The sequence below is a fragment of the Heterodontus francisci genome, chromosome 9 (genome assembly GCF_036365525.1).
Source record: "Heterodontus francisci isolate sHetFra1 chromosome 9, sHetFra1.hap1, whole genome shotgun sequence".
NCBI lineage: Eukaryota > Metazoa > Chordata > Chondrichthyes > Heterodontiformes > Heterodontidae > Heterodontus > Heterodontus francisci.
In genome coordinates this window covers 116708204-116780292 of record NC_090379.1, presented here as the reverse complement: position 1 = coordinate 116780292, position 72089 = coordinate 116708204, and the positions used below count along the sequence as shown (strand labels likewise).

The following is a 72089-nucleotide window of genomic DNA, read 5'->3' as shown; positions in this document are numbered from 1 at the left end:
GCAGTGGGATGAGTTTGAGATTGATACAGGACTTTTGGGAGAGAGTGGGGCAGTGGGATTAGTTTGGGATTGATATAGGGCTTTGGGGAGAGAGTGGGGCAGTGGATCAGTTTGAGATTGACACAGGGCATTGGGGAGAGAATGGGGCAGTGGGATTAGTTTGAGATTGATACAGGGCGTTTGGGAGAGAGTGGAGCAGTGGCATTAGTTAGGGATTGATATAGGGCATTGGGGAGAGAGTGGGGCAGTGGGATTAGTTTGGGATTGATATAGGGTTTTGGGGAGAGAGTGGGGCAGGGTGATCAGTTTGAGATTGACACAGGCCTTTGGGGAGAGAGTGGGGCAGAGGGATTAGTTTGGGATTGATACCGGTCTTTGAGGAGAGAATGGGGCAGTGGGATCAGTTTGAGGTTGACACAGAGCTTTGGGGAGAGAGTTGGGCAGTGGGATTAGTTTGGGATTGATACAGGCCTTTGAAGAGAGAGTGGGGCAGTGGGATTAGTTTGAGATTGACACAGGGCTTTGGGGAGAGAGTTGGGCAGTGGGATTAGTTTGGGATTGATACAGGCCTTTGAAGAGAGAGTGGGGCAGTGGGATTAGTTCGTGATTGTCACAGGGCTTTGGGGAGAGAGTTGGGCAGTGGGATTAGTTTGGGATTGATACAGGCCTTTGAGGAGAGAGTGGGGCAGTGGGATTAGTTTGAGATTGACACAGGGCTTTGGGGAGAGAATGGGGCAGAGGGATTTGTTTGGGATTGATACAGGGCTTTGGGGAGAGAGTTGGGCAGTGGGATTAGTTTGGGATTGATACAGGCCTTTGAAGAGAGAGTGGGGCAGTGGGATTAGTTTGAGATTGACACAGGGCTTTGGGGAGAGAGTTGGGCAGTGGGATTAGTTTGGGATTGATACAGGCCTTTGAAGAGAGAGTGGGGCAGTGGGATTAGTTTGAGATTGATCCAGGGCTTTGAGGAGAGAGTGGGGCAGTGGGATTAGTTTGAGATTGACACAGGGCTTTGGGGAGAGAGTTGGGCAGTGGGATTAGTTTGGGATTGATACAGGCCTTTGAAGAGAGAGTGGGGCAGTGGGATTAGTTTGAGATTGATCCAGGGCTTTGAGGAGAGAGTGGGGCAGTGGGATTAGTTTGAGATTGACACAGGGCTTTGGGGAGAGAATGGGGCAGAGGGATTTGTTTGGGATTGATACAGGCCTTTGAAGAGAGAGTGGGGCAGTGGGATTAGTTTGAGATTGATACAGGTCTTTGGGGAGACAGTGCGGCAGAGGGATTAGTTCGTGATTGTCACAGGGCTTTGGGGAGAGAGTGGGGCAGAGGGAATAGTTTGGGATTGATACAGGCCTTTGGGGAGAGAGTGGGGCAGTGGGATTAGTTTGAGATTGACACAGGGCTTTGGGGAGAGAATGGGGCAGAGGGATTTGTTTGGGATTGATACAGGGCTTTGGGGAGAGAGTTGGGCAGTGGGATTAGTTTGGGATTGATACAGGCCTTTGAAGAGAGAGTGCGGCAGTGGGATTAGTTTGAGATTGATACAGGGCTTTGGGGAGAGAATGGGGCAGTGGGATTAGTTTTGAGATTGATCCAGGGCTTTGAGGAGAGAGTGGGGCAGTGGGATTAGTTTGAGATTGACACAGGGCTTTGGGGAGAGAATGGGGCAGAGGGATTTGTTTGGGATTGATACAGGGCTTTGGGGAGAGAGTTGGGCAGTGGGATTAGTTTGGGATTGATACAGGCCTTTGAAGAGAGAGTGCGGCAGTGGGATTAGTTTGAGATTGATACAGGGCTTTGGGGAGAGAATGGGGCAGTGGGATTAGTTTTGAGATTGATCCAGGGCTTTTGGGAGAGTGTGGAGCAGTGGGATTAGTTTGGGATTGATATACGGCTTTGAGGAGAGAGTGGGGCAGTGGGTTTAGTTTGCGATTGATATAGGGTTTTGGGGTGAGAGTGGGGCAGTGGGATTAGTTTGGGATTGATACAGGGCTTTGGGGAGAGAGTGGGGCAATGTGATCAGTTTGAGATTGACACAGGGCTTTGGGCAGAGAATGGGGCAGTGGGATTAGTTTGAGATCGATACAGGGCTTTGGGGAGAGAGTAGGGCTGTGGGATTAGTTTGGGATTGATATAGGGCTTTGGGGAGAGAGTCGGGCAGTCGGATCAGTTTGAGATTGACACAGGGCTTTGGGGAGAGAATGGGGCAGTGGGATTAGTTTGAGATCGATACAGGGCTTTGGGGAGAGAGTCGGGCAGTCGGATCAGTTTGAGATTGACACAGGGCTTTGGGGAGAGAATGGGGCAGTGGGATTAGTTTGAGATCGATACAGGGCTTTGGGGAGAGAGTGGGGCAATGGGATTAGTTTGGCATTGATACAGGGCTTTGGGGAGTGAGTTGGGCAGTGGGATTAGTTTGGGATTGATACAGGCCTTTGAGGAGAGAGTGCGGCAGTGGGATTAGTTTGAGATTGACACAGGGCTTTTGGGTCAGAGTGGGGCAGTGGGATTAGTTTGGGATTGATTTCGGGCTTCGGGGAGAGAATGGGGCAGTGGGATTTGTTTGGGATTGATACAGGGCATTGGGGAGAGAGTGGGGCAGTGGGATTAGTTTGGGATTGATTTAGGGCTTTGGGGAGAGAGTGGGGCAGTGGGATTAGTTTGGGATTGATATAGGGCTTTGGGGAGGGAATGGGGCAGTGGGATTAGTTTGGGATTGATACAGGGCTTTGGGGAGAGAGTGGGGCAGTGGGATCTGTTTGAGATTGACAGAGGGCTTTGGGGAGAGATTGGGGCAGAGAGATCAGTTTGAGATTGACACAGGGCTTTGGGGAGAGTGTGGGGCAGAGGGATTATTTTGGGATTGACACAGGGCTTTGGGGAGAGAGTGGGGCAGAGGGATTAGTTTGGGATTCACACAGGGCTTTGGGGAGAGAGTGGGGCAATGGGATCAGTTTGAGAATGACACAGGGCTTTGGGGAGAGAATGGGGCGGTGGGATTAGTTTGGGATTGATATCGGGCTTTGGGGAGAGAATGGGGCAGTGGGATTAGTTTGGGATTGATCTAGGGCTTTGGGGAGAGAATGGGGCAGTGGGATTAGTTTGGGATTGATCTAGGGCTTTGAGGAGATAGTGGGGCAGTGGGATTAGTTTGGGATTGATATCGGGCTTTGGGGAGAGAATGGGGCAGTGGGATTAGTTTGGGATTGATCTAGGGCTTTGAGGAGATAGTGGGGCAGTGGGATTAGTTTGGGATTGATATAGGGTTTTGGGGAGAGAGTGGGGCGGTGGGATTAGTTTGGGATTGATACAGGGCTTTGGGGAGAGAGTGAGGCAGTGGGATCAGTTTGAGATTGACACAGGGCTTTGGGGAGAGAATGGGGCAGTGGGATTAGTTTGAGATCGATACAGGGCTTTGGGGAGAGAGCAGGGCAGTGGGATTAGTTTGGGATTGATATAGGGCTTTGGGGAGAGAGTGGGGCAGAGTGATTAGTTTGGTATTGATACAGGGCTTTGGGGAGTGAGTCGGGCAGTGGGATTCGTTTGGGATTGATACAGGCCTTTGAGGAGAGACTGCGGCAGTGGGATTAGTTTGAGATTGACACAGGGCTTTGGGGAGAAAATGGGGCAGTGGGATTAGTTTGGGATTGATTTCGGGCTTTGGGGAGAGAAAGGGGCAGTGGGATTACTCTGAGATTGATATAGGGGTTTGGGGAGAGAATGCGGCAGTGGGATTAGTTTGGGATTGATTTCGGGCTTTGGGGAGAGAAAGGGGCAGTGGGATTAGTTTGGGATTGATTTTGGGCTTTGGGGAGAGAAAGGGGCAGTGGGATTAGTTTGAGATTGATATAGGGGTTTGGGGAGAGAATGGGGCAGTGGGATTAGTTTGGGATTGATATAGGGCTTTGGGGAGAGAATGGGGCAGAGGGATTAGTTTGGGATTGATATAGGGCTTTGGGGAGAGAGTGGGGTAGTGGGATTAGTTTGGGATTGATATAGGGCTTTGCGGAGAGAGTGGGGCAGTGGGATTAGTTTGGGATTGATATAGGGCTTTGCGGAGAGAGTGGGGCAGTGGGATTAGTTTGAGATTGACACAGGGCTGTGGGGAGAGAATGGGGCAGTGGGATTAGTTTGAGATTGACACAGGGCTTTGGGGAGAGAGTGGGGCAGTGGGATTAGTTTGGGATTGATATAGGGCTTTGCGGAGAGAGTGGGGCAGTGGGATTAGTTTGGGATTGATATAGGGCTTTGGGGAGAGAGTGGGGCAGTGGGATTAGTTTGGGATTGATATAGGGCTTTGCGGAGAGAGTGGGGCAGTGGGATTAGTTTGGGATTGATATAGGGCTTTGCGGAGAGAGTGGGGCAGTGGGATTAGTTTGGGATTGATATAGGGCTTTGGGGAGAGAGTGGGGCAGTGGGATTAGTTTGAGATTGACACAGGGCTGTGGGGAGAGAATGGGGCAGTGGGATTAGTTTGAGATTGACACAGGGCTTTGGGGAGAGAGTGGGGCAGTGGGATTAGTTTGAGATTGACACAGGGCTTTGGGGAGAGAGTGGGGCAGTGGGATCAGTTTGAGATTGACACAGGGCTTTGGGGAGAGAGTGGGGCAGAGGGATTAGTTTGGGATTGATACAGGGCTTTGGGGAGAGAGTGGGGCAGTGGGATTAGTTTGAGATTGACACAGGGCTTTGGGGAGAGAGTGGGGCAATGGGATCAGTTTGAGATTGACACAGGGCTTTGGGGAGAGAGTGGGGCAGTGGGATCAGTTTGAGATTGACACAGGGCTTTGGGGAGAGAGTGGGGCAGAGGGATTAGTTTGGGATTGATACAGGGCTTTGGGGAGAGAATGGGGCAGAGGGATTAGTTTGGGATTGATACTGGGCTTTGGGGAGAGAATGGGGCAGAGGGATAAGTTTGGATTGATACAGGCCTTTGGGGAGACAGTGCAGCAGAGGGATTAGTTCGTGATTGTCACAGGGCTTTGGGCAGAGAGTGGGGCAGAGGGATTAATTTGGGATTGATACAGGCCTTTGAGGAGAGAGTGGGGCAGTGGGATCAGTTTGAGATTGACACAGGGCTTTGGGGAGAGAGTGGGGCAGTGGGATTAGTTTGAGATTGACACAGGGCTTTTGGGAGAGAATGGGGCAGTGGGATTAGTTTGAGATTGACACAGGTCTTTGGGGAGAGAGTGGGGCAGTGGGATTAGTTTGAGATTGACACAGGGCTTTGGGGAGAGAGTGGGGCAGAGGGATTAGTTTGAGATTGACACAGGGCTTTTGGGAGAGAATGGGGCAATGGGATTAGTTTGGGATTGATATAGCGCTTTGGGGAGAGAGTGGGGCAGTGGGATTAGTTTGGGATTCACACAGGGCTTTGGGGAGAGCGTGGGGCAGAGGGATAAGTTTGGGATTGATACAGGCCTTTGAGGAGATATTGGGGCAGGGTGATCAGTTTGAGATTGACACAGGCCTTTGGGGAGAGAGTGGGGCAGAGGGATTAGTTTGGGATTGATACAGGGCTTTGAGGAGAGATTGGGGCAGTGGGATCAGTTTGAGATTGACACAGGGCTTTGGGGAGAGAGTGGGGCAGAGGGAATTAGTTTGGGATTGATACAGGGCTTTGGGGGCAGAGGGATTAGTTGGGATTGACACAGGGCTTTGGGGAGAGAGTGGGGCAGAGGGATTAATTTGGGATTGATACAGGCCTTTGAGGAGAGAGTGGGGCAGTGAGATTAGTTTGAGATTGACACAGGGCTTTGGGGAGTGAATTGGGCAGTGGGATTAGTTTGAGATTGACACAGGGCTTTGGGGAGTGAGTGGAGCAGTGGGATTAGTTTGGGATTGATACAGGGCTTTGAGGAGAGAGTGGGGCAGTGGGATCAGTTTGAGATTGACACAGGGCTTTTGGGAGAAAATGGGGCAGTGGGATTAGTTTGAGATTGACACAGGTCTTTGGGGAGAGAGTGGGGCAGTGGAATTAGTTTGAGATTGACACAGGGCTTTGGGGAGAGAGTGGGGCAGTGGGATTAGTTTGGGATTGATACAGGGCTTTTGGGAGAGAGTTGGTCAGTGGGATTAGTTTGGGATTGATACAGGGCTTTGAGGAGAGAATCGTGCTGTGGGATTATTTTGGGATTGATATAGGGCTTTGAGGAGAGAGTGGGGCAGTGGGATTAGTTTGGGATTGATATTGGGCTTTGGGGAGAGAGTGAGGCAGTGGGATTAGTTTGGGATTGACATCGGGCTTTGAGGAGAGAGTGGGGCAGTGGGATTAGTTTGGGATTGATATTGGGCTTTGGGGAGAGAATGGGGCAGTGATTTGTTTTGAGGTTGGTGCTAGGCTGGGATTTAGCAAAGATCGATGGGTTGAGTAGGATGTATAGAGTCATATATGGCACAGAAGGAGGCCATTTGGCCCATCAATACAATGTTGGCTTTCCATGGGGCTTTGCAGTTGATGTTGGCAGTTTTGAAGGAATGAGACATTGGGCCAAAGGGAAAGGAAATTGCTTTGGGAATCTGGAGGGGTAGTGGCATCATCAGGAGAGGAACAGGAGGGGATCAGAGATGTAGGAGGTGGGTTTCATTGCTGAATTGGGTTTGGGGATTGGAACAAAACTATAAAGTGATTAGGATTCATGATGGCATGGTTGGGAGATTGGAGGAAGCTTGGGGGCAGAGAAAGAGAGAGAGAGAGGGATGAAATCTTGCAGACAAAGCACAGGGTGGGGAGCTGGAGAAAGGAACATGATGCGATGGAGAAGAGGAACATAGGGGTGTCCTTGTTCTTCACGATGTCAGGCAGTACAAACAGTGCTGAACTGAGCATTTAATGGATTGTGATACAAGGTTGTCTATGGCCTTGGGATGTAGTTTGAACCCCAATAGCTGAGAGAACAAATGTCTAGCATTGATTTGGACCCAGAACTGTAACATTGTGTAAAAGACATGCTTTAACAAACAATTACATGTTTTACTAAAGGATTCCCAGGGATTTAAAATAGGATCCTCATCGGATTATTTTGCAAATGAATTATTTTGGCAACCTGATGCTTATTTTTCCACGTCTCAGTATTGCATTTGTAGTAAGTGATTTCTTGGGTAATTATGGATGAGTTATATGCTTTTTAATACCACCCACCCAGCTAGCATGGGGGTTAAATTGTTCTCCGTTTTTGGAATGAACCTCTGCTCAGTCCACAGGCGTGACCCCGAGCTTCCGGTTGTTTGTCATTTTAATTCACCACCCTGCTCCCATGCCCACATTTCTGTCCATGGCCTGCTCTAGTGTTCCAAAACTCAACGCAAGCTTGAGGAGCAGCACCTCATCTTCCGATTAGGCACTCTACAGCCTTCTGGACTCAACACTGTGTTCACCAATTTCAATGCGTGACTGCCATTTTTTTTACTTTTCTATTATTTTATTTTTTTAACCATGTGCCTGTCTTAAACTTGGTTTTTCATGTTTGTGCTTTTGGACAGAGCTGTTCATTATTCTACCATTAACACCCTCTCTGGACTAATGCTTTGTCTTTTAATACAACTATTACCACTCCCTTTGCCTTTTTATTCCGTGACATTTTTGTCATTTAATCTCTCCTGCCCTCTGCCCTATCACGCACTGTCCCTTTTCTTCTTCTTCCCCTCCTACCTTTCACTTGCTCAAAGAATATCACATTTCTAATCCTTACCAGTTCTGATGAAAGGTTACTGACCTGAAACGTTAACTCTGCTTCTTCCTCCACAGATGCTGCCAGACCTGCTGAGTACGTCCGGCAGTTCCTGTTTTTATTTGGAATGAACCTGTTATCCCCAGTGGCACTCGCATTGATCTTGGTTTAGTTTTCAAGGAAAATGCTTTTGCTAAGCTCCCTGGTGGATCAACCAGATCACCCAGTGAGTCCCTGAGCCACACAGCCCGGCAAGTTTCCAGCTTTGATCCACTCTCCTCTGTTCTCAGGTGGGACAGTGGGAGTGCAGTAACTGCTCCCGGGCGGGGGGGGGGGGGGGGGGGTAGGGGCAAAAACAATTCTCGCTCTGCTATCTAGTAATCCGCGCAAGCAAGTGCTGCTGTGAGTTTGGAAATGGACAGAAACAAAATATATACTTGGCTGAACACCTCCGCTCAGACTGTGTGCGTGACCCTGAACTCGCCTCCACTCAGACTGTATGCGTGACCCTGAAATTTTGGATACTTGCCACTTTAATTCTCTGTCTCACTCTAACCTCTCTGTCCTTGGTGTTCTACACTTTTCCAGTGAAGCTCAACACATTTGACCCCCAATAATCCACACCTGAATTCCTAATGAGCCACACCAGTCTAGATATACGATAGATATACATTTTATAGATATTCACAGTCTATAGTGATGGCAGTGGATCTGGGGTGCAGGGGCTCTGCAGGAGTGGTGGCCCTGGGATACCAGGGGTCTGGAGGAACGTGGTGGTCGTGGGATAAGGGGGATCTGGGGTCCGGTGGCTCTGGAGGTTGGTAGGTCTGGGGTGCACGAGGTCTGGCGTACAGGGGGGTCTTTTGTTTAAATTCTGTCACAGGATGTAAGTGTTGCTGACTAGGCCAGCATTTATTGCCCATCCCTAATTGCCCTTGAGAAGGGGGTGGTGAGCTGCCTTCTTGAACCACTGCAGTCCATGTGAGGTAGGTACACCCACAGTGCTGTTAGGAAGGGAGTTCCAGGATTTTGACCCAGCAACAGTGAAAGAACGGCGATATAGTTCCAAGTCAGGATGGTGTGTGGCTTGGAGGGGAACTTGCAGGTGGTGGTGTTCCCATGTATTTGCTGCCCTTGTCCTTCTAGGTGCTAGAGGTCACAGATTTGGAAGGTGCTGTCTAAGGAGCCTTAGTGAGTTGCTGCAGTAGATGGTACACACTGCTGCCACTTTACGTTGGTGGTGAAGGGAGTGAATGTTGAAGGTGGTGGATGGGGTGCCAATCAAGTGAGCTGCTTTGTCCTGGATGGTGTCGAGCTTCTTGCGTGTTGTTCGAGCTGCACCCATCCAGGCAAGTGCAGAGTATTCCATCATACTCCTGACTTGTGCCTTGTAGATGGTGGACAGGCTTTGGGGAGTCAGGAGCTGGGTTACTCGCTGCAGAATTACCAGCCTCTGACCTGCTGTTGTAGCCACAGCATTTATGTGGCTGGTCCAGTTCAGTTTCTGGTCAATGGTAACCCCCAGGATGTTGATAGTGGGGGATTCAGCAATGGTGATGCCTTTGTTTGAGATGGTCATTGCCTGGCACTTCTGTACTGCGAATGTAACTTGCCACTTATCAGCCCAAGCCTGAATGTTATCCAGGACTTGCTGCAAATGGACACAGGCTGCTTCAGTATCCGAGGAGTCGTGAATGGTGCTGAACATTGTGCAATCATCAGCGAACATCCCCACTTCAGACATTATGATGGAGGGAAGGTCATTGATGAAGCAGTTGAAGATGGTTGTGCCCAGGACACTACCCTGAGGAACTCCTGCAGTGATGTCCTGGGACTGTTATGATTGGCCTCCAACAACCACAACCATTTCCTTTGTGCTAGCTATGACTCCAATCAATGGACACTTTTCCCCCTGATTCCCATTATCTCCAGTTTTGCTGGGGCTCCTTGATTCCATACTCGGTTAAATGCTGCCTTGATGTCAAGGGTAGTCACTCTCACCTCACCACTGGAGTTCAGCTCTTTAGTCCATGTTTGTACCAAGGTTGTAATGAGGTCAGGAGCAGTGGCCCTGGCGGAACCGAAACTGAGCGTCGGTGAGCAGATTATTGTTGAGTAAGTGCTGCTTGATAGCACTGTCGATGACACCTTCCATCACTTTGCTAATGATCAAGTAGACTGATAGGGCAGTAATTGGCTGGGTTGTATATGTCCTGCTTTTTGTGTACAGGACATACCTGGGCAATTTTCCACATTGCAGGGTAGATGCCAGTGTTGTAGCTGTACTGGAACAACTGGGCTAGGGGCGCGGCAAGTTCTGAAGCACAAGTCTTCACTACTATTGCCAGAATGATGTCAAGGCCCGTAGCCTTTGCAGTATCCAGTGCCTTTAGTCATTTTGTGATATCACGTGGTGTGAATCGAATTGGCTAAAGACTGGCACCTGTGATGCTGGGGACTTCAGGAGGAGGCCGAGATGGATCATCAACTTGGCATATCTGGCTGAAGATTGTTGCAAATGCTTCAGCCTTATCTTTCGCACTGATGTGCTGGGCTCCCCCATCATTGAGGATGGGGATATTTGTGCAGCCACCTCCTCCTATTAATTGTTTAATAGTCCACCACCATTCACGACTGGATGTGGCAGGCCTGCAGAGATTAGATCTCATCCATTGTTTACGGGATCGCTTAGTTCTGTCTATTGCATGCTGCTTACGCAGTTTGACATGCATGTAGTCCCGTGTTGTAGCTTCACCAGGTTGACACCTCAGTTTGAGGTATGCCTGTGCTGCTCCTGGCATGCCCTCCTGCACCATTCATTGAACCAGGGTTGATCCCTGGCTTGATAGGAATGTTAGAGTGGGGGATATGCCAGGCCATGAGGTTACAGATTGTGGTTGAATACAATTCTGCTGCTGCTAATGGCCCACAGCGCCTCATGGATGCCCAGTTTTGCATTGCTAGATCTGTTCGAAATCTATCCCATTTAGCACGGTGGTGCCCCACAACACAATGGAGGGTATCCTCAATGTGAAGACGGGACTTCGTCTCCACAAGGATTGTGCGGTCGTCACTCCTACCAATACTGCCATGGAAAGATGTGTCTGCAACAGGTAGATTAGTGAGGACGAGGTTTAGTATGATGCCATGAGACTTCATGGGGTCCAGAGTCGATGTTGAGGACTCCCAGGGGAACTCCCTCCTGACTGTATATCACTGTGCCGCCACCTCTGCTGGTTCTGTCCTGCCTGTGGGACAGGACATACCCAGGGATGGTGATGGCGGTGTCTGGAACATTGTCTGTAAGGTATGATTCGGTGAGTATGACTATGTCAGGCTGTTACTTCACTAGTCTGCAGGACAGCTCTCCCAATTTTGACACAAGTCCCCAGATGCTGGCGAGAAGGACTTTGCAGAGGCATCTGGGCTTTTGTCGTTTTCGGTGCATAGGTCAATGCCTGGTGGTCTGTCCAGTTTTATCCTTATTTGACTTTTCTGTAGTGGCTGATACAACTGAGTGGCTTGCTAGGCCATTTCAGAGGGCAGTTAAGAGTCAACCACTTCCCTGAAGGACATTAGTGAACGAGATGGGTTTTTACAACAATTGACAATGGTTTCAAGGTCATCATTACTGAGACTAGCTTTTTAATTCAAGATTTTTGTTTCTGGGTGCAGGGGGTCTGGGGAGCAGGGGGTCTGGGGAGCAGGGGGTCTGGGGAGAGGTGAGTCTGCGTACTGGTGGTCTGGAAGGCACGGGTTTGGGAGCAGGTGGCTCTGGGGTTCAAAGGGTCTGGGGCAGTGGGTCTGAGTTGCAGTGTTTCTGGGATGCAGTGATGCGGGGAGCTTGGGCCTGCTACAGCCTCCTCCCCCCGGACCCCTGCACCTCAGATCCATGCCACCCCAGATCCTCTGACTCCAGACCCTGTGCAGGGGTCTGGAGTCTGGGGTTCTGGGTGTTAGTGTGTCTGCAGTGCAGGGGGACTGGGAGGCATGTGTCTGGGGGGGCACAGGTGCAGTGGTCCTTGGGGTACAGAGAGTGGAGGTCTTTGGGGGCAGTGGGTTTGGCGATGCACAGGGGATTTTGGTGTATGGGGTGTTTGGGGGGTGGGGGGGGTTTGGGGGTACAGGGGGTTTGGGCTTCAGGGGTTTTGGAGGCAGTGGGTTTGGGGTGGTAGGGGATTTTGGGAGCAGTGGGTTTGGAGCTGTGGGGTTTTGGGTACAGGGAGTTTTGAGACCAGTGGGTTTTTGGGGGACAGGTGTTTTTGGGGCAGTGGGTTTTGGGTTACAGGGGGTTTTCAAGTGGTGGGTTTGGGGGTACAAGGGGTTTTGGGGGCAGTGGGTTTAAGGTTACGTGGGTTTGGAGTTACAGGTGGTTTGGGGGAGTGGGCTTGGGGGTACAGTGGGTTTGGGGTTACAGGGGGTTTTGAAGTGGTGGGTTTGGGAGTACAAGGCGTTTTAGGGGCAGTGGGTTTAAGGTTACAGGGGGTATGGAGTTACTGGTGGTTTGGGGGCAGTGGGCTTTGGGGGTATGGGGGTTTTGGCGGCAGTGGGTTTGGGTTACAGGGGGTTTGGGGAGTGTGGATTTTGAGGGTACAGGGGTTTTGGGGGCATGGGTTTGGGTTACAGGGGGTTTTCGCCGGGTGCTCCGGTTTCCTCCCACAGCCAAAGACTTGCAGGTGATAGGTAAATTGGCCATTGTAAATTGCCCCTAGTGTAGGTAGGTGGTAGGGAATATGGGATTACTTAGTATAAATGGATAGTATAAATGGGCGGTTGTTGGTCGGCACAGACTCGGTGGTCCGAAGGGCCTGTTTCAGTGCTGTATCTCTAAATAAAATAAAATAAAAAAGTGCCGCTTGATAGCACTGTTGATGACACCCACCATCATGGGAGAACTCACCTCACTGCAGCCCCTCAGATCCTGCAGCAGGGGACCTCCGGGTATGAGTGAGAGACCCAGGGAACAGCGTTCCCAAGGTTCCTTTCTATTCCTGTGATTGCTTCAGCCTCAGAAATCCAAGTGCTGGGGAGCCATTGTAACCCCTGGCATGGTCACTTTAATTAGAAATCATTCCTTTGTAGGAATCTCTGGGGGGCCAATTATGTCGGCAGAGGTTTGGATCATGGCATTCATCCATCTACTTGGACCTGAAATAGATCAGCATGCTGGGGAGAGAGACCTGAAAAGGAGAAAAAGAATGATTTTTAAAAAGTGTCTTCCACACCCTTCGGTGATCTCAAAATGCTTTATTGCCAATGAAGTACTTTTTGAACTGTAGTCATTGTTGTAATGTAGGGAAAAATTAAATAACAAAGGATTATTAATTTAATGTTGGGAGTATATCTGCTGCCACCACATTAAGGGGTCGAAGAGCTTAATGCATTGCAGCTGAATAATTGATTATTACCAGGGCAACTCTGCTTCCAGAAATTTAAAGGAACAGTGTCTTGGATAATAAATTTTTGTTACCTGATCCATTACTGTTTGTGAGTGGAGGAGGATCGTCACATGTTCAGTCACATCTTCTGTGCACTGTCTATTGTCATGAGTCCTTTCCACAAGTTCCAACATGGCAATGCTGCGGCAATGATTTCAAAACCTTCCTCCTCTGGGCTTTTCAAGGAGCTGTGTCTGTTCAAAATCCCTTTGAAGAGGTGAGAATGTCTCAAGAAATAGGATTGTACACCCCTGCCCTCTGTTCTGCCTTCTGCCCTTTCCAAAATGTCTGCTTTCTCTTCAGCTGACGTAGGCGGGTTTGTACAGAATCCTGAACCAGAGCTCCTTGTTCGCTGGTACCAGGCTGCCGCATACCAGCCATTCTTCAGGAACCATTCTCACACGGAGACAAAGCGACGAGAGCCATGGTTGTTTGGAAAGGAAAACACCAGCATCATTCGAGAAATAATTCGAGAGCGATATGCCCTGCTGCCATTCTGGTACACGCTCTTCTACATGGCCCATACCAAGGCAGAGCCAGTAATCAGGTAAATAGCACCCCCACATTTCCAATAAATGGACATTGACATTTCGTCATCTGTAGAGTGCTTTAATTATGGGAATTTCAGTAAGTGACTGGTGGCATTTCCCTTCATAGGCCTTTATGGGTGGAGTTTCCTGAGGAGGCCAACACATTTGCTGTTGATGATGAGTATATGATAGGTACAGTATATAACAACCTGTGAAGGCGTCAGTAACTTGCCCAATTATTCACTGCAACCATATTCTCTAACCAGGCTAGGTTGTAAACAGTGAGGATGACACTAGCAGACTTTAGGAGCACATAGACATACTGGTGAAACAGGATGAGCACATTGACTGTAAGTTAATGCGGAGAAGTGTGTTGTGATGCGTTTTGGAAGTCAGTATGAGAGGAGGTAATATACATTAAATGGTACAAATCTTAAGGGGCTGCAGGAACAGAGAGGCCTAGGGGTTCACATACACAAATCTTTGAAGGTGGTAGGACAAGATAATAAGGTTGTTCAAAAAGAAAATAGAGGCATAGAATACAAAAGGAAGGATATTACGATAAACCAGCATAAAAACTAATGGTTATGCCCAAAATGGAGTTCTGGACACCATACTTTCGGTAGGATGTCAAAGCCTTGGAGCGGGTGCAGAGGAGATTTATGAGAATGGTACGAGGGATGAGGGATTTCGGTTATGTGGAGACCAGATAGCTGGTATATTTTCCTTAGAGCAGAGCTGGAGCGTGAGTTAGAGACACAGTGACAGTTAAGAGAGGGGGAAGAATTTCTGTATAGTTTACTCCAGAATACTATCATACCTCAGAGGAAAGCACAGGTACAGGAAGGAGCGACTGTGACTGTCAGTCAACAGGGAGTGGAATAGACAGAAATTATTTCTGCTGGTGGGGAAGTCCAAAACAAGGGCACATAACCTTAAAATTAAAGCTAGTCTGTTCAGGGTGAAGTCAGGAAGCAGTGAAGTGGGCGGCACAGTGGCGCAGTGGTTAGCACTGCAGCCTCACAGCTCCAGCGACCCGGGTTCAATTCTGGGTGCTGCCTGTGTGGAGTTTGCAAGTTCTCCCTGTGTCTGCGTGGGTTTCCTCCGGGTGCTCCGGTTTCCTCCCACATGCCAAAGACTTGCAGGTTGATAGGTAAATTGGACATTATATAAATTGCCCCTAGTATAGGTAGGTGGTAGGGAAATATAGGGACAGGTGGGGATGTGGTAGGAATATGGAATTAGTGTAGGATTACTATAAATGGGTGGTTGATGGTCGGCTCAGACTTGGTGGGCCGAAGGGCCTGTTTCAGTGCTGTATCTCTAAATAAAAAATAAATAAAATAAAAAAAAGGGGTTTTCGTTATACAGGGAGCTTGGGGGGACAGGGCTTTTGGGGTAAAGTGGGTTTTAGGAGTACAGGAGGTTTGGGGGCAGTGGGCTTTGGGGGTACAGGTGGTTTTGGTGTGTACAGGGCTTTTTGGGATAAATGGGTTTTTTGGGTGTATGGGGGTTAAGGGGTGTTTAGGTGCATAGGGGGTATGGGGTACAGGGGTTTTGGTGTACAGGGCTTTTTGGTGTACAGGGGGTTTGGGTAAATTGGGTTTAGCTGTACAGGGTGTTTTGGGATAAAGTGGGTTTTCGGTGTACAGCGTATTTTGGGGGTAAAAGGGGTTTTAGGTTTACAGAGGGTTGGGGTACAGGGGTCTTTGGGTACAGGGGTTTTTGGGTGTAGTGGGGGGTTTGGGGATAAAATGGGTTTTAGCTGTACAGGGTATTTTGGGATAAAGGAGGTTTTAGGGGTACAGGGAGTTTTGGGGTAAAGGGGGCTTTAGTGTACAGACTCGGGTCCTGAAACTAAATAAAGGAAACTATGAGGTGTAAGTTGGCTATGATAGATTGGGGAATGTTACTTAAAGGGTTGACAGTGGCAATGGCTAGCATTTAAAGAGCACATGAATGAATTACAAAAATTGTTCATTCCTGTCTGGAGCAAAAATAAAACAGGAAGGGTGGCTCAACCGGGGCTTACAAAAGAAATTAGGGATAGTATTAGATCCAAGGAGGAGAAATATAAAATGGCCAGAACAAGCAGCAAACCTGAGGATTGGGAGCAGTTTAGAATTCAGCAAAGGAGGGCAAAGGGATTGATTAAGGGGAAAATAGAGTATGAGAGTAAGCTTGCAGAGAACATAAAAACTGACTGCAAAAGCTTCTGTAGATATGTGAAGAGAAAAAGATTAGTGAAGACAAATGTGGGTCCCTTACAGTCAGAAACGGGGGAATTTATAATGAGGAACAAAGAAATGGCTGACCAATTAAATACATACTTTGGTTCTGTCTTCACAAAGGAGGACACAAATTACCTCCCAGAAATGTTGGGGAACATAGGGTCTAGTGAGAGGGAGGAACGGTATGAAATCAGTATTAATACGGAAATGGTGTTCGGGAAATTGATGGGATTGAGGGCCGATAAATCCCCAGGGCCTGATAATCTACATCCCAGAGTACTTCAGGAGGTGGCTCTAGAAACAGTAGATGCATTGCTGGTCATTTTTCAAATTTCTATAGACTTTGGAACAGTTCCAACGGATTGGATGGTAGCTAATGTAACCCCACTATTTAAAAAAGGAGATAGAGAGAATTATAGACCGGTTAGCCTGACATCAGTCGTGGGGGAAAATGCTAGAGTCCATTATAAAAGATGTAATAGCAGAGCACTTGGAAAACAGTGACAGGATCGGACAAAGTCAACATGGATTTACGAAAGGGAAATCATGCTTGACAAATCTACCGGAATTTTTTGAGGATGTAACTAGTAGAATAGATAAGGGAGAACCAGTGGATGTGGTGTATTTGGACTTTCAGAAGGCTTTTGATAAGGTCCCACAAATGCGATTAGTGTGCAAAATTAAAGTACTTGGGATTGGGGGTAAGGTACTGACATGGATAGAGAACTGGTTGGCAGACAGGAAACAAAGAGTAGGAATAAATGGGTCTTTTTCCAAGTGGCAGGCAGTGACTAGTGGGGTACCGAAGGGATCAGTGCTATTCACAATATATATTAATGACATAGATGAGGGAATTAAATGTAATATATCCAAGTTTGCAGATGACACAAAGCTGGGTAGGAGTGTGAACTGTGAGGAGGATGCAGAGAAGCTCCAGTGTAATTTGGGCAGGTTAGAGTGGGCAAATACATGGCAGATGCAGTATAATGTGGACAAATGTTAGGTTATCCACTTTGGTGGCAAAAACAAAAAGGCAGATTATTATCTGAATGGCGATAGATTGGGAAGGGGGGAGATGCAGCAAGACCTGAGTGTCCTTGTGCACCAGTCGCTGAAAGTAACAATGCAGGTGCAGCAGGTAGTTAAAAAGGCAAATGGGTATGTTGGTCTTCATAGTGAGAGGATTCGAGTACAGGAGCAAAGATGTCTTGCTGCAATTATACAAGGTCTGGGTGAGACCACATCTGGAGTATTGTGAGCAGTTTTGGTCTCCTTATCTGAGGAAGGATGTTCTTGCTATGGAGGGAGTGCAGCGAAGGTTCACCAGACTGATTCCTGGGATGGCAGGGCTGATGTATGAAGAGAGATTGGGTCGATTTGTCTTGTATTCGCTAGAGTTTAGAAGAATGAGAGGGGATCTCATAGAAACCTACAAATTTTTAACAGGACTGGACAGACTAGTTGCAGGAAGGATGTTCCCAATGGCGGGGGAGTCCAGGGCCAGGAGTCACAGTCTAAGGATAAGGGGTAAACCATTTAGGAGTGAGCTGAGGAGGGATTTCTTCACCCAGAGAGTGGTGAACCGGTGGAATTCTCTACCACGGAAAGCAGTTGAGGCCAGATCATTAAATATATTCAAGAAAGAGTTGGATATGGTTCTTAGGGCTAAAGGGATCAAGGGATACGGGAAGAAAGCGGCAACAGGGTACTGAGTTTGGATGATCAGCCGTGATCGTATTGAATGGCAGAGCAGACTTGAAGGGCCGAATGGCCTACCCCGCTCCCATTTTTCTATGTTTCTATGGTTCGGGGGTGCAGTGTTTTGGGGTAAAGGGGGTTTTAGGTGTGCAGAGGGTTTAGGGGTACAGGGTTTGGGGGTAAAGGGGGTTTTGGATGTACAGGAGTTTGGGGGCAATGTCCCTTTAAGACTGTGTTGATGAATGTAACTCCGCCCCCTGAGTGGCCGTGAGAGACGCGCCTGCGCGCTGCTGCCCGTGTGCCTAGCAACCGCGGCAGCGACAGAGGGAGAGCGGGCGGATGGTGAGTGAGTGAGCGCCGAGCTTGTACCCGATACCCCGGGCCTGGGCTTCAATCTCCACCCGGGACTCCGGTCTCACTCCGCATCGAGTAACACTGTCTTTTCTCTTCTCTTTCTCTAGGCCAAAGCGACCACCATTAAAGAGGCTCTGGCCAAGTGGGTGAGTAACAGCAGCGTTGGCCCGGGGGAGAGACCCTGACCCCCCCCCCCCCCCCCCCCTCTACCACCTCAGCCCGAGTGAGGGATCCTGTCCCTGACACCCCCCAATACCTCTGTTCAGTGCTGTCCTTCTCCCTTTCTAACCTATTTAGCCCATTAACCTCCCTCATACCATAATTTCTACCCCCCCCACTCCCCCATTTCTTGCTGGTTTCTACACCACCCACCCACAGTTTATCCCCTCAGTTTTTTTTTCACCCCGAAGTTACCTGTTTGTTGAGGTTTGGCATTAATTGTGGGAAGCTGGGCATCGCAGCCAGGCATGACTGTGCCCTTGGTCCCACCATGCCCCACCCCCATCTGTCTTTGCACCCTAAAACATATGGTGAGCAGGAGTGGGCACCCCTAACTGGTTCTCCCCTACCCCCAAGACCACCGAGGTGCATGTGGAGCCCAGCTAATGCTGCGTGTAATTGCATCTTGAACAGAGATTTGACTGGGAGCACTGCTCTTATTGATATGATTATTGACCTGGTTTTGAAGTTTGTATATGGCATGAAACTCACATGTAGTCAGCTATGAGGAGGGTTATAACAGACTTCAGGAGCAGATAGACTGGTGAAATGGGAAGAGACATGTCAATGAAATTTAACAAACAGAAAAGTATAAAGTGATTTATTTTCAAAGTGGGTGCTGTAACATGGAGACCTAAATGTACACTGGTGTTTGAAGGTGGTAGGACAAGTTGAGAAGACTATTTAAGGCATAGAGTACAAAAGTAAGGATAAAAGCAAAATACTGCGGATGCTGGAAATCTGAAACAAAAACAAGAAATGCTGCATTCACTCAGCAGGTCTGGCAGCATCTGTGGAAAGAGAAGCAGAGTTAACGTTTCGGGTCAGTGACCCTTCTTCGGAACTGACAAATATTAGAAAAGTCACAGATTATAAACAAGTGAGGTGGGGGTTGGGCAAGAGATAACAAAGGAGAAGGTGCAGATTGGACCAGGCCACATAGCTGACCAAAAGGTCACGGAGCAAAGGCAAACAATATGTTAATGGTGTGTTGAAAGACAAAGCATTAGTACAGATTAGGTGTGAATATACTGAATATTGAACAGCAGCAAGTGCAAACCTGAAGAAAAACAACCTGAAAAAAACAGTGGGTAAGCGAACTGAACAAACTAAGATGAAATGAAATAAATGCAAAAAAAGATTGTAAAAAATGTAAAAAGGAATGCAAAAAAAAGAAAAAAAAATAACTAAAAATGACCAAAAATGAAAGTAAAGTGGGTGTCATGCTCTGAAATTATTGAACTCAATGTTCAGTCCGGCAGGCTGTAGTGTGCCTAATCGGTAGATGAGATGCTGTTCCTCGAGCTTGCGTTGATGTTCACTGGAACACTGCAGCAATCCCAGGACAGAGATGTGAGCATGAGAGCAGGGGGGAGTGTTGAAATGGCAAGCAACCGGAAGCTCAGGGTCCTGCTTGCGGACTGAGCGGAGATGTTCCGCAAAGCGGTCACCCAGTCTGCGCTTGGTCTCCCCAATGTAGAGGAGACCACACTGTGAGCAGCGAATACAGTATACTACATTGAAAGAAGTCCAAGTAAATCGCTGCTTCACCTGAAAGGAGTGTTTGGGGCCTGGGATAGTGAGGAGAGAGGAGGTAAATGGGCAGGTATTACACCTCCTGCGATTGCAAGGGAAGGTGCCCTGGGACGGGGACGAGGTGGTGGGGGTAATGGAGGAGTGGACCAGGGTGTCGCGGAGGGAACGATCCCTTCGGAATGCTGACAGGGGAAGGGAGGCGAAGATGCGACTGGTAGTGCAATCACGCTGGAGGTGGCGAAAATGGCGGAGGATGATCCTTTGGATATGGAGGCTGATGGGATGAAAAGTGAGGACAAGGGGAACCCTGTCACGGTTCTGGGAGGGAGGGGAAGGGGTGAAGGTAGAGGTGCGGGGAATGGGTCGGACACGGTTGAGGGCCCTGTCAACCACAGTGGGGGGAAATCCTCGGTTGAGGAAAAAGGAGGTCATATCAGAAGCACCGTCATGGAAGGTAGCATCATCAGAGCAGATGCGTCGGAGACGGAGAAACTGGGAGAATGGAATAGAGTCCTTACAGGAGGTAGGGTGTGAAGAAGTGTAGTCGAGGTAGCTGTGGGAGTCAGTGGGCTTATAATGGATATTGGTAGACAACCTATCCCCAGAGATGGAGACAGAGAAGTCGAGGAAGGGAAGGGAAGTGTCAGAGATGGACCATGTAAAGGTGAGAGAAGGGTGGAAATTGGAAGCAAAGTTGATAAAGTTTTCTCGTTCGGGATGACTGTATCGGTGCCGTTTCCTGCTCCCGACCCGAACTAGAAAACTTTATCAACTTTGCTTCCAATTTCCACCCTTCTCTCACCTTTACATGGTCCATCTCTGACACTTCCCTTCCCTTCCTCGACTTCTCTGTCTCCATCTCTGGGGATAGGTTGTCTACCAATATCCATTATAAGCCCACTGACTCCCACAACTACCTCGACTACACTTCTTCACACCCTACCTCCTGTAAGGACTCCATTCCATTCTCCCAGTTTCTCCGTCTCCGACGCATCTGCTCTGATGATGCTACCTTCCATGACGGTGCTTCTGATATGACCTCCTTTTTCCTCAACCGAGGATTTCCCCCCACTGTGGTTGACAGGGCCCTCAACCGTGTCCGACCCATTCTCCGCACCTCTACCCTCACCCCTTCCCCTCCCTCCCAGAACCGTGACAGGGTTCCCCTTGTCCTCACTTTTCATCCCACCAGCCTCCATATCCAAAGGATCATCCTCTGCCATTTTCGCCACCTCCAGCGTGATGCCACTACCAGTCGCATCTTCGCCTCCCTTCCCCTGTCAGCATTCCGAAGGGATCGTTCCCTCCGCGACACCCTGGTCCACTCCTCCATTACCCCCACCACCTCGTCCCCGTCCCAGGGCACCTTCCCTTGCAATCGCAGGAGGTGTAATACCTGCCCATTTACCTCCTCTCTCCTCACTATCCCAGGCCCCAAATACTCCTTTCAGGTGAAGCAGCGACTTACTTGTACTTCTTTCAATGTAGTATACTGTATTCGCTGCTCACAGTGTGGTCTCCTCTACATTGGGGAGACCAAGCGCAGACTGGGTGACCGCTTTGCGGAACATCTCCGCTCAGTCCGCAAGCAGGACCCTGAGCTTCCGGTTGCTTGCCATTTCAACACTCCCCCCTGCTGTCATGCTCACATCTCTGTCCTGGGATTGCTGCAGTGTTCCAGTGAACATCAACGCAAGCTCGAGGAACAGCATCTCATCTACCGATTAGGCACACTACAGCCTGCCGGACTGAACATTGAGTTCAATAATTTCAGAGCATGACAGCCCCCCACTTTACTTTCATTTTTGGTCATTTTTAGTTCTTTTTTTTTTTGCATTCCTTTTTACATTTTTTACAATCTTTTTTTGCATTTATTTCATTTCATCTTAGTTTGTTCAGTTCGCTTACCCACTGTTTTTTTCAGGTTGTTTTTCTTCAGGTTTGCACTTGCTGCTGTTCAATATTCAGTATATTCACACCTAATCTGTACTAATGCTTTGTCTTTCAACACACCATTAACATATTGTTTGCCTTTGCTCCGTGACCTTTTGGTCAGCTATGTGGCCTGGTCCAATCTGCACCTTCTCCTTTGTTATCTCTTGCCCAACCCCCACCTCACTTGTTTATAATCTGTGACTTTTCTAATATTTGTCAGTTCCGAAGAAGGGTCACTGACCCGAAACGTTAACTCTGCTTCTCTTTCCACAGATGCTGACAAAAGTAAGGGTGTTGCTTTAAACATTTACAAAGCACTGGTTAAGCCCCAGTTCAATTCTGGGCACCACACTTCAGGGAGGATGTCATGGTCTTAGTTGTTCATTGTATTTTAATTATATGCAGGTGGTGGGCTTTAACTGGGGATTCACTTGATCCCCTATAAATAGACACCGACTGAAACTGCGGTTGTTGGGCTAGGAGGTGTATGTTTGTAATGTGTAACTCCAGTAAATAAATATATGTGTGCAAAGATTGGCTCCAGTTCTATCCTTCACCAACTGGCTTTCTGGAATAGGAAATTAGTGAGGGTGCAGAGGCGACGTATGAGAATCATAGCAGGGATGAAAGTCTTTAGTTATGTGGAGAGACTAGAGAAACTGGAATTGTTCTTCTGAGAGCAGAGAAGGTTAAGGGGAGATTTAACAGTTGTTCAAAATTGTGTAGGAGTTTGATAGTAAATAAGGAGAAACTGTTTCCACTGGCAGGGTGATAACCCAGATTTAAGGTAATTGGCAAAACAAGCAGAGGAAATAAAAATAAAAAAATTCAGTGGGTTGTGATGTTGGAATACTGTATCTGAAAGAATGATGGAAGTACATTCAGTAATAACTTTCAAAATAAAATTAGATAAATACTTGAAGGCAGAAAAATCGCAGGACTGTGGAGTAAGAGCAGGGGAATGGGACAAACTGGGATAGTGTTTTCAAAGACCTTACACAGGCATGATGGGCCAAATGGCCTCTTCCTTTGTATCTTTGTATGAGATGGGTGTCTTGGTGATGTGTATACAATGATTGTTTGATTATCCTTTCAGTCTACTGTATCTTTGAATGGAAGCTTAGACGACCTGTGCATATTTGGAGGTGCTTGCCTGGTAGCTCATACCGCTGTTTGTCATGCATTCTGGAAGGTTCCAAGGAGTGGCCTTTTTTTGGAATCCTCTCTGTTGCTATTTAATTGACTGCTAACAGGATAAGTATCCAACCACCTTCTGACAGTTGCCACTTCTTCTCCAGTAGATGACTGCTGCTGGTGAGTGTGCTTGAATTGTTGTTAGGCGAGAACTGGATCAAGCTTGGCTAGGTTTCCCTTTCAAAGTTGACACCGAGCCACATAAGGAGGTATTTGAACAAGTGAGGAAGCAGGTTTGACAGAGCTTCTAAAAGGAGGAAGTAGAGGTAGAGAGACAGAGAGGTTCAGGGAGGGACTTCAAGCTTAGGGCCCTGGCAGCTGAAGACATGACATCCAATGCTGGGGTAATTAAAATGAGGGATGTGCAAGAGGCCAGAATTGGAAGAGTGCAGAGATGTTGAAGGGTTGGCAGGAATGGAGGAAATTACAAGTTAGGGAAGGGTAAGGTAATGGAGGAATTTGAAAACCAGCAGTAATAGTAGCTCAAATTATTTATCTCAAGGACAGAAATGACAGGGTTGATTCATGACTTTCAGGAGGAAAGGTCGGGTGAGAAGGCAGCTGAAGCCGTGGAGGTGAAGTTATATGCCCAGGTGCCACCAATTGAAAAGATGGATGCGTCCCTCTCTACGTTGAGTAATTGCGAGTAAGTTTTACTAGATGCATCTTGAGTGCTTACTTGTGTGTCTTGCTTCTACCAGTCATTGTTTCCTTTAAAATGTATATGTTTATGATGAAAACCCCAATGTCTCCAAGGTTTCTCCCCTCTCTTGCAGATCCTGACTTATGTTCAGGTATGGTTCCCCTGGCACTGCCTTTCTTGTCTAGCTGGTCATTCTTCTTTTCTGAGCTGAGGCAAAGAGTATTGGGCTGTTTTATCGCAAGCAGTGTCAGTCAAGCCCAGTCCTTCCCCCACCTGATATCTATTTCCACCAGCACTTTGTAGCAGGTTTGCAGGCTGGATTCACCAAAACCAATGCCTGCACCCCCCCACCCCCCTCCCCAACCCTCCCCATCTTTGAAACTCGGGACTACTAATGCTAATTGTTCACCACCCTGCTTGAGATCAGGAAACTCAGTAACATCCTGTCAGCACTCTTAATTAAATTAATTTGTTTATCGTTGTAATCAATATTGTAAACTTTGGGTTATAAATCACCCCCGATACTAACTGCTCACAACTTTTTTTAAAAATAGTTTCTGTTTTGGTTTAGAAAACTATTGTACCTTTTCTACTTTTTCCCAGGTTCCCCATTTGCCCTTTCTCCCAGCTGTTGACCTTGGAAGCACGAGGTTATCAGCACCGGGAAATTCCTTTACTTGGTTTTGTAACTGTGCAAACTCAACACGTGTCATTTTGGAAATGTAATCAGGTACTCTTGGGCTGTCTGATAACAGACTGATGGTACAAAATCTTTTGGTCAATTATCTTGGTGGCTACTAGGACAGGTCAGAGACTAGGTCTTCTACTCACCTCCTGATTTTTTTCCCCAAGCCCCCTCCACCACCTGCAAGGCAAGAGTCAGGAGTGTGATGGAATAACACTCCATTTGCCTAGATGAGTGCAATTGCAACAACACTCAAGGATAAAACAGACCACTTGATTAGCATCCCATCCACCACCTTAAACATTCACTCTCTTCACCACTGGTGCTCAGTGGCAGCAGTGTGTACCATCTACAAAACACACTGCAGCAACTCTCCAAGGCTACTTCAACAGCTTCCAAACCCATAACTTCTACCGCCTAGAAAGATGTGGGCAGCAGATACATGGGAACACCACTACCTGCAAGTCCCCTCCAAGTCGCACACCATCCTGACTTGGAAATATATCACCATTCCTTCACTGTTGCTGGATCAAAATCCTGGAACTCTCTCCCTGACAGCACTGTGGGTGCACCTATACCAGAAGGGCTGTAGTGGTTCAAGAAGGCAGCTTGCCACCACCTTCTCAAGGAATGGGTAATAAGTGCTGGCCGCCAGAGCTAATAAGACCTTGCATGAGCATCAGCAATTTTAAGGAATAATCAAGAATTATTGTACATATTAGTATTTTTATTCATTTATGGATGTAAGCATCACTAGCAGGGCCAGCATTTACTGCCCGTTCCTAATTTCCCTTAAAGGTGGTGGTGAGCCACCGCCTTGGATACAACTGAACAGCTTGTTGGGCTATTTCAGAGGGCAGTTAAGAGGGAACAATCATGCAGCAATATATAATGTACCATGCAGTGCAACAAATAGGCTATGCACAACCAACGTTCCCTTTAAGATGTTCGCACGTACTGCCATGCAGCCATCTTAAAGGGACCATACATAGTACAAAAAAATCAGAGGTAACGTTAGTTAAGAGTCAGCCACATTGCTGTGGGTCTGGAGTCACACATAGGCCGGAATGGATAAGGGTGGCAGATTTTTCTGGTCTATGTGACTCCAGACCCACAGCAATCTGGTTGACTCAACTGCCCTCTGAAATGGCCTAGCAAACAACTCTGTTGTATTCAAGAAGATTGCTTGCTACTACCTTCTCAAAGCCAATTAGGAATGGGTAATAAATGCTGGCCCATAAATGAACAAGAAAATCTAGGCTGATGCTCCGGAGCTGCCATCTTTCAGATGAAACATTAAATAGAGGTCCTGTTGCCCCCTTGGGTGAATGTAAAAAATCACAGCACTATTGGAAGAAGAGTAGGGGTGTTCTCCCAGTGTTTTGGCCAACATCACTGGAAAACCGAATCTCTGGTCATTTAAATCATTGCTGTTTGCGAGACCTTGCTACCACGTTTCCCACATTACAAACAGTGACTGCACTTCAAAATAAAAAATCTTTATTGGCTGTGTGGCGCTACACAAATGCAATTCTTTTCCTTTTTTTTCCTTTTTGGTCTGGTGTTTTTCTATTTCTTGTACTGAATGTCCAAATGAGTGAGATTGCCACGTCTGTGTGGGAGGTCCATGCCCGCCAGACTCATTTTTCTGAGGATCCTTGGGGTCAGTAGACGGAGACTTTCATGCCATCAGTTTGATGGCTGGAATTCACTACGCTATCCAGAAATGAAAGACCAATGTCCAAACAATCAACTCCCAGAAGTGCTGTTTTTTTGAAACATGCAACTAAAGCTGATGATGGCACAGTAGTGACATTGGGGGGAAAACAAAAACCTGTGTGGTTTTTATCTATCTTTTATCCACAGTTTGCCAAGGATATTACTAGTTTAAACAAGTGAAAATCAGTTGATACAAAAAAGAATGTGCAATGTTGTCCCAAATGTAAAACATTCCTTCCTTTTTTTTTCAGAAAGTTGTCCCTTTCAACAAACTGCATCGAAAAGATAGCGAATTTGAATGGACTAAGTAAGCGAGTGTCTCTCTTATTAATGTTTTCTTTCAAGTACTTTTTTTCTTCAGTTCTACTGCTTCCAGTTTTCAAAGAATGATCATGTATCACTCTCCCTTGTTGGGCTCCACTTTTATATGGAGATCAACAGAGCAAATATACATTTGTCGATTCTATTTGCATTAATAAGGCTGCCTGCCTAATCCTATAAGCAGAATCCTAGACATAACACTCTTGATTGTCTGTCTGTGATACCATCCACTGATTATAAACATCCAGCATACCTGTACTGTAACTGCAATACTGCAGTCCATACTATCTACAGGATTTGCTGAAGTAAGAAATAAAAACAAAGTGCTGGAAATGCTCAGAAGGTCTGGCAGCATCTGTGGAGAGAGAAACAGAGTTAATGTTTCAGGTCTGTGACCTTTCATCAGAAGTAAGATTGGGTATAGATAGTAGTGTAGTGGTTATGTTACTGGACAAGCAATGTAAGGGCCTGGAATAATAATCCAGAGTTAAATCCCACTGGTGCAGTTTGAGAGTTTGAATTCAGTTTCAAAAAATCCAGATATAAAAAGCTGGTGTCGGTAAAGTGATCATGAAGCTGTTGGATTGTTGTAAAAACCCAACTAGTTCACTAATGTCCTTTAAGGAAGGAAACCTATCGGCCTCACCTGGTCTGGCCTATATGTGACTTTAGTCCCACACCAACGTGGTTAACTCTTTAACTGAGCAAGTCACTCAGCTGCATCAAACCACTCCTCTAGTGGCCCAAGAAAAAGGCTCACTGCCACCTTCTTAAGCAACTAGGGCTGGGCAATAAATGCCAGTGTGGCCAGGGGCACCCATATCCCAAGAATGATTTAAAAAAAAAAGTGATCAGAGCTAGTCTAACTCAAGGCGGGGTGCAACATAAAGGGGAACCTAGTCCCTTTTGGGTAACTGCACCTGGTGTGAAAGCACCTAAGGAGGGCCCTTTTACTCAAAGAAATGTATTGTTGAAATCTTTTTGTAGGATGTTTTTTTAATATGGGGAAAAAATAATGTGTATGGGGCATTTTTGGATTGTACTAACTGTTCTCTTGCTGAAATCAAGACAGCAGTGCTCCTTAATTTTTAATGTGCAACATTAATGTGAGCTGATAAATCCTTACAAATACCTAGCCAGGTGCTTTATCCTTGGGCTCATCTGAAATATTCCCTCCCCTCTTGGCTGTTGCAAATGATCCTTTTTTTTAACTTAAATTTCTGTTGAAAACCCATTCTTTTAACTTGATCGGATTTCAATGGGACCCTTTTCTTTCCGTAGGTAGGTGCTTTAACAATGGGTAATGGAACAGTAGTTTAGTGAGTTACTGCCCCAAACAGTGAGATTGCAGCTCAAGTTACTTATAGAAGCCAATTAGATCCAGTGAGTAAGTTTACTGTTTTGCTGCACACTGAGCTATACTTCAGTTTTTTTGTTTCCTTATCGCTTCCTGAAATTGGGTTTAGAAAAAAAATCAGGTGAAGTTTGAGCAAAAAGATAATATTCATCGGAAAATGAATTTTGAAAGAACTTCCCAGTAAAATAATGATCTGTCTTCAGTCATTAAAAAAGAATTGATGTAGATGATAGGGGTGCCTTTCTCAGTAAGATGTGACTGAAGGTGCTCTCCACAATGCTACCCATTCAGTATGGGGAAAAATGGACAGCTCAGCACTGAACTGAGCAAGTGACTCGTGCATCACCTTGGCATTGGAGTGGCTGAGGCTGCCAACTGGAGCATTGCTGGGCTCATCCTTATTTTGCAATCCATCTTCAGGATAATAAACCCTAAAATCAGATGTGTAAACCCTGTTCAGAATTGAGGGCTATATTGAGATGTTGTCTCAAAAGCTGGAGGGGTCGAAAAGGGATTTTTCCAGAGTAATTTATCCTTACTGGCCCTGAATTTGTCTCTTTTTTTTTTTCCTCATCCAGGAGATTCATGGCTGAGAGGTGGGGGGGGGCGGGGGGTTGGGGGTGGTGGTGGGAGGTGTGAGTTGGTCAGAACATTGGTCTAGACATGATGCTCCAGCCATCGTGAGTATGGGTTAGGCTTGATGAACCAGCTGGTCTTTTCCTGCCCATCTATTTTGTATGTTACATAAAAGAGAAATGTTGTCCTTTTTCTTGTGTTTTCCAGAGAAGTTAACAATTCTGTCACTGGGAAGGAATAACATAAAGAATTTGAATGGTCTGGTACGTTAATATATTTTCACTGTCTGATCCTAAACCTCCCCATTGAAAGCTTCACTTAATTTCCTGGTGCCTAAACTCTAAGCCAATGAGTGGCTAAGCCATACAGACCAGGAAGATTTGAGTTAGCTGATCTCACATAGGGCAACCAGGGGCCTGTTGGATTTAGGTGTAACCTAACCTTATTTCCTCCTTGTGTTTTTTTCCCTCCCTACCTTGGGAGAAACGCTCTCCCAATTTGCTTACAATTGCACTTTCAAAATCCCAACTATTTAGACTTTGGCCCTCCGTTTACCACAACATTTCTGCACCTACTGATCTGCTCAACCGCACCCTCTCCTCCACTTTCAATGCCCTAGTCCCCATTAAACCCATTTCACGCTCTCACCCTGGTTGTTCCCCTGGTACAGCCCTCATCTCTGCTCCCTTAAATTCAAGCAATGCAGATTTGAACGTATATGGCGGACAACAAGTTTAGCCCTTCACTGCCAGATCTGACTGGACCACGTAAAGCACTGTTGGGTCTTGCTGTTACCTGCCAAAAATCCTAATTATTTCATGATCATCCTGGAATGCAGAGATAACCCCCAGCTGCTTTGCTGTGCTGCAAACTGCTATCCACTGTCTCCTCCACCCTCACCTCCAGCAACAAGTGCGAGGAGCTCCTTTAAATCTGTTGTCCTCATACTCTCAAAAAAAAAAATCAGCTCCTGTATCCTCTGTCCTTGCAAACTACTGGCCCGTATCCAACCTTCTTTTCCCCTCAAGTCCTTGAACGTATTGCCTCCCAAATCTGTGCCCTTCTTTCCTGAAACTCATGTTTGAATTCCTCCAGTCAGGTTTCCGCCCCTGCCACAGTACCGAAAACCGATCTTATCAAAGTCACAAATAACATCCTATGTGACTGTGGCAAAGTTAAATTATCTCTCCTCACCTTTCTTGACCTGTCTGCATCCTTTGACAGAATTGACCACATTGTCTTCCTGCAGTGCCTCTCCACTGTTGCATAGCTGAGTGGGACTGCATTTGCCTGGTTTCATTCTTATCTATCCAGTCATAGCCAGAGAATCACTTGCATTGGCTTCTCTTCCTGCTGCCGCACCATTACCTCTGGTGTCCCCCCAGGATCCATCCTTGGCCCCCTCCTATTTCTGCCCTCAGTGACATCATCCGAAAACATATTAGAATGTAGGACCCAGCTCTACCTCAGCACCACCTCTTTGACCCCTCCACTGACTCTAAATTATCAGATTTCTTGTCCAATATACAGTACTGGATGTGTAGAAATTTCCTTCCATTCACTACTGGGAAAACTGAAGCCATTGTCTTCAATCCCCACCACAAACTCCATTTCCTAGCCATCAATTCCATCTCTCTCCCTGGCAACTGTCTGAGACTGAATCAGACTGTTCAGAATCCTGGTGTCGTATCTGTCCCCAAGATGAGCTCCCACCTGTGCCATCATTGACTGTCTATTTCCACCTCCAAAATGTCTCCTCCCCTGCCTCTGCTTATCTGCTGCCGAAACCCTCATCCAGGACTCTTACCTCGAGACTTCCAAAATACTGATACAAAAGCGAAATACTGCATATGCTGGAAATTTTAAATAAAAACAGTGTGCTGTAAATACTCAGCAGGTCTGGCAGCATCTTGTGTAGAGAGAATCAGTTAACGTTTCAGGTCGATGACACTTCAACAGAACTGGGAAAAGTTAGAAATGTAATAGGTTTTAAGTGGGCCAAATGGGGAAGGGAGGCAAATGAACAAAAGAGGTCTGTAACAGGGCAGAAGACGGGAGACATTAAATGACCAGAGTTGGTGGTGCAGACCCAAAGGGAGTGGTAATGAGATAGGTAAAGAAGCAAAAGGTTTGTCTAGAGTAGGTGTCAATGACCAGAATAATGAACAGCTGCTGACTGAAAGCAAAAGCAAATTTAAGGCCGAAATGTGCAAAGAAAAGGAATCAAAATGTGGGTACAGATTACAGACTCAATGAGTCCAGAAGGCTGTAAAGTGCCTCATCAAAGGATGTTCCACGAGCTTGCATTGCGCTACATTGGAACACTGCAGTAAGCTGAGGACTGATGTCTGATTTGAGAACAAGGTGGTGAATTAAAATGGCAGGCCACCGATAGCTCGGGGTGACGCTTCCTGACTGACCTGACCCGACCTAAGGTGTTCTGCAAAGTGGTCACCCAATCAGCATTTGGTCTCCCCAATGTACAGCAGACTGCATTATGAACAGTGAATACAGTATACTAAATTGAAAAGTACACAAATCACTTTCATCTGGAAGGAGTATTTGCGGCCTTGGACAGTGAGGAGAGAGGAGGTAAGAGAGCAGGTGTTCTATCCCCTGCACTTTCATGGGAAGGTGCCATGGGAAGAGGTCAGAGTGTTGGGGATGATAGAGGAGTGGACCAGGGTATTGTGGAGGGAACAGTCCCTTCGGAATGCTGAAAAGGGAGGGGACGATGTGTTTGGAGGTGGCAGAAATGGTGGAAGATGATCTGTTAGTTTTTCTAACTCGTACAATATTTAGTTCTTCCGTCTCCTTTGCCTCCATGCCCACTTCTTAGGCCAGGAGTCTTTTGCAGACCTTTTTACCCTTCTCTAGTATTCTGCCTCCACCTGGACACCTCCCTTTGTCCTCTTACCATGTCTGATCTTTTCAGTGAGAGCTGCTGGTGTGATGAGCATCTCAATTTCTCTGCTCCCTTAACTAACCTGTCCCACTTTGAACTTGCTGCACTCTGTTCTCTCAGGTCCAACCCTAACATCACCATCAAACCTGCTGGCAGGGGTGGTACTGATGTCTGCCGAACTGACCTCTTCCTAGTGGAGGCCGAATGCTGACGCTTTCTCTTACCTCCCCCGGACCATGACCCATTACCAAATGTCAAGCATTGTTTCCAGGACTGTCACTGACCGTATCTCCTCTGGAGATCTTCCCTCCACTGCTTCCAACCTCATAGTTCCCCAGCTCCAAGCAGCCCGATTCTGCCTCCTTCCCGAGATCTACAAACAGGACTGCCCTGGTAGACCTATTGTTTCAGCCTGTTCCTGCCCCACCGAACTGATTTCTTCACTTTTTTTTTTGTTCTCCCCTTCTCCAGTCTCTCCCCACCTACATCTGTGATTCTTCTGCTGCCCTCCGTCACTTTAATAGTTTCCAATTTCCTGGCCCTAACCCTCTTCACCATGGATGTCCACTCTCCCTACACCTCCATTTCCCCCACCAGGCCAGTCTGAGAGCTGTCTGTTTCTTTCCGAGGTCCAACCAGTCTGTATCGCCACCACCCTCCTCCGCCTGGTTCTCGCATTGAAGAATTTCTCCTTTTAATTCCGCTCACTTCCTCCAAATAAAAGGTGTTGCTGTGGGTACCCACATGGGTCCTTGCTATGCCTGCTTTTTTTTGTGGGATGTGTGGAACACTTCTCTTCCAGTACTACTCAGGACCCTCCCATAACTCTCTTTCCAGTACATTGATGACTGTATTGGCGCCGTTTCTTGTTCTTATCCCGAACTGGAAAACTTCAACTTTGCTTCCAATTTCCACCCTTCTCTTGCCTTCGCATGGTCCATCTCCGAAACCTCTCTTCCGTTTCTCAACTTTTCTGTCTCCATTTCTGGGGATAGGCTATCACCAAATATTCATTATAAGCCCACTGACTCTTATAGCTATTTACACTTCCTCACACTGTGCTTCCTGTAAGGACTCCATTTCATTCTCCCCCTTTCTCCACCGATGCATCTGTTCTGATGATGCAACCTTCCACATTAGTGCTTCTAATTATGTTTTCCTTTTTCTTCAAACGAGGATTTCCCCCCCCACCCCCCACTGTGGTTGACAGGGCCCTCAACTGTGTCTGCCCCATTTTGTGCACTTCTACCCCATCCCCCTCCCTCCCAGAATCATGATATGTCCCTTTTGTCCTCACCTTCCAATCCGACCAGCCTTCCTATTCAGTGGATCATCCTCTGCCATCAAACACGTCTTCCTCTCCTCCGTCCTTTCAGCATTCCGAAGGGAACGTTCCTTCCAACACCCTGGTTCACTCCTCTGTCACCCCAACACCCCTTAGCACATCATCTTTACATGCAAACACAGGAGATGCAACACCTGCCCTTTTAGCTCATCTCTTGTCACTGTCCAAGGACCCAAACACTCTTTCCAGATGAAACAGCGATTTTACTTGTATTTCTTTCAATTTAGTATACTTTATCGCTGCTAACAAGGTGGTCTACTCTAATATAAAAGCAAAATACTGCAGATGCTGGAAATCTGAATTAAAAACAGAAAGTGCTGGAAATACTCAGCAGGTCAGGCACCATCTGTGGAGAGGGAAGTAGACTTAACCTTCAGGTCTGTGACCTTTCATCAGAACTAGCAAAAGTTAGAAAAGAATTGGGTTTTAAGCAAGTGAATGGGGTGGGGGGTAGTGGGTTGGTGGGGAAGAGAACAAAAGAGAAGGTGTGTGATAGGGCAGAGGCAGGAGAGATTAAATAACAAAGCTGTCATGGGACAAAAGTAAAGAGCAATAGTCCAGAGGATGTTAATGGCAGAGTAATGAGCAATGCTGTCCACCTGAAAAAACATGCGCATGGTTAAAAAATGAAATAAAATAAAATTTTTGAAAAAGGCCAGTCATGCTCTGAAAACTACTACTACAACGGTCTGCTCTACACTGGGGAGACCAAACGTAAATTGGGTGACCGCTTTGCGAAACACCTCTGCTCAGACCGCTAGCATGACCCCGAGCTTCCAGTATCCTGCCATTTTAATTTTCCACCTTGCTCTCACGCTAATATCTCAGACCTTGGCCTACTGCAGTTTCAATGAAGCTCAACGCAAGCTAGATGCTTCACAGCCTTCTGGACTCAACATTGAGTTCAACAATTTCAGACCGTAATCTCTGCCCCATTTTTGATTCCTTTTTTTTGCATGTTTCGGCCTTAATCTTGTTTTCTATTTTTTTTTCCTCTTGTTTTTGCTTTCAGTTGGCAGCTGTTCATTATTCTGCCATTCTTACCTCCTCTGGACACATCTTTTGATTCTTTAATTGTCCAGTTACCACTGCCTTTGGCTCTGCCCCACCAACACTCATCACTTAATGTCTACCATCTTCCACCCCATCACAGACCTTCCCATTAGTTCTTTTTTTTGCCCTCCTCCCCCCCCCCCCCCTCCCCCCCCCCCATTTGACCTACTTAATACCTATTGCATTTACAAATTTTCCCAGTTCTGATGAAGGGTCATTGACCTGAAGCATTAACTCTGTTTCTCTCTCCACAAATTGCTGCTGAGTATTCCAGCATTTTTTGCTTTTATTTCAAAGCCTCCCAACTTGCACCCTCTGTAAACCTGGGGTTATCCGAAACTCTGTTCACCCATCGCCCCTGCACCCGCTGGCTTACATTGGCTCCTGGTTAAGCAACACCTTGATTTTAAAATTCCTGTCCTTGTTTTCAAATCCCTCTGTGGCCTTGCCCCTTCCCTATCTCTGTAATCTACTTCAACCCTACAATCCCTCCAAGATCTCCACACTTCTCCAATTCTGGCCTCTTTTGCATCACTATTCTAATTGCTTGAGCATTGGCGGCTGTTCCTTCAGCTCCTGAGGGCTTGAGCTCTAGAGTTCCCTCCCTAAACCCCTCCCCTCTCAAACTGTCTTTCTGCTTTTATTGGCTCTTTAAAACTTACCTTTTTTAGCAAGCTTTTGGTCATCTTTCCTGATATCTCCTTATGTGGCTCTTTGCCAAATTTGAGCACAATCTTAAAATAGGTGCGAGGCCAATCTGGAGTGATATCAGGAAGCATTTTTCACAAAGGATAGCATTAATCTGGAGCATTCCTCCAAGGCTGTGAATGCTAGGGGCCACTTGAAAATTTCAAAACTTGAGTTCCAGATTTCCACTACCTTTTGTGTGAAGAAGCGTTTCCTAACATCACCCCTGAATGGCCTAGCTCTAATTTTAAGGTTATCCTCCTTGTTCTGGACTCCCTCATCAGAGGAAATAGTTTCTCTACCCCATCAAATCCTTTAATCATCTTTAACACTTCAATCAGATCCCCCCTCCCTTTTACATATTTTCTATATTCGAGGGAATACATGCTTAGTCAATGTACCTTGTCCTTGTAATGTAACCCTGTTTGTCCTGGTATCATTCTGGTTAATTTGCACTGTACCCACTCCAAGACCAGTATATCCTACCTGAAGTGCAGTACCCAGAAATGAACAGTTACTTCAGATGGGATCTAACCAGAGCTCTGTAAAGCTGTAACTCACTTCCACACCTATGAATTATAGCCCTCTTGAGATGACGGCCATTAGCTTTTCAAATTTTTTTTGTACCTGTCCACTAGGTTTTAGTGATTTCTGTACATACTTTGACTTGCTAATTAGTTCCAATACTCTATGCAATGGTGTGTCTGCCTACTTATTGCTCAATCTGACTTTCAAATCCTTTTTACATATAATTTACAAATCCTAGTCTGTGCTATATATATATCAGTAGTACAAAGAAACCAAACAAAATACCTGGGAAAATCTGATGTTGTAATGAGTTTTACTTTCTGCAGGAGGCAGTGGGGGAGACGCTGGAAGAGTTGTGGATTTCGTATAACTTGATTGAGAAGCTTAAAGGAATTCATGCCATGAGGAAGCTAAGAGTACTGTACATGTCGAACAATCTAGTGAAGGATTGGGGTATGCTGTTTTTTTGTTTAAACAGGAAGACTTGCATTTAAATGGCATCTGTCGCAACCTCACAATGTCCCAAAATGCTTTTCATCCAATGAAGCACTGTTCGAGTGAAGTCACTGTTGTAATGTAGGAAATGTGACAGCTAATTCATGTACAAGCCCCCACAAACAGCAATGTGATAATGGCCAGAAATTGGTTAAGTTGTTGGTTGAGGGAAAACTCCCCTGCTCTTCGAAATAGTGCCATGGGTTCTTTTACGTCACCTGAGAGGACAGTCAGGGCTTTGGTTTAACGTCTCATCCACAAGATGGCATCGCCAACAGTGCAGTACTCTTCTCAGTACTGCACTGAAATTTCAGCCTAGATTTTGGGCTCCAGTCTCTGGAATGCAGAGGCAAGCACAATGTCACTGAGCCTCAGTCAACATTTTTTTGTAATTTTATTTAAAGTTAAAGTTTGCTGTCTGCAGTAGTGTGCCTTTCTTGATGCTCTGATGTGTGCTGAGATGTTCACATTAGAGCCCTCCACACTGAGTTCCCGATCTAAACACAGAACAAGGTGAAAAGTTAATCTCCCTAATGGGAACTATAATCTTCCCAAATTCTCTTGATTCGGGAACTGTCCTTTAGATTGGAAAATTGTACGTGTTACTCTGCTATTTAAGAAATGTGAGGGAGGAAAACCAGGGAATTATAGACCAATTAACCTAGCATCTGTTGTCAAGAAATTACTGGAGTCTACTTTCAGCTGATCAGAGGAAGCCAGCATAGATTTTTAAGGGGTAGGTCATGCCAGATGAATCTGATTGAATTTTTTGAGGAGATGACTAAAGACACGGGAATATCTATGGATGTTATTTATATGGACTTTTAGAAGACATGGTTAGGAAATTGGCTGAGCAGCATTCTAAATTTGGACATGACACAAAAATAGGCGGCATTGTAAGCAGCATAAATGGAAGTATAAAAAGAGATATTGATAAATTAAGTGGTCAAAACTGTGGCAAATGGATTTCATTGTGGGACTTCAATGTCCATCAGCAAGAGTGGCTCAGTAGCACCACTACTGACTGAGCTGGCCAATCCTAAAAGACATAGCTGGTGGACTGGGTCTGCGGCAGGTGGTGAGGGAAAAACATACTTGACCTCGTCCTCACCAGTCTGCCTGCCGCAGATGCGCTGTCCATGACAGTATTGGTAGGCGTGACCTTGTGGGAACAAAGTCCCGCCTTCACATTGAGGATACTGTCCATGTTGTGTGGCACTATCACTGTGCTAAATGGGATAGATTTCAAACCAATCTAGCAATGCAAAACTGGGCATCCATGAGGCGCTGTGGGCCATCAGCAGCAGCAGAATTGTACTCAACCACAATCTATGACCTCATGGCCCGGCATATCCCCCACTCTACCATTACCATCAAGCCAGGAGACCAACCCTGGTTTAATGAAGAATGCAGGAGGGCACATCAGGAGCAGCACCAGGCATACCTCAAAATGAGGTGTCAACCTGGTGAAGCAACAACAGAGGACGACTTGCGTGCCAAACTGCGTAAGCAGCATGCGATAGACAGAGCTAAGTGATCCCACAACCAACGGATCAGATCTAACCTCTGCAGTCCTGCCACATCCAGCCGTGAATGGTGGTGGGCAATTAAGCAACTAACTGGAGGAGGTGGCTCCACAAATATCTCCATCCTTAAAGATGGGGGAGACCCGCACATCAGTGCGAAAGATAAGGCTGAAGCATTTGCAACAATCTTCAGCCAGAAGTGCCGAGATGATGATCCGTCTCGACCTCTTCCTGAAGTCCCCAGCATCACAGATGCCAGACTTCAGCTAATTCGATTCACTCCGTGTAATATCAAGAAACGACGGAAGGCACTGGATACTGCAAAGGCTATGGGCCCTGACAATATTCCGGCAATAGTACTGAACACCTGTGCTCCAGAACTTGCCGTGCCCCTAGCCAATCTGTTCCAGTACAGCTATAACACTGGCATCTACCCGGCAATGTGGAAAATTGCCCAGGTATGTCCTGTACACAAAAAGCAGGACAAGTTCAACCCGGCCAATTACCGCCCCATCAGCCTACTCTCAATCATCAGTAAAGTGATGGAAGGTGTCATCAACAGTGCCATCAAGCAGCACTTGGTTAGCAATAACCTGCTCAGTGATACTCAGTTTGGGTTCCACCAGGGCCACTCAGCTCCTGACCTCATCACAGCCTTGGTTCAAACATGGACAAAAGAGCTGAACTCAGGAGGTGAGGTGAGAGTGACTGCCCTTGACATCAAGGCAGCATTTGACCGAGTATGGCATCAAGGAGCCCTAGCAAAACTGAAGTCAATGGGAATCGGGGAAAACTCTCTGCTGGTTGGAGTCATACCTAACACAAAAGAAGATGGTTGTGGTTGTTGGGGGTCAATCATCTGAGCTCCAGGACATCACTGCAGGAGTTCCTCAGGGTAGTATCCTAGGCCCAACCATCTTCAGCTGTTTCATCAATGAACTTCCTTCAATCATTAGGTCCGAAGTGGGGATGTTCGCTGATGATTACACAATGTTCAACACCATTTGCGACTTCTCAGATACTGAAGCAGTCTGTGTACAAATGCAGCAAGACGTGGACAATATCCAGGCTTGGGCACATAAGTGGCAAGTAACATTCGCGCCACACAAGTGCCAGACAATGACCATCTCCAACAAGAGAGAATCTAACCATCTCCCCATGACATTCAATGGCATTACCATTGCTGAATCCCCCACTATCAACATCCTAGTGGCTACAAGAGCAGGTCAGAGGCCAGGAATCTTGTGGCGAGTAACTCACCTCCCCACTCCACAAAGCCTGTCCACCATCTACAAGACACAAGTCAGGAGTGTGATGGAATACTGTCCACTTGCCTGGATGGGTGCAGCTGCAACAACACTTGAAGCTTGACATCATCCAGGACAAAGCAGCCCACTTGATGGGCACCCCATCTACAAATATTCACTCCCTCCATCACTGACGCACAGTGGCAGCAGTGTGTACCATCTACAAAATGCACTGCAGCAACACACCAAGGCTCCTTAGACAGCACCTTCCAAACCCGCAACCTCTACCAACTAGAGGGACAAGGGCAGCAAATGCATGGGAACACTACCACCTGCAAGTTCCCCTCCAAGTCACACACCATCTTGACTTGGAACTATATTGCTGTTCCTTCACTGCCGCTGGATCAAAATCCTGGAACTCCCTTCCTAACAGCATTGTGGGTGTACCTACCTCACATGGACTGCCGCGGTTCAAGAAGGCAGCTCACCACCAGCTTCTCGAGGGCAATTAGGGATGGGTAATAAATGCTGGCCTAGCCAGTGACGCCCACATCCCATGAATTAATATTTTAAAAAAAGAGGTAATCCACTTTGACCCAAAATAAAGATACTTTTCTAAATGGTGGAAAGCTTAAAAACAATGGAGGTTGAAAGAGACTTGTGGGGGGTGCAGTGATCTAGGTACATAGATCATTAAAATATCATGAACCGGTATAGAAAATAATCAAAAAGGCAAATGGAATGCTGGCCTTTATATCTAAAAGAATAGAATAACAAAGTCCAGGCTTCAGCTATACAAAAGCTCGCAGACCTGAAATGTTAACTCTGCTTCTCTTTCCACAGGTGCTGCCTGACCCGCTGAGTATTTCCAGCACCTTGTTTTTTTTATTTCAAATTTCCAGCATCTGAGATATTTTGCTTTTATTTTAGTGGCCTGTTCCTGGGTTCCCAGAATTAGTGAGGCAGTCTTAGGTGCTCTTGTATGCCATCCAGTGGCCAGTTACAGAACAGTATTGCAACATTTTGGGACCTGGGATTGCAATTTTCAAAGCTGTCTACATTAGAAATGTGATAGGAGTGGAACTGAATTGCCCAGCTCTTTCAAAGAGCTAGCACAGACACTGCACCGAATGGCAACCTTTCATGATATCTATGGGACATGAGCAGAGAGTGAGACAGGTCACACATCCATTTTGAACATATTTTTAACTTTTAGATATGATGAGCATCAAATCAGCTGGAATTTAAAATCCAAACGAATGAGATTTGACAGGCCTGCACCTTTTTTTTTTTTTTAGAGAGATACAGCACTGAAACAGGCCCTTCGGCCCACCGAGTCCGTGCCGAACATCAACCACCCACCTATACTAATCCTACACTAATCCCATATTCCTACCAAACATCCCCACCTGTCCCTATATTTCCCTACCACCTACCTATACTAGTGACAATTTATAATGGCCAATTTACCTATCAACCTGCAAGTCTTTTGGCTTGTGGGAGGAAACCGGAGCACCCGGAGAAAACCCACACAGACACAGGGAGAACTTGCAAACTCCACACAGGCAGTACCCAGAATTGAACCCGGGTCGCTGGAGCTGTGAGGCTGCGGTGCTAACCACTGCGCCACTGTGCCGCCTGCTGAGTATTTCCAGCACTTTGTTTTTATTTGAGATTTCCAGCATCCACAGTATTTTGCTTTTATTTTAATCTTTTTGTGATGTTGGCTGAGAGATAAATATTGGCCAGGACACCGGGGATAACTCCCGCGATCTTCGAAATAGTGCCATGGGATTTTTCACTTCCACCCGAGAGGGCAGATACGGGCTCGACTCAGCATCTCTTTTGAAAGACGTCATCTCTGAAAATGCAGCACTCCCTCAGTACTGCAGTGGAGTGTCAACCTAGATTATGCGCTCAACGCTTTGGAGTGGGACTTCAACCCTCAGCCTTCTGAGTCAGCCGAGAGTGCTACCAACGTTTGAAATAAATGCAGAAAGTGCTAGAAATACTCCGCTCAGGCAGCAAGGCAGCATCTGTGGAGAGAGAGGGAAACAGAGTTAACATTTCAGGTCGGTGACCTTTTCATCAGAACTTGCAAAAGTTAGAAATGTAATAGGCTTTGAGCAAGTGGGAGGGAGGGGAAGAACAACAAAAAGGAAAGTGTGTAATAGGGCAGGAGAGATTACATGACATAGCCGTCTCGGAACAAAAGCAAAGAGCGTGTTAATAGTTGTGTTAAAAGGCAATGCATTAGTCCAGAGAGAATGTTAATGGCAGAATAATGAACAGCTCTGTCCAAAAGCAAAAACCTGAAAAAACATGTTTAAAACAGACCCATGGTTAAATTTTTTTTTTCAAAAAGCCAGTTATGCTCTGAAATTGTTGAACACAAATGTTGATTCTGGAAGGCTGTAGAGTGCTGAATTGGAAGATGAGGTGCTGTTCCTCAAGCTTGCTTTGAGGTTCCCTGGAACACTGCAGCAAGCCAAGGACAGAAATGTGTCCATGAGAGCAGGGTGGTGAATTAAAATGGCAAGCAACCAGAAGCTTGGGGTCATGCTTGCGGACTGCGCCACAGTTGACGTCATTCTGACACAGTTCTGAAGTATCTCTTAACAGACACTACCTGACTTGCCGTGCATTTCAGTATCATAAATATTAAAGCAAGATGTACCTGTAAAAAATATTTCAGTGTACAGCACCAGATACAGATATGAAGGGAAGAAAATAGCAGTGAAAGGAAACTGCATTATCGCACCATTATTTTGATACTGGGGGCTGGCAGAATTGACCTAATTTAGATTTGAGCAGCTCTATATTGCAGTGATCACCTTCCAATAACTTATTTCTCTAGTCTTTCTACATTTATATTCATGATATCAGACCAATGCAACTCAACAGTTAAATGTTTCCTGTCAATAATTTTGCTGGAAAAAATGGTAGGAATCCAATTTGAATTTCACCATCTTTGTGCTTTAAAGATTATTTTGATGCTTGTTACTTTGTATAGTTTTTAATTCCTCAATATTCCACCTCTAAAGCTCAGGACTGCTAATCTACCAATAGAAAGATGTCTGTCCTATTGTATCACAGTCAGTACAAGCACACCCCTCTGTGACAAAATCACCCATCGCATGCTTGAGAGTTTGTCACTATGAACTCATTTGCTCCCTCACTGACAGAAATTCACTCCTTGGTATTTACATAATGCTTCATGTCCTCAGGACATCCCAAAACTTTCCACCCCAGTTCGCCCTGCAAAGTCTTCCTCATTAACTTCTGGGGATTTGTGCCAATATTGGGAGAGTTGTCCCATCCATGAGTCAAGCTGTGGCCCAACATCGGTAGGATGCTATTAGTATGACTATCAACCAATGTCCCAGATTCCTCCGCCACCATCCCTCGGTAGGTTCTGTCCCACTGATAGAACAGAGCTACCAAAAGTGGCATCACAATGGTGTATAGTCAGGAGGCAGTAATCCTAGGAGTCGTCAATATTGGTTCATGGTATTAGTTCCAATGTGGGCAAGGAAACCTTCTGATTGCTACCAACCATCCTCCTCAGCTGATGAATCAGTACTCCTCATGTTGAATAGCACTTGGAAGAAGCACTGAGGGTAGCAAGAGCACAGAATGTACTCTGGGTGGGGGATTTCAATGTCCATCACCAAGGGTAGCTTGGTAGTAGGACTACTGACTGAGCTGGCATATCTGCCAAATGGGGCTTGTGGCAGAACCAGTGCAAGGGAAAAACCCATTTGACCTTGTCTTCACCAATCTACCTGTAGCAGATGCATCTCTCCATGATAGTATTTATTAGAAGTGACCACTGCACAGTGCTTGTGGAGACAAAGTCCAGTCTTCACACTGAGGATACCATCCATCATGTGTGGCATTACCGCTGTGCTAAATGGCATTGATTCAAAACACATCTAGCTGCTTAAAACTGGGCATCCATTAGGCACTGTTAAATTCCAGAAAGATTGTTGGGGAAGGATAATGCCTATATTTCCTCCGTTTCAGTTTTATTGTACAGAGTAAAAGGATTACAAACATATACCTCCTCACTCAAACTCTTCTCCAATCTCCATAAGAGTCTCCCTTTTTTAATTTGTTCCTGGGCCAGCATTTATTGCCCATCCCTAATTGCCCTTGAAGGTGGTGGTGAGCTGCCTTCTTGAACCACTGCAGTCCATGTGAGGTAGGTACACCCACAGTGCCGTTAGGAAGGGAGTTCCAGGATTTTGACCCAGCAACAGTGAAGGAACGACCATATAGTTCCAAGTCAGGATGGTGTGTGACTTGGAGGGGAACTTGCAGGTGGTGGTGTTCCCATGCATTTGCTGTCCTTTTCCTTCTAGGTGATAGAGGTTGCGGGTTTGGAAGGTGCTGTCGAAGGAGCCTTGGTACAATGCTGCAGTGCATCTTGTGGACGGTACACACTACTGCCACTGTGTGTCAGTGGTGGAGGGAGTGAACGTTTGTAGATGGGGTGCCAATCAAGTGGGCTGCTTTGTTCTGGTTCGTGTTGAGCTTCTTGAGTGTTGTTGGAGCTGTACCCATCCAGGCAAGTGGAGAGTATTCCATCACACTCCTGACTTGTGCCTTGTAGATGGTGGACTTTGAGGGGTCAGGCGATGAGTTACTCGCTGCAGGATTCCTAGCCTCTGACCTGCTCTTGTAGCCACAGTATTTATATGGCTACTCCAGTTCAGTTTCTGGTCAATGGTAACCCACAGGATGTTGATATTGGGGGATTCAGCGATGGTAATGCCATTGAATATCATAGGGAGATGGTGAAATTCTCTCTTGTTGGAGATGGTCATTGCCTGGCACTTGTGTAGCACGAATGTTACTTGTCACTTATCAGCCCAAGCCTGGATATTGTCCCGGTCTTGCTGCATTTGTACACGGACTGCTTCAGTATCTGAGGAGTTGTGAATGGTGCTGAACATTGTGCAATCATCAGCGAACATCCCACTTCTGATCTTTTGATTGAAGGAAGGTCATTGATAAAACAGCTGAAGATGGTTGGGCCTAGGACACTACCCTGCAGAACTACTGCAGTGATGTCCTAGAGCTCAGATGATTGCCTCCAACAACCATAAACATCTTCCTTTGCGCTAGGTATGACTCCAACCAGCGGAGAGTTTTCCCCCCAAATCCCATTGACTCCAGTTTTGCTAGGACTTCTTGATGCCATACTTGGTCAAATGCTGCCTTGATGTCGAGGACAGTCACTCACCTCACCTCTTGAGTTCAGCTCCTTTGTCCATGTTTGAACCAAGGCTTCAATGAGGTCAGGCGCAGAGTGGCCCTGGCAGAACCCAAATTGAGCATCAGTGAGCAGGTTATTGCTATGCAAGTGCTGCTTTGTAGCACTGTCGACGACACCTTCCATCACTTTACTGATGATTGAGAGTAGACTGATGGGGCGGTAATTGCTGGGTTGGTCCTGGTCCTGCTTTTTGTGTACAGGACATACCTGGGCAATTTTCTATATTGCTGGGTAGATGCCAGTGTTGTAGCTGTAATGGAGCAGCTTGGCTAGGGGCACAGCAAGTTCAGGAGCACAGGTCATCCGTACTATTGCCGGAATGTTGTCGGGGCCCATAGCCTTTGCAGTATTCCGTGCCTTCAATCGTTTCTTGATATCACGTGGCTGAAGACTGGCATCTGCTGGGGACTTCAGGAGGAGGCTGAGATGGATCATCATCTCGTCATTTCTGGCTGAAGATTATTGCAAATGCTTCAGCCTTACCTTTTGCACTGATGTGCTGGGCTCCCCCATCATTGAGGATGTTTGTGGAGCCACCTGCTCCAGTTGTTTAATCATCCACCACCATTCACTCCTGGATGTGGCAGGACTGCAGAGCTTGGATCTGATCCGTTGGTTATGGGATCGCTTAGCTCTGTCTATCGCATGCTGTTTCCACTGTTTGGCACACAAGTAGTCCTTTTATAAATGCTCAAATGAGACCCCAATTAGAACCCTCCATCTGCATATAATTAAAACAATGGATACACTATTAAGACTGTGGGCCATCTGCAGCAGCAGAATTCCAGCACAATCTGTAACCTCATGGCCTGGCATATCCCTCACTCTACCATTACCATCAAGCTAGGGGATCAACCCTGGTTCAGTAATGAGTGCAGGAGAGCATGCCAGGAGCAGCACCAACTATACCTGAAAATGAGGTGCCAACCTGGTGTAGTTACTACACAGGTCTATATGCATGCTAAACAGCAGAGACAGCATGCTATTGATGGCTAAGCGATCCCACAACCAATGGATCAGGTCAAAGCTCTGCAGTCATACCACATCCAGTCATAAATGGTGGTGGACAGTTAAACAATTAGCGGGAAAAGAAGGCTGTATGAATGTTCCCACCCTCAACAACAGCGGAGCCCAGCATGTGAGTGCAAAAGATGAGGCTTAAATATTTGCAACCATTTTCAGCCAGAAGTGCCAAATTGCTGATCCATCTTGGCCTCCTCCTGAGGTCCCCACCATCACGGATGCCAGTCTTAAGCCAATTTGATACATTCCACCTGATATCAGCACACTTATTGTTCATCCCTAATTACTCTTGAGTAGATGGTGGTAAGCCACCTTCTAGAATAGCTGCAGTTAGTGTGGTGAAGGTACTCCCACAGTGCTCTCAGGTTGGGAGTTAGAGAATTTTGACCCAACAACGATGCAGGAACAGCAACATATGTTCCAGGTCAGGCTGGTGTGTGACCTTGGAGGGGTGCTTGGAGGTGGTGGTGTTCCCACGTGCCTGCTGCCCTTGTCCTTCTGTGTGGTAGAGGTCACTGGTTTGAGAAGTGCTGTTGAAGAATCCTTGGTGAGTTACTACATCTTGTAGATGTGGTACACACTGCAGCCTCTGTTTGCTGGAGGTGGAGAGAATCGAGATTTAAGGTTGTGGATGGTATGCCAAGCTTGCGGGCTGCTTTGTTATGGGTGCTGTCAAGCTTCTTCAGTGTTGTTGGAGCTGAACTCATTGAGGCAATTGGAGAGTATTCTAACATTCCTGCTTTGTTCGATGGTGGCTTTGAGGAGTCATGAAGTGTGTTAATTGCCATCGAATGTTCTTGTAGCCACAGTATTTATGTGGGTTGTCCAATAAATTTTCTGGTCATTTGGTGACCCCCAGGATGTTAATGCTATTGAAAGTCAAGGGGAGGTGGCTGCATTGTGTACTGTATACAAGATGTAGTATCTTGCCCAGGCTTCAGCAGCACTGCCCAACCCAACGCACTGTACCACCTAGAAGGACATGGGCAGTAGATATGTCAGAACTCCACCACCTACAAGTTCCCCTCCAAGTCCGACACCATCCAGACTTGGACATATGTCGCCGTTCCTCCATTGTCGCTGGGTCAAAGTCCTGGAACACCCTATCTAAAGCACTGTGGGTGTACCTACACCACACAGACTGCAGCAGTTTTGGACAGTGGCTCACTATCACCTTCGAGGGCAATTAGGGATGGGCAATGAATGCTGGTGTTGCCTGTGATACCCACACCCCATAAATGAATGCATTTTAAAAACCCACTTAATGTATTTAAATATCTGCCAGTTTACATACAGCAGTTTCCCAGAAACTCCAGATGAGATGAATAAGCATATAAATTATTTTTGTGTGAGGGTGTTTAAAGGAAGAGTGTTGGCCAGGACATCAAGAGAGCTCCTCGTTCTTCTTCAGATAGTGAATCTTTTACGAGCAGGCAGACCGGGCTTTGATTAACGTCTGACCCGAAAGATGGTACCTCCGGGAGCGCAGCCCTCTCTCGGCGCTATACTGGGGTTAGCCAAATTATGCGCTTAAGTCTTAGCGTGGGGCTTGAAACCATGACTTTCTGTCTGCAAGGTGAAAATGTTACTAAACTCACCTATGGGTAACCCATGGAGGAAATGGGTTATAGAGTTACGTATACAGCACAGAAATAGACCATTTGGCCCAACCAGTCCATGCTGGCGTTTAAGCTTCACTCAAGCCTCCTCCCATCCTTCCTCATTTAACTCTTATCACTGTAACCCTCTACTCCTTCCTCCCTCATAAGCTTTTCTAGCTTCCCCTTAAATACATCTATACTATTCACCGCAACTACTCTCTGTTAGCAAGTTCCACATTCTAATCATTCTCTGGGAAGAGAAGGTTCTTCTGAATTCTATATTTGATTTCTTGGTGACAATTTTATATTGTTGGTCTCTGGCTTTGCTCTGCCCCACAAGTGGAAACTTTTTCTATTCTATTAAAATCTTACATAATTTTAAAGACCTGTGTTGGGTCACCCCTCAGCTTTCACCAGTTTATGCTTTCCTGTTAGGTATAACCTCACAGTTCTGATATCGTCCTTTTAAATCTTTTTTGCACCCTCTCCAGTGCCTCTATATTCTTTTTATAATATGGTGACCAGACTGTACACAGTGCTTCCAACTGTGGTCTAACCACATTTAGCATAACTTTTCTCTACTTTTCAATTTGATCCTTCTCGAAATAAACTCCAGTGGTTGGTTTGCTTTTTTAAAATAGCCGTATTAACTTGTGTTGCTACTTTTAAAGATTTGTGTATTTGTACTGCCAGATCCCTTTACTCCTGTACCCCATTTAGATTCTTATTTTCCAAGTAATATGTGATGACCTTATTTTTCTTGTTTTTGATTATTTTGTTTTTGATCTCAAAGTCTAAATCATTAATATAAACTGTAAATAGCATTGGTCCCAGCACTGATTCTAGTGGGACCCTAGTTCCCACCTTCTGTCACTCTGAATCGCTCCTTTCTGCCCCTACCTGCTTTCTGTCTTGCAGCCAGCTCGCCATTCTGCTCCATGTCTCCTGGCTCCTGGCTCCACATTCTCTGACCTTATTTGGGAGAGATTAGGCTACAGCATTAGTGATACCTCCCCTTCCCATTGTGGCCAAGTCTGCAATTTCCATAGTATCCTAATCTGTTAACCTAATGGAAAGGTCAATGTCTGTTTCATTGATCACACTCTAAAGACTCCCTCTTCACCATCCCTATAGTGACCCAGTCACCTCATGCCTACTCTGGACTAATGCCCCATTTAAATGGATATCTAATGCTTCTATTTTATAGTAACCTACTTTATCCCCTACATGCCACTACAAAGAGCTGCTGGCTGTATATTTCTGGCCTCCACATGTCAGTAACAGATTTGATTTGAATTTGCATCTGTGCTGCAGGCTTAAACTATAGATAACAGATGACTCGTGTGGCACATAAATGCTGGCATAGATGAGTTTCTGGGCCATAGACTTGATAAAAGTGTTTCATTTGTGCAATAGACGAGGCTTGTATTCCCTTGAGTATAAAAGACTAAGGGTGATCAAATTGAGGTGTTTAAGATGATTACAAGTCTTGATAAGGTGGTTAGAGAGAAACTCTTTTCTCTGGAAGAGGAGTCTAGAACAAACAGAACCTTAAAATTAGAGCTAGGTTGTTCAGGGGTGATGTCAGGAAGCCCTTTTTCACATAAATAATAATGGAAATCAGGACCTCTCTTTCCTCAAAAAGCTGTTGAGGCTGGGACTAAATTGAAAGTTCTAAAACTGAGATTGATGGGTTTTTGTTAGGCAACAGTTACAGAATCAAGGTGGGTAGATCCAGATTAGCCATGATCGAATTGAAGGGCGGAGGAGGCTTGAGGATTGAACAACCTCCTTCGGTTCCTGTGTAGGCAAAACCTGTCACTGGTACTAAATCAACAGCTTCATTCCTCACAGAGCAAGTCTCTTGTAGTGGATTCATGTATTGGTTATGCTAATGATCATCAGAGCTGTATATTTGAGGCTTTAAATTATCGCACTGATGATGAAGGTTGTCAGTGCTAAGCAATGGAATGGTGGCAGTCTTGGCTCAGTGGGTAGCTATCATCCCTGTCTGGTCGTGGGTTCAAGTCCCACTCCAGAGACTTGAACCTATAATCTAATCTGACACTCTGTGCAGCACTCCCTCAGAACTGCACTGGTCATAGGAACAAGAGTAGGCCATTTAGCCCCTCGAGCCTGTTCCACCATTCAGTGAAGTCATGGCTGATCTGCGACGTAACTCCACATTCCCACATTTGCCCAATATCCCTTAGATCTTTGTTAACCAAAGCTATTATCAATCTCTGTTTTAAAATTTACAAGTGATCTAGCATCAATTGCCATTGGTGGAAGAGAATTCCAAACTTCTACCACCCTCCCCCTAATAGGTCTGGCTCTCACTTTTAAACGGTGGCTGTTAGACGTAGACTCCCCAAGCAACAGTAATAGTTGCTCCTCTATCTATCCTATCTGTTGCCCTTAATATCATGAAAACCCTGATCAGGGGTCTGATGTGCCATCTTTCAGATGAGATGTTAAATCAAGGCTCTGTCTGCCCATGCAGGTGTATGTAGTAGATCCCATGGTACTATTGGAAGAGCAGGATCCAGGCCAATGTTTATCTCTCAACCAACATCACTGAAACAGATGTTTCTCATTACTGTTGATGGGATCTTGCTGTGTGCAAATTGGTGCCACATTTCTTACATTACAACAGTGACTATATTTCAAAAGTACTTCATTAGCTGCAGAGTGCTTAGGAAAATCTTGAGGTTATGGAAGGCGCTATATAAATGCAAGTTTTCTTTCTTTCAGGCCTTGTGCTTCTGGTGCGCACACTTAGCATCATATCTTCCTCTTCCGCATACATACCATGTGCATGTACCAGCAGCGGAGGGATGTTAAATCTCCCCTCGTTCCATTTTCTGCCCAGTGATATTAGTGAACAAGTGTGCCGTGCAGTCCGCTGCATAATCTTGCATCACTTTGGATGTTTAACAGACATTTATCCATCTTCTCTGGGCTGGACTTCCCTGCCATACAATCCTCCATTTTAAGCCGAAATCTGATTAACCGTGTCTCACGCTCCCCGTGATGTATTTGAGGGTATATTTTAATTTGCATGGGATAGAATGAAATATTGGCTGTCGTATGACCAAACCTGTGTAGGAATAAGATCAAAATGGGCAATTCCCAGTGTTTCATTTATTTAAATAATGCCTTTAAGTTATCTAACTATATCCCTGTCTCTGACACTCTCTAGGTGAGATTTTAACTCACTCAAAACCCATTCACTTACAGTTAAAATTGGGCCCTCTGTCTCTGACTCTTGGAAATTTTAACTTCCAAGAGAATGTGGATTTGGTAGCGGTTGGGGTGGGGGATGGGGGGGGTGATGTGCAGTTAAAAGCACTGAAATTATTAACACGTCCGGAAGCTGGCTCTAACCTGCTGACTTCCGTATTTAACTGCTACGCAGGGAGAGGCGGATTGTTAATTGCAATAAGTTACTATCTCATTAAGAGTGGTTTTAGCCGGGGTTTTGGGATTTAGTTGTGGGTGCACAGGTGTCCTAGACTTCCTGGAACTCGCCACTGAAAATGAGGCAAGAACACAACAGCAATTGAAGGCGCTGAAGAAATGACAAGCAAAATTCCCATAATACTGAAACCTCACAGCTGTTTTCTTGCCTAATTGTGTGAAAGGTTTTTGCTCAATACTTGTTCTGAGAGATTTCTGCCACTACTTTACAGCTGCTTTTCACTGCTTTGGAGGTTTGTGTATCTGATCTCCATTTGGCAGCTGTGATCTCAGATTGGCATCAGTGTTGCTTATGCTGTTTTAGCTTGGACCTCAGATGAGAACTAAGATGACCAGCAGCATCAGCAGAAGCAGGCGCAGTGCCAGCAACACCAGCAGCAGTCTCCTCCCCACAGACCTGTCGCTCTTCAGGAGAGAGGGGATGAGCAGAGGGGTGCAGCTCGCAGGAGGCAATATCCACAACACGAGGTGTTGCAAGTAGAGGATCAGTTTCCGGGACATATCCGGACACTAGTGTCTTGGGGGGCTCAGGGTCTTGTTTCAGGTGCTGCCAGACATTTGCAGCCTGCTGGAAGAAGACCTGCTGACCACTTAACCAGTGACTATCAAAGTAAATACTGCCCTCCACTTCTTTGCCTCACACTCAATCCAATGGTCTGCTGGAGACATTTGCAGGATCTTACAGTCAACTGCCCACAAATGCATTGCACAGGTGACTTTTTTTAAAAAATTCATTCATGGGATGTGGGCGTCACTGGCCAGGCCAGCATTTATTGCCCATCCCTAATTGCCCTTGAGAAGGTGGTGGTGAGCTGCCTTCTTGAACCGCTGCAGTCCATGTGTAGACCCACAGTGCTGTTGATCTTACGGTCAACTGCCCACAAATGCATTGCACAGGTGACTATTGTCATTTTTGCCAGTGCTGGCAGTTATGTGCACTTCACCAATGTTGCCAGTCAGAATGAGTAGGCACTTGAGTTTACAACTTTCCACAGATGCAGGGCTCTATCAACTGCAAGCATGTGACAATCCAGGCATCGCCCACCCCGTTCACCCAGGAGTGTTCATGAACCATCAGCGTACAGCTGGTGTGCAACAACAAAAAGATGATTATGCAGGCATATGCAAATTTCTCAGCCGTGATAAGAAATGGAAATGCTTTTAGAACAGTCCCCACTTCGATGTCCCCAATCACCATCATCTCTCTCATGGCCCACCTGCACTTCCTGCCAGCAATGAGTTGGAGAGCGCTTTGCAGCAAATCATTGGGGAGATGAATGACCAAGGCTAGGGTTTCATCAATCCTATTTTAAGGTGGCATTCACAGTGTGCAAGCCATTGGTGAGAGCCTGCGTGTACTTGTTTGATGCTCCGTGCAGATGGCTGTTCTTTCCATGGACGAAAATATCAAGGCCCGTGACATCATGCCATCCATGCTTTAGATGGACTCCTTCAATCTTTCAGTAAACCTGCACTGCGTGGCTAGAAAGCCAGCCAGGACATTGCACATTCTTTGCTGCTGCTCCAGAAATATCCCGTTTGCCGACCTTCGAGGTTCAGCATCTTTGTCCAATTGAGCAGAGCTTGGAGTGTCCTACATCTTCTCATGCGGCTCTCTATGGTTGTCCCTATCTGCAACTTCTGCTCTTGCTCACTTGTGATGTGAGAGACACCGGGTGAAAACCCAATTATCTTCCTTGCTGATTCCTTGTGATATTCTGTCATTAGGGAGTGTTGTATGCCACGCGACTGTGTGATATTTAATTCTGTCACCAGTGAGTGTTGTATATCATGTGGCGTGATATTGTCACCAGTGAGTATGGAATGCCATGTGGCTTGTGATATTTAATTCTGTCACTAGTGAGTGTCGTATGCCATGTGGCTTGTGATATTTAATTGTGTCATCAGCTCCATTTCCAATGGCCTGGCACACTGTGACTCTGCTGCTCTCCAGTGTCGCCTCCTCTGCAGATGTTAGTAGCGAGTCTGATGGAGGACCACCTCCAGTTCTCTGCCTCTCCCTAGTGTTGTGCTCTCTTCTGCAAAAAGGCAAAGAAGAGACCTCTGCGTGAGAGTAATGGCATGTGTCGAACAGATGAATGAACAGACATTTGTGACTGTGAAGGAGAGGCATGACTTTGTATTAAGGTGAGGGTGAGTGTCAGAGGTGGATGGCCAGATAGGGGATTTGAGGGAGTGCATAGACAGGATGGGTGCATCAGTGAGATAAGTTGGTGTGAGGAGTGATGTGGAGGAGTAGGCTTGAGAAGGCAGAGTGACGGGGTTCAGGGTGATACATCAGGATGTAGTTGAAAGTGCTTCTGTACTCACATTTTATGACCTGTTCAGGTTGTTAAACTGCTTTCGGCACTGAATCCAGGAAGATGTCACCACACACCTCCAGCCACACCACCTTTCTTTCACTGGTATGTTTCATTCCTCATTAAGAAACAGTATCTCCCTGTAGGACCTTACAGCCCCCAGCGTCACATCCAGAAAGTCATAACTAAAGCGAGCTGTAGACTTAGAACTTTGTGTCTCCGTTCTGACAGTTCAATCTCCAGAATCCATCAACTGCTATCTTTGCAGTGCACCTTTAAGTACTTGAGTTGAAATTAACTCACGCGGGTTATCATCACACCTGCTCAACCTAATTGATCAGGAACCCGAAAATCAGATGCAAGTACAGTTGCTGGGTTTAAAATGTCATTGATAGCAGTGCTGCACTTACTCTCAGGTTTCCTGTGTGATACCAGACTCCCAAGCTCCCAGCGTGTTGTCAAGTTAAAACTCCCTCTTCGGTCTCTGACTCCCTTGTTCTATCTTCCTGTCTCCCCTGCACGCCCTGTCTTCCTCGCGCACCCCATCTTGCCGCTGCCCTGCCTCTTTCTTTGCCCCTTGTACGCACACAACTTTGACTGTATCTTTTAACTTTCAGCTGAGTTCGGCAAGCTGGCCGATCTTCCCAATCTGGTCGACCTCGTCTTTGTAGGGAACCCCATTGAAGAGAAATACTCGTCTGAAGGCAGCTGGGTGGAGGAAGCAACAAAAAGGCTCACTAGGTTGAAGAAGCTGGATGGTATGTTCATTTTACCCGTTATTCCTGTTGTAGACAAAAACAGTCCATGTGCTCAGTCATATGCACACAAGAACTAGTGAACTCTTCTGCTATTATGGATGAATACAATTTTAACCTGAATCCTCTTGCATTCCAGTACATATGGTGAGCGACGTCATAAAATATAACGGTCAGCACAAATCAAAGGGCTTGATCTACAACAACTTCCATTTATATAGCACCTTTAACATAGTAAAACATCCCAAAGCACTTCACAGGAGACTAATCGGACAAAATTTGACACTGAGCCACTCCAGGAGATATTAGGAAGGTGACCGAAAGCTTGGAGTGACTTAAAAAAGGGAGAGAGAGGCAGAGAGTTTTAGGGACGGAATTCCAGAGCTTAGGGCCCAGTTAGCTGAAGGCACAGCCACCAATGGTGGAGTGATGAAAATCGGGGATGCTCAAGAGGCCAGAATTGGAGGAGTTTAGATATCTTGGAGCGTTGTAGGACTGGAGGAGATTATAAGGATAGTGAAGGCGGGGATGGGGTGTGAGGCCATGGAGGGATTTGAAAACAGAATTTTATATTCAAGGAATTGCTGTACCAGGAGCCAACGTAGGTCAAGAAGCACAGGGCTGATGGGTGAACAGGACTTGATGCAAGTTACGACATTGGCACAGATGACCTCAAGTTTACAGAGGGTGTAAGATGGGGCCCAGTCAGGAGAATACCAACTGAGAAGTAGATAAATCAGATCTTTACACAGTGGATATCTGAGAAGCAAGGCCGTACACACTGATGCTCACTGCCACACACTGGTGGAGTCTGGTTTGGTAATTTCCCTTTCTGATGGGCTTGGCTGTATGTAAGGGAAGGGAATATTCAGCCTCAGAGTCATACCAGCAGAGTAATAATTTAATGATTTCAAGCAAGTGGATTTTGTCACATCAGTGAGAATAGCTCAGACCATAGTTCTAGTCTCCATATCATAAAAAGTATATAGAAGCACTGGCAAAGGTGTAAAGATTTGCAAAGGTAACACCACAACTTTGAAGTTATAACTATCGGGAAAGATTCAGCAGAAAACTGAGAGATGCCCTGCTAGAGGTCCTAAAATTATGAAGGGGTTTGATAGGGTACACGTAAAGATGATGTTTCCACTTGTGGGAATCAATCTAATAAATACAGCAAGGAATTCAGGAGAAATTCGTCCTGTAACTGTGCTGTATATTGTATGTGATTCTATGTAGTTTGCAGTTTCCGTGCATGCTGTGCACAGACATCGCCGGAAGTACTTAACCAAAGAAAAAAAAAGCAAGGTATCAGCTGTGACTCAGTGGGTAGCACTCTCACCTAATGAGTCAGAAGGTCCTGGGTTCAAGTCTTACTCCAGAGACTTAAGCACACAGTCTAGGCTAACACTTCGCTGCTTTACAAAGTGAATGCTGCACTGTCTGGAGGTGCCATATTTGGAATGAGACTTTAAACTGAGGCCCTGTCTCCCCTCAAATGGAAGTAAAAGATCCCACAGTGTGGTAGCGTGGTCGAACGCACTGGGTTAAGGTTCCTGTATCTGCGGAGACGCGGGTTCCAGTCTCCACTACTACCAGAATTTGAGTCGTTTCGTCTTTGAAGGCTGAATGGCCTGTTCCTATTTCTTATGACAGTATTCAAAGAAGTGCAGGGGAGTTCTTCCTGGTATCCTGGCCAAAGTTTATCCCTCAGCCAACATTACTAAAGCAGTTTAACTGGTCATTTATATCATTGGTGTTTGTGGGTTATTGCTGTGTGAAAATTGGCTGCTGCGTTTCCCTACACTATGACAGTGACTACACTTCAAAAGTACTTCATTGGCTTTTGAAGTGCTTTGGGACGTCCTGAGGTCATGAAAAGTGCTGTGTAAATGCTCTTTCTACAGTGGAATGGTCAGCTTTACTCACTTGCTATGGGTGAGTATTATGTTTTCAGAAGGCAAACAGACATCTTTTTGACAATGTAACCTCTTGTAAATTTAGGGGTCCCCGTCATTAAACAAGTGGAAGAAGAGGCTGAAGACTAACACCAACACCTCAACGGCTGACGTCTGAAAGACCTCCCAACGTATTCCTCCGCCATTGCACTTTCTGCACCCTTCCTTGTGACTGGACAGCGTCTCAAGCTGCTTGTAAACTACAGTTCCTAGAAGTCTCTGAGCACATTCTCGTTGTGTTGCCTTGTGATTTTATGTTTGTTGGAACAGCGAGCTTGCCTGAATCCAGTAATCAGCTCATAATTATTTGAGTTTCTCTTTCAACCACTAACAGCAAAAGAGCTGCTTGAACTACAAAATGTAATAGTTTTTTTAAATAGTTTTGTGTAGCAAATGCATTAACTTCTAAACACTGTTCAACTACATGGTAACCACTTGCTTATTTCTGATACTGCACTTGAAGTTAGTTTTTTTTGTGTTTTAACTTATTTGTAATTATAAATTAATTCTAGGACGTTACAGGGCAGCTATGTAGCTCAGGAATGTGATGTTGCTTTTGGACTAGGACTTTCCTTTGCCTTGCTTCTCGTGCACAGAACAGCAGCTTTTCTCCATGCTTCTCCTGCCAAGCTCAGTCCAGATTTTTAAGTGATTTCCTTGTTTTTGTAAAGTGCTTTTTATCTGTTTTATACAAAATTATTTATCAGAAGATGTTGTACTTGTATGTGCTATCTTGTGAAAAATGATTTATTCTGGTAACTATTAAAGATAATTAACTTTCCCAGGTCTTTTCTTAATACTGATGTACACCCCTAACCGCATGGCCTTTCACCTCTTCCTGTCCTGAAGAAATCGGGCTGCTGCCTAAAACAGCCATCACACCCCTCATTTATGTTAATCGGGTCATCACAAGTATGTTTTTATTCCATATTTATATTGGAGTGGGAAGGCTGAGAAAACACCTCCCGAGGAGGCAGGAGGAGCAGGAGTTAGGGATGCCAACTCTAGCTGGGTGTGTTCCTGGTGGTTCTGTGGCCTCTCCCCTCTAATTGTCCCGTCACACACACCACCACTGGTCCATCATCTGGGCATACTGCCTTCCCAAGGCCAATTGGAAATCAAATAAACTTTGTTACCCTAATTGGCTTAATCTTGACTGTTGGTGAAATGGCCTTTATTCCCTCATCTCTTATAAGTAATAATTAGAGTCTTCAAAAAATGAGAAAAAAATGACTTTTATAATGCTTCCTATGGATTTTCTCCTACAGCAGGGTCCAGGAGATTAATCTTCAAATGCTGGAGCCTCCAGGACAACCCTGGAGCGTTGGCAACCCCCTGCCTGTGAACATACCACAGACTCCTAACCGCTTGCATATGTGTCAATAAGGTCTGAGGCCCAAATTCAGGCCTTGAGGTTGGGACGCGCCGTCCCTATGAAGTGCCATGTCAAGGTCCAAAAAGAGGCCCAGGTGAACTTCTACTCTATTGATTCCTTGGTGGAGTAAAGTAGAAGCTGGTCCCCAGACATATACACTCCCTGGTGGGTTGGGGTGTCACTACTTATTAATGAAGAACAGAGTCTTTGATTACTGTTTTCTCTCTTCCCTTCTTAGCCCAGGGGCACTGAGGACACCGTGTAGGCCAAGATCAGCCTAGTTGGCCAGAAGGTGAAACAGGACCTTCCTGGTCTATATGAAGAAAATGCAGGGTTGAACCACCAAGGGGGCAGCCTTTTCAACGACTGGCCGGTCCATAGATTGCTACACCTGCAGTTTAAGGTGATATGTCCCTTTACTGTTCAAAGGTTTTGTGGGCAGTTATACACTGTTCCACAGAGAGCTTTTGCCCAGCTGGCAATTAATTTTTATCTAATACTGATTTAACAAAGTGCAAAAGCATGCTATTCCTATACAAGCAATACATTGGAAAAAGGGCAAGAGGATTTCTTTCTTCATCCTTCATTGTGATCTGAACTGGATACTAGTTTCTTGAGTTTAGAAGATTAAGGGGTGCTCTCATTGAAGTATTTAAGATGATTAAAGGATTTGATGGGGTAGATGCAGAGAAACCATTTCCTCTATTGAGAGAGTCCAAGTAAAGGGGGCATTATCTTAAAATTAGAGCTAAGTTGTTTAGGGAGATGTCAAGAAGCAGTTCTTCACACAAAAGGTAGTAAAAATCTGGAACTCTCTCCCAAAAAGGCTGGGGCAGGGAGCCAACTGAAAATTTCAAAATTGATATTGCTCGATTTTTTTTGTTAGGTAAGAATATTGAGGGCTATTAAACCAAGGCGGGTAGACGGAATTAAAATACAGATCAGCCAAGACCTGATTAGTTTAAGGGGCTACACGGCCTCCTATTCCTATGTTTTGTACTCCTTCAGCCTCATTGTTGGATGGGGTGGGGGCAGGGAGAACACTTTTGGTAGGTCAAAGCATCTCTATCTCACTTCTCTACTGACCATTGTGCCAAGTTATTTTCTGCATTATATATTTGTCTGCCTTTATTCCAATTCAAGCCAATTAATGAATTCATATAATTAAATGTTTTATTTACTTATGTAAACTGTTTAATTGTTAAATAACTTGACTTCACAAAAGAAAATTAACTAGCATTTATATAGAGCTTTTAATGACTTCGGGACATGCCATAGCACTTTACAGCCAATCAACTACTTTTGCAGTATAGTCACTGCTGTACTGTGGGAAATATGGCAGCCAATTTGTGCACAGCAAGGTTCCACAAACACCAATGCAATGATGACCAGATAATCTGTTTTACAGTCATAGAGACATTGCAGCACAGAAGGAGGCTATTCAGCCAATCGAGTTCATGCCAGCTCCCTAGAGCAATCCAATTAATCCCATTTCCCCACTCGATCCCCGTAACCCTGCAGGTTTATTTCCTTCAAGTGCCCGTTCAATTTCCAATTGAAATTATTGATCATCTCTGCTTCCACCACCCTTGTAGGCGGTGAGTTCCAGGTCATTACCACTCGCTATGTGAAAGAGTTCTTTCTCAAATCCCCCTGCATCTCTTGCCCAAAACCTTAAATCTGTGTCCCCTAGACTTGTACCATCAGCTAATGGAACAGCTTTTCTTTGTCTACCTTAACTAAACCTGTCAATTTTGTACACCTTTCAAATCTCCCCTCAATCTGTTTTGCTTCAAGGAGAGCAGCCCCAGCGTCCCCAACCTAACCTTTTAGCTAAAATTGCTCATCTGTGGAACCATTCTGCCATTCTAGTAAATCTCTGCACCCTCTCAAGGACCCTCACAACCTTCCTGAAGTGTGGTGACCAGAACTTGGACACAATACTCCAGTTGGGGCCTAACCAGAGTTTTATAATGGTTCAGCATAACTTCCTGCTTCTGTACTCAATACCTCTATTTATGAAGCCCAAGGTCCCCTATGTTTTGTCAATTACTCAATATGTCCTGCCACCGTCAAAGGTATATGCACATGAACTCCCAGGTCCCTCTGTCCCTGCACACACTTTAGAATTGTACCTTTTAGTCTATATTGCCTTGTCCTATCCCTTCTGCCAAAATGCATCACCTGACACTTCTCTATTAAATTCCATCTGCTGCTTGTCTGCCCATTCTGCTAGCCTGTCTATGTCCTGTTATCATACTCACTGTCTGCCACACCTCCAAGTTTGGTATCATTAGCAAATCTTGAAATTTTACTCTGTATTCTGATATCCAAGTCACTTAATTATATCATAAAAAAGCAGTGGTCCTAGCACTGCCCTTTGGGTAACACCACTGTCTACCATCCTCCAGTCTGGGAAAATAACCATTTACCCTGACTCGCTGTTTTCTGCCCTTAAGCCAGTTTTTTTATCCAAATAGTTACTAGGAATGTCTTTACATCCTTTCTTGAATAAGGGTGTCACATTTACCACTCTCCCATCCTCTGTATCTAGATTGAAAGATTACGGCAAGCCCTTCCATTATCTCCACCCCCACTTCCTTTAGCAACCTGGAATGAAAGTCATCTGAACCAGGTGACATATTCACTCTAAGTGTAGCCAGCCTTTCCAGTACATCCTGCCTATCCATTTTCACCTCATCCATTCCCTCTACCATCTCCACTTCCACTGATATTTTGTCAGCATACTCTTCCTTTGTAAACACCATTTGAAAGTACTCGTTTAAGTATTCTAGCCTTGCCCTTTGCCTCTAAGCAAATATCACCCTCTTTGTCCCTAATAGGCCCCATCCCACCTCTTAGTACCCACTTACTAGTTACATGCCATAGAAGATTTTTGGGTTTCCTTTTATGCTAACTGCCATTCTATTTTCATATTCCCTTTGCCAGTCTTATTTTCCTCTTCATTTCCCCTGTCAACCTATTGTATTTGGTCTGGTTCTTGCTTGAAGAATTCACCTGGCATGCATCATAGACCCTCTTTTTTTCTTTTTAGTTTCATCATATTCTCTATCTCCCTCGTCATCTGAGGAACCCTGGCTTTGGTTCCCTGAAATTTTGCCCTTGTTGGAATGTACCTAGCCTGTACCTGAAACATCTCCTTAAAGATCGCCGATTGTTCCATTGCAGATTTTCCTGTCAATCCTTGGTTCCATTTTTACCCTGGCTAGATCCCCTCTCATCCCATTGAAGTTAGCCCTCTTCCAATTTAGAAGTTCTACTTCAGATTGTTCCTTGCTCTTCTCCATTGCTAATCTAAACCTTATGATACGATGATCACTCTTACCCAAATGTTCCCTCACTGACATTTGATCCACCTCATTCCCCAACACCAGATCCAGCAATGCCTCCTTCCCAGTTGGGCAGAGAACATACTGGTGAAGGACGTTTTCCTTGGCTGACTTGCAAAACGTGCATGGGTTAACACTAAGCTGACCCTTGGGACCAAGCTGATGGTTTATAAGGCCTGTGTTCTCAGCACCTTACTGTATGGCCGTGAAACATGGGTGACTTACAGCTACCAGGAAAAGAAGCTCAATAATTTCCACCTTTGCTTTCTATGGTGCATCATGGATATATCCTGGCAGGACAAAATCAAAAATGTGGCAGTCCTCTCAAAGGCAGAGCTCCCAAGTGTGTTGGCACCAATCAAATAGAGGTGGCTTCGATGGATTGGACATGTTCGCAGGATGGAAGACGGTCACATACCCAGAAGCCTTCTGTATGGTGAGGAAGCTGGGGCCAGACAACCAGTGGGGCATCCAGAGCTCCGCTTCAAGGATGCTTGAAAGCTTGACATGAAGGCCCTAAATGTCAACTGTCGCACCTGGGAGTCACTAGCTGGCGGAAGAGTGAAACAGCGACATATCCTGTGGACTGATGTGCACTGCCACGATGGCCAGTTGCTACAGCAGCTTGGCAACAAGCGCCAATGTCAAAAACAACAACTCACAGCGTCACTTAGCAGCTTCACGTGCAGCACTTGTGTCAGAACCTGCCTCTCAAGGATTGACCTTCACAGCCATCAGCAAAGGTGCACCAAGGGAAGACACCCCACCTGAATGGATTGTTTGCTGCGTGTCCATCATCTTTCTTAGATGGAAGGCTGCCAACCCAAGTTGGGCAGAGAACATACTGGTCAAGGAAGTTTACCTGAACACTTTTCAAAAATTGCTCCCCCTCCTTTCCCTTTACTCTAACATTCCAATTGATATTTGGGTCATTATAGCCCCCCAGTATCAACACTCTATCGTTCTTGCACATATCTGATTTCGCTGCAGATTTACTTCTCTCTCTCTCTTTCATTATTTGGAGGCCTATAGAATACCTCCATTAACATGATCATGCCCTTTGTGCTTCTCAACTCTAAGCAAATGGATTCTGTCTTTTTCCCTTCAAGGATATCCCCTCTTTTCAACACTACAACGTCTTCCCTAATCAGTACTGCCACCCCACCTCCCTTTTTTCTTTCCCTATATTTTCTGAACACTTTGTATCCTTGAATATTAAGCACCCAATCCTCATTATTTTTAAGCCACGTTTCCATTATTGCCACTTCATCATATTCCTATACTGTTATTTGTGCTTGTAGCTCACCAACCTTATTCACCACACTTTGTGCATTTACATACATGCATTCTAAAACTCTCTTTGTATTCCTCGTCGCCTTTTTTTAATCTTCTTGCTATCGAATATTTTATTACTACTTCTCTAGTAATATCCAACCCTCTCACTCCTTGATGCACCTTATTCTTCTTTTCTACTTCTATATGCTGGTGCCCATTCCCCTGTCAATTTAGTTTAAATCCTCCCCAACCACACCAGTGAACCTCCCAGGCAGGACATTGGCCCCAGTCCTGTTGAGGTGCATCCTGTCCCTTATGAATAGGTGCCTCCTGCCCCCAGTGTCCCAAAAATCTAAAGCCCTCCCTCCTGCACCATTCCTCAAGCCGCGCATTAATCCTCCCTATCTTCCTATTTCTAATCTTGCTAGCACGTGGCACTGGGAGTAATTCAGAGATTACTACCTTCGAGGTCCTACTTGTCAGTGTCCTCCTCAGCTCCTGAAAATCTGACCATAGGACCTTAGTACCTGCTTTCTCTATGTCGTTGGTACCGACGTGTACCACAGCTTCTGGCTCACTCCCTTCCGCCTGCAGAATATTCTGCACCCTCTGCGTGATATCCTTTACCCTAGCACGAAGGAGGCAACACACCTTTCAGGACTCACGATGAGGGTTACAGACCAATGCAATCTCCTATATGACTGCATTTCTACTTTTTGCTGTTCCCTCATATGTAGTCCCTTGCTCCTTGGTGCCATGATCTGGACTGCACACCAGCAGAATCCAATGCTGAGTACTGGTTTGAGTGTGGCACACACCCAGAAGACTCCTGTACCTCCTGCCTCTTCCTACTCTTCTGGATGGCTACTGCGTGTGGGGTGACCACCTCCTGGAATGTACCATTCAGGAAACTCTCTTGCTCCCAGATACTCCGCAGTGACATTATCGAGAAGCGGCTGAAGGCACTGGATACTGCAAAGGCTATGGGCCCTGACAACATTCCAGCAATAGTACTGAAGACTTGTGCTCCAGAACTAGCCGCGCCCCTAACCAAGCCGTTCCAGTACAGCTACAACAATGGCATCTACCCGACAATGTGGAAAATTTCCCAGGTGTGTCCTGTCCACAAAAAGTAGGACAAATCCATCCTGACCAATTACCGCCCCATCAGTCTACTCTCCATTATCAGCAAAGTGATGGAAGGGGTTATCAACAGTGCTATCAAGTGGCACTTGCACAGCAATAACCTGCTCATTAATGCTCAGTGTGGGTTCCACCAGGGCCACTCAGCTCCTGACCTCATTACTACCTTGGTCCAAACATGGATAAAAGAGTTGAACTCCAGAGGTGAGATGAGAGTGACTGCCCTTGTCATCAAGGCAGCATTTGACCAAGTGTGGCATCAAGGAGCCCGAGCAAAACTGGAGTCAATGAGAATCGGGGGGGAAAACTCTCCACTGATTGGAGTCATATCTAGCACGAAGGAAGGTGCTTGAGTTTGTTGGAGGTCTCAGCCCTAAGACATCACTATAGGAGTTCCTTAGGGTAGTGTCCTAGGCTCAACCATCTTCAGCTGTTTCATCAATGACCTTTCCTCCATCATAAGGTCAGAAGTGGGGATGATTGCTGATGATTGTACAATGTTCAGTACCATTCGTGACTCCTCAGATACTGAAGCAGCCCATGTCCATATGCAGCAAGGCCTGGACAATATCCAGGCTTAGGCTGATAAGTGGCAAGTAACACAAGTGCCAGGCAATGACCATCTCCAACAAGAGAGAATCTAACCATCTCACCCCTTGATGTTTAATCGCATTACCATCGCTGAATCCCCCACTATCAACATCCAGCGGGTTACCATTGAACATAAACTGAACTGGAAAAGCCACATAAATGCTGTGGCTACAAGAGCAGGTCAGAGGCTAGGAATTCTGCGGCGAGTAACTCACCTCCTGTCTCCCCAAAGTCTACCCATCATCTACAAGGCACAAATCAGGAGTGTGATGGAATACTGTCCACTTGCATGGATGGGTGCAGCTCCAACAACACTCAAGAAGCTCGACACCATACTGGACAAAGCAGTCCACTTGATTGGCACCCCATCCACCACCTTCAACATTCACTCCCTCCACCACTGCCGCACAGTGGCAGCAGTGTGTACCATCTACAAAATGCACTGCAGCGACGCACCAAGGTTCCTTTAGACAGCACCTTCCAAACCCGCGACCTCTACCACCTAGAAGGACAAGGGCAGCAAATGATTGGGAACACGACCGCCTGCAAGTTCCCCTCCAAGCCATACACCATCCTGACTTGGAACTATATCGCCGTTCCTTCACTGTCACTGGGTCAAAATCCTGGAACTCCCTTCCTAACAGCATTGTGGGTGTACCTACATCCCAAGGGCTGCAGTGGTTCAGGAAGGCAGCTCACCACCACCTTCTTGAGGGCAATTAGGGATGGGCAATAAATGCTGGCCTAGCCAGCAATGTCCACATCCCACGAACGAATGAAAAAAAGACAATAAACTATAAATGATACAATCTTGAAAAATGTGAATGACCACAGAGGCAAATCCTTAAAGATGGCAGGGCAAGTTGATAAGGTAGTTGAAAAAGCAAATGGGGTTTATAAATAGAGTAGAGTTTAAAAGCAGAGAGATCATGCTAGAACTTTATAACTCACGGGTTTGGCCTCTGCTGGAATAATGCAATATTGCAAGAATATTGTGGATAATTCAGAGCAGCACACTTTAGGAAAGATGTAAAGATATTAGAAAGGGTACGGAGGAGGTTTACCAGGATATTGCCAGGGATGAGGGGCTTCAGTTATGAGAGGTCAGAAAAGTTAGGACTTTTTTTTTGGAACCGTGAAGGTTAAGAGATGACCTAATACAGATTTTCAAGATGATGAGTGGTTTTGAAAGAGTAAATAGGGAAAAACGTATCCCTCTGACGAGTGGGTCATTAATCAGAGGACGTAGATTCACAGTTGTCAGGATCTGGAATGCTCTAGCTGAAAAGGTGGTGGAAGCGGATTCCATAAATCATTTTAAAAGGGAGTTTGACAGGTACGTGAGAATGAAAAACATACAGTGTTACGGACAAAAAGTCCACATTTATGTAATTCTTCTCCTCCAACCATTCTTTTGACGAAAGTCGTTAACCAATGTTCCCGCTAAGCTGTAAGGTCCGTGCAGGCCCTGCTGTGTGATAATTAATGTTTGCGCAGCCAACATTGACGTTAACCCTTTCATTTTAACCACCTTGTGAAATGTGAAGGGCTGTACAACTATGCTTATTTTCATTGTTAAAATATCAATATTCCTTCCAGGAGAAATTATTTTTGACTTGAAAGACACAATTGTAGGACGTCCCAAAATACCAGAAAGTACGCCAAATAACTGGCTCAAAATCAGAATTTTCTGAAAGTGGGCATACCTCCAAATCCCTATAGAAATTAAATTTCCTGCCTTCAGGAGTCACATTCTCCTTGAATAATTTCTATATCGGAACTGCTGCAAGCTGCACTTTTATGTACTTAGGTTTTTCCCTTATCAAAGTATTGAATATTGGGTGTTCCCACAGCTGAAGTAACAAGCAGCCACTGCAATGCCAGTCCGACTTATTTTCATGTTCAGGGCTGTTTCGGAGGCTGTATTTAAAAACATTTTTGAACCTATTCATCAGCTTTTGCTGGTTTCCGAGGTTGGCGTGTATGAGTTAGAAGATCATAGATTGAACCACACTGCAGAAGTTGATGTCTGAATTAGGATAATTGTCCTGTGCAACACTGAAGAAATGCTGCATTTTTAGAGCTGTCAAGTATTGAACGACATATGATAACAAATTCTTGTTCTGATGTTAAGAACATAATAACAGAAGAAGTAGGAGCAAGAGTAGACCATTCAGCCCCTTGAGGCTATATTCTTGGCCCATACAACTGATCATTACGGTAGTGATACTTCTTTTTGGAAAGACTTGTAATTCTATTGTGCCTTTCGCAACCTCAGGACAGCCCAAAGTGCTTTACAGCCAACGAAGTATTTCTGAAGTGCAGTCACTGTTGTAATGTAGGAAACATGGCAACAAATTTGAGCAAAGAAAGCTCCCATAAACAACATTCTGATAATGACCAGGTAATCTTTTTTTAAACGTATCTTGGTTAAGGAATACATATTGGCCAGGAAACCAGGGAGAACCTGAAGGGGCAGACGTGATTTACGTCTCATCCGAAAGATGGCACCTCCAAAAGTGCAGCACTCCCTCAATACTGCAATGGAGTGTCAGCCTGGGTTATGTGCTCACATCTCGAACCCACAACCTTCTAATTCTGAGATGAGAGTGTTACCACTGAGGCACAGCTGACACATCTCTCTCCTGGCTCTGCAGTGGCCCTTACATAGGGGCATAATGCAATATTGGTTGGGTTGAAAACTGGTGGTAGCAGATTGGTTGCTGCAACGGGAAGGAATTTTTGGGAGGGGAAGTGAGGAACATGTATAATGGGCAGCCAATTCACCAGTCTTTCATTATTTTTTTTTAAGCTGCATTGTCTGATTGAAATTTAAAGTAAACTAAGTATGTTTTATAAAATGTAATGTGTGCATCACTTCCTATCCCATAGTTACAATTTTGGACTTTGCTCTCGCCAGTATTTACAGGATTTAAAACCAACATGAACTTACGACTTGCTCCCTCAATTTAGCAGTAAGTGATTCTTTTTATTCTACTTTGTGCACTTCAATGCAGAAATTATGTGGATTTTGTTGCCTTAATGATGATATCAGTCAATTTGAGTCTACCCCCACCACCCCATCCCCCCACCCCAAGAATATCACCTTTCACAGGAACAGGAGTCAGCCATTTAGTCCCTCGAGCCTGTTCTGCCATTCAGTGAGGTCATGGCTGATTTGTGACTTAACTCCATATACCTACCTCTGTTCCATATCCCTTAATACCTTTGGCAAGCAAAAATCTATTTATCTCATATTTTAAAATTAACAATTGATCTAACATCAATTGCCATTTGCGGCAAATTACTACTGCCCTTTACGTGAAGAAGTGTTTCCTGACTTCATACTTGAAAGGTCTGGTGCTAATTTTTAGACTTTGCCCTTTCCTAGACTCCCCAGCCAGTGGAAATAGTTATTCTCTACCTACGCTATCTAATCCGCTTAATTTCTTGAAATCGCCTCTTAACCTTCTAAATTCCATGGAATTCAACCCTAGTTTATGTAATCTCTCCTCGTTGCTTAACCCTTGGAGTTCAGGCATCATTCTATTAAATCTACCCTGCGCTCCTTCCAAGGCCAATATATCCTTCCATGATGTGGTGCCCAGAACTGCTCACAGTATGGTCTAACCAGAGCTTTGTATACCTGATGCATGGCTTCTACTCCCTTCAATTCCTCTGGATATGAAGGCCAACATTCCATTCGTCTTTTGACTATTTTCTGTACCTGTTCATGATATTTTGATGCTCTGGACCCGGACCCACAAGTCTCTTTGGACCTTCGCTGTTTCTTTTGAGTTCGTCCTTAGCGAGTGCAGAGTGTTGAATCCGGAGCTTAGAGAGTTGGTTGTATTGACCTCTAAGCCAAAATCTCCCATGGAATCTGGGACCCTCCCCTTGCAAAATCTGCCCCACACTCCAGGGGAATCTCCACGATTGTGGTGTGATTCTCCATTTTCCTCTCAATTATCTGCTGAATATTTGCAGGACAAAGTCTTGTGGGAAAAGCCACCTCAATGTACAGCTTTGATGCCAATTTCTGCTGTCTGACTTAAATCAACTTCACTTGCCCAAGAGCATTAAATTCAGTTTTGTGTTTCACTTGTTCTTAATCTCATGCCTAGGCTATTACTGCACATGAATGCATGATCAAAATTTGAGGACACTTGATTTGTAATTTCCATTAGGAGGTTTGGCAGATATTGGCAGTTCTACTTTACATCTGTCTATTCTCTGCATACAACCCATCAGCTCCTTGCAGATGTAGGTTTTCATTTTAAAGTACAATTAGTTCTTTTCCTATTGCTTCAGAAAAACCCTGAAGAAAGTAAGAAATAATTACCTGTTGTACTCCAGAAAGTTTGTTATGGAAGGATAATGCTGGAGCCTATATTTACTCAGTTTCACATTTATTGTACAGAGTAAAAGGATTACAAACATGTAGCTCCTCTAGTCTCAGTGAGTGTCTGCTTATAAGAACTCAACTAAGACCCCAGTTAACACCCTTCACCAGCATATAATCAAACCATTCACACACAATTAACAGACTCCCTTCGTTCTTTTACAATACAACTTGGATTAACATGCTCAAAGAACATTTCAAAATAAATCAAAATAAATTCCATATTGGGTACAAAGTATTACATTGTGAGAGATCCCTCCTCTAGCACCTCTAACAATTTCTTTGTACTAGCACTTCGTTTTGTGAAACAATCAGATAGCTGATGACTTACATCTACCCATTTAAGTTTGGAGACTTCCTTTTTCTCCAACGTTTGTTTCAATCCAGCAAGGTCAATACGTAGTCTTTTCTCACTCACACTTTTTGTAGAGTGTACGTTGTCCCACGAAGAATGATTATCCACATAACATTCAATGGGTATCCTATCTTCAGGCTTATCCCTTGTTCAGAATTTCACCAAAAACATTTGAACAAATAGAACCTCATATCCACTGCCTCCACAAGACCCAGTGTTTCCACAGCTAATGTGCTTTTCACAACCCATTTTATTTTCTTAGCCTCCCACGCTAAAGGACAACATTCCCGTTTTCACCCATCAGAAATATTATGATACCAGCTGCACTCGAATACCCATCAGCAAGATTAGCATGTGAAGCATCACGAAAAATTATTAGCTTCATGTTCTTTGGGTCACCTAAGGATGGGAACTTCAGTACACATTTCTCCAGATTTAATTTTTCAACGTTTTATTTGCCCTTAAAACATTCTCAACTTCCAGATGTTTCATCAGCGTGCTTAACTCCAGCACATCAAAACTAGCATCAGGCCTAGTCTGAGAGCCCAACCAGTTTAATTGACCCACCAGGCTTCACAATTGCTCAATCTCTGCTTTAGGTAGATCATCATCTTTCTGTGATGACCTAACATGATTAACCGGGACGGGAGTAACACTCTGTAAATAGAATTGTTGATTCAAACTTATTCCAGGCTTAGTCTGCTTAATATCTAAACCAATATATTTAAAGGTCCCACAAGTCTGACTCCCAATTTTAAATTCTGCCCTAATCTTAATAACATATTTCTCAAAATCTGCAGTACCACCCCACAAGAAATCACCAACGTGCATCATGAACTTGCCTGAAAGTGTCCCTTTATGATAGCAATAAAACATTGCAGGATCTGCTTTTATTGAACACAACGTATTTTCAACAAAACAGATCTCACCGAGAAATACCACACCCTGGAAGCATCATTAAGGCCATAGACTCATTTGTTCAGTTTCCATAATTTTCGTTCTGCATCAGCTGCCTCTTTAGGTGGTTTCAGATACATTTCTCTCTGAAAAGTATCATCTTGCAGAAATGCAGCTTTTATGTCAATGGATCTACGCTCCCATGAAAATGTGGCCAAAAGAGCCAAAAAGATTTTCAAGATTACTTTTCCAGCTGTGGGGGTGTCTACTCTGACATCTGTATCATCTAGTCGCTCTTCAAAACCCCTCGCAACTAACCTTATTAGTTCCATCGGGAAGGATTTTTTCAGTACAAATCCATCTGTGTGACAAGGCTGGCTGTCCCCTATCTGGTATCTCAAAATAAACTCCAAACTCTCTCCAACTCTCTAATTCCTTGTGTTTTGCTTCTCTTATTAATTTATCCTCAAGTTTATTGGCAACCACTAAAACTTCATGGTAATGAGGATTTCTGCTTCTAGTTCTATTCCGAGACAGCCCTCTAGCCTTCATTTCCTTGTGGAATCTGTTCAAACTACTGCCTGTATTGGCACCTTGATGTCTTTCGGAACTACTGCTAGAAGATCTCCCTCGCACTTTATCGTAGGCTCTTTCTCCAGTCCGTGATCGCTTCCTTACGCAAGAGTCACTTCCAGACCCACTATCAAAACTTGCATTGTGCTTTCTTACCCTCCGCTCTTTCACCCCATTCTGCCAGTCCATGTCTCTGGCTTCTTGGCCATCATCATGAACATTTAACCAATATTTAGATTTGCCTGTAGACTTTCCTGCACATCCCACAATTGTTGCATCCCTCCATTTATTAGACCGCTCTGGCATATATATCACTCGAGTACCTACTCGGGGCAATTGGCCTTTGGATGCAATAGCCCTTTCCTGAGCACCATGATCTCTTATATTACTGTCCAACTCTTGATCTACCATATTCTGTGCCTCAGGACCTTCATCTCAAAACACATGAGTATTTGAGTTACAAGGTGCCTCTTTTTCCTCTATCAGCTGCTCTGAGATTTTGTAATCAACCCTGATTAATTGTGAGGAACGAACCTTAACAGTTTGATTTCCATGCTTGATAACTACTGTCTTACTATCATGATCGATTACCTTACCAGGGCCCTTCCATTCCCTATGGTTGTCTCTTTTATAATACTCCAAATCTCCTGAACTACATTCCGCTTCAGATGGCCTTAGACGATGCCTCAGAGCTCTGCGAATTTTCTCAGAGACCTCAGCCTTGATGAAAGCCCATCTCCCTGTATGCAAAGCATTCAATATGTAGAAAGAAATTTGAACTAATTGTAGTACCTTCTAGAGCAGGGGGACTGTCACATAGTACAGAAGGCAATTTGGGATTCTGCCCATAAACCAATTGATAGGGAATATATTCTCCAACCAGGGCAATTGTCAACTTTCAGTTTGGCTGCTCAGCCAAGATTTTATATAACATTTCATCAACCACTGCGTGATTCCTTTCACAAAACCCATTGCTGAAAGGACTTTCAGCTGCAGTATTCATAACCATGTTTTCACACATATCTCTGAACTCGTCATTGACAAATTCCCCTCCATTATCAGTCAGAAACTTAGCTGGTGACCCAAGCCCAGTCCCTATCCATTTCTCCATAATTTTGTCTATAATCACCCTTTTGTCCTCACTATTATTGTAGAAAGACTAAATCTAGTTGCTAGGTCTATAAAATGTAGAATGAAAATATTCTTGTCTTTGTCCCGTACCTTTGAATCCATGGCGACTACCTCGTTAAAGTCACATGCCAATGGAAGTCTGACAATAGGACGTGATGGCGTCCTCCGATACTTTTTACAAATCTCAACCTTTTCACTAATCGCTTCTATTATGCTCGTAAACTCTTCATCAATCACACCTGCACCTTTTGGTTGGGTTTTTAATGTCTGACAAAGGTGAGCAAATTGCCTGTGTAACTTTAAGACAATTTGCCTCTTATCTCTCTGATTCTTAACACCTGATGTCGTCAATACTTCTCTAACACTCTGACTAGAAATATCAGGTTTTGTTAAGGGGACAGAATAATGCCCTGAAATAAAAGAAAATTACTGCAGATGCTGGAGATCTGAAACAAAAACAAAAAGTACTGGAAAAACTTAACAAGTCTGTGGAGAGAGAAGCAAAGTTAGCGTTTCAGTTCTGTGACCTGAAAGAGGCTCCAATGTGATTTGGACAAGTTGGGTGAGTGGACAAATACATGGCAGATGCAGTATAACGTGGATAAATGTGAGGTTATCCACTTTGGTTGTAAAAACAGGAAGGCAGATTATTATCTGAATGGTGATAGATTGGGAAAGGAGGAGGTGCAACGAGACCTGGGTGTCCTTGTACCCCAGTCGCTGAAAGAAAGCATTCAGATGCAGCAAGCAATTAGAAAGGCGAATGGTATGTAGGCCTTTATTGCAAGAGGATTTGAATACAGGAGCAAGGATGTCTTACTGCAGTTATACAGGGCCTTGGTGAGACCACATCTGGAGTATTGTGTGCAGTTTTGGTCTCCTTATGTGAGGAAGGACATTCTTGCCTTGGAGGAAGTGTAAAGAAGATTTACTAGGCTGATTCCTGGGATGGCAGGATTGACGTATGAGGAGAGATTGGGTCGATGAAGCCTATATTCACTAGAGTTTAGAAAAATGAGAGGGGATCTCATAGAAACCTATAAAATTCTAACAGAACTAGACAGGCTACATGCAGGGAGGATATTCCCGATGGCTGGGAACCAGTGATCACAGTCTCAGGATACGGGGAATGGCGGCACAGTGGCGCAGTGGTTAGCACCGCAGCCTCACAGCTCCAGTGACCCGGGTTCAATTCTGGGTACTGCCTGTGTGGAGTTTGCAAGTTCTCCCTGTGTCTGCGTGGGTTTCCTCCGGGTGCTCCGGTTTCCTCCCACATGCCAAAGACTTGCTGGTTGATAGGTAAATTGGCCATTATAAATTGCCCCTAGTATAGGTAGGTGGTAGGGAAATATAGGGACAGGTGGGGATGTGGTAGGAATATGGGATTAGTGTAGGATTAGTATAAATGGGTGGTTGATGGTCGGCACAGACTCGGTGGGCTGAAGGGCCTGTTTCAGTGCTGTATCTCTAAAAAAAAAAATGAGAAATTTCTTCACTCAGAGGGTCATGAACCTGTCGAATTCTCTACCGCAGAAGGCAGTGGAGGCCAGGTCATTAAATATATTCAAGGAGATAGATATATTTCTTAATGCCAAAGGGATCAAGGGATATAGGGAGAAAGCGGGAACAGGGTACTGAATTAGACGATCAGCCATGATGATTTTTGAATGGTGGAGCAGGCCCGAAGGGCCGAATGGCCTACTCCTGCTCCTATTTTCTATGTTTCTATGTGACCTTTCATCAGAACAATAATGCCCTGACTGGGTAAATTGCAAATTCACTCGCTTCCCAAAAACAATTGCCTTATCATGTTCCATTTCACGTTTCATCTGTGCCTGTTTCATTGCAGGCTTACACAACAGTAAAGGTATCTCACTGGAGACTACATCAGTACTGATAAAATTGCTTACCCCAGCTATTTTACATGGCATTACTACTCTCTTCAGTGACTTCATTGTGTTGTCATCACCAAACATAAAGTTGGTACTACTTTTATACTCCTTAACCTTGCGTCAATCCTCACTACTGAGTGAATCCAGATAACACTAACCAATCAGTTCCATGTACTGTCGACGTACAAATGCTATCCAGTACAGCACAGTTGAACGAATCCTCAACTAACACATTCAGAATTAAAACTCCTTGTGACTAGTACAATCATTCAGATCCATCAGTACCTTCCTCTTCTGCCTCAGAATACTCTGTGCGTGTGTTATATCGAAGTCTCTGCCCTTCCGCTTCGGTCAGTTCATTGCATAATGATACTTAGAGTCACATCTGAAGCACCTATTAACTGTTCCTTGGGCATTCCTGGGATTTATTCGCCTACAATTGCTGTTCCAATTCTGTCTTCCACTGTAATATTCAGACCTGTTTAAGATGCTTTCATCCTTATTCCTCCTTCTTTAACTCTTCCATTGTACTTATACCTGCTTCCAGTATCTGGATTATTTCTAAATCTGGTAAACATTGAGTACTTCATTCTTTGTGTCACCGCAGCTCTACCAGGACTGCAGGAAATGACTGTTTCCCCAGGAATTCTTTTATGGCTGCAGACGTTTGTCCATGAACCGAACCCCAGTTAGAACCAGGAGCCTGTCCATATGCAACACCCTAACACAATCTAGCAATTTAAAAGCTAGCACTGAACCAGGGATCTCCAAATTGAACTTCCTCAACTTTTTTACAG

At 45.3% G+C, this 72089-nt stretch overlaps 1 protein-coding gene across 1 annotated transcript; it reads left to right on the top strand.

Annotated features, from left to right (window-relative positions):
- The first annotated feature begins 17842 nt into the window (after window positions 1–17842).
- Window positions 17843–55317, top strand: dnal1 (dynein, axonemal, light chain 1). The gene is made up of 8 exons (XM_068038398.1): window positions 17843–17909; window positions 18029–18067; window positions 23342–23451; window positions 26104–26159; window positions 28314–28369; window positions 34951–35077; window positions 52216–52356; window positions 54355–55317. The coding sequence occupies exons 1-8, from the start codon at window positions 17907–17909 to the stop codon at window positions 54396–54398; spliced, it is 576 nt and encodes a 191-aa protein (XP_067894499.1). The 5' UTR covers window positions 17843–17906; the 3' UTR covers window positions 54399–55317.
- Window positions 55318–72089: the final 16772 nt, after the last annotated feature.

Excerpts from the sequence above, each read along its gene's own strand:
- dnal1 (XM_068038398.1), top strand. Across the intron at positions 18,068-23,341 it reads AAGAGGCTCTGGCCAAGTGG|GAGGAAAGGTCGGGTGAGAA; the intron begins GTGAGTAACAGC and ends CATGACTTTCAG. Across the intron at positions 52,357-54,354 it reads TAGGTTGAAGAAGCTGGATG|GGGTCCCCGTCATTAAACAA; the intron begins GTATGTTCATTT and ends TTGTAAATTTAG.